Source organism: Drosophila takahashii, chromosome 3L (assembly GCF_030179915.1).
Source record: "Drosophila takahashii strain IR98-3 E-12201 chromosome 3L, DtakHiC1v2, whole genome shotgun sequence".
Lineage (NCBI taxonomy): Eukaryota > Metazoa > Arthropoda > Insecta > Diptera > Drosophilidae > Drosophila > Drosophila takahashii.
Genome location: NC_091680.1, coordinates 28,032,669 through 28,103,922, shown reverse-complemented (window position 1 = coordinate 28,103,922; position 71,254 = coordinate 28,032,669). Strand labels below are relative to the sequence as shown.

General features: G+C 39.5%; 5 protein-coding genes and 1 long non-coding RNA gene across 15 annotated transcripts in view; 2 read left to right on the top strand and 4 right to left on the bottom strand.

Annotated features, from left to right (window-relative positions):
• Positions 1 to 2,065, bottom strand: part of LOC108063627 (uncharacterized) — a 25,615-nt gene extending 23,550 nt beyond the window's left edge. The window contains exons 1-2 of one of the 5 annotated variants that reach the window (XM_017150779.2): positions 1,973 to 2,065; positions 263 to 662 (exon numbers count right to left, since the gene is read on the bottom strand). In XM_017150779.2, the coding sequence (XP_017006268.1) occupies positions 263 to 570 (308 nt within the window). In that variant the 5' untranslated portion in view covers positions 571 to 662; positions 1,973 to 2,065. Of the gene's footprint in view, positions 1 to 262; positions 663 to 1,384; positions 1,478 to 1,497; positions 1,907 to 1,972 lie in introns of those variants that run through there. The other 4 variants (XM_017150809.3, XM_017150787.3, XM_017150802.3 and 1 more) reach the window with 4 other exon arrangements.
• Positions 2,066 to 16,409: 14,344 nt separating this feature from the next.
• Positions 16,410 to 67,675, top strand: Chro (chromodomain-containing protein chromator). 2 transcript variants are annotated; one of them, XM_070214290.1, is made up of 6 exons: positions 16,410 to 16,526; positions 63,865 to 63,948; positions 64,006 to 64,431; positions 64,494 to 65,422; positions 65,489 to 66,749; positions 66,813 to 67,675. In XM_070214290.1, the coding sequence occupies exons 2-6, from the start codon at positions 63,891 to 63,893 to the stop codon at positions 66,908 to 66,910; spliced, it is 2,772 nt and encodes a 923-aa protein (XP_070070391.1). In that variant the 5' UTR covers positions 16,410 to 16,526; positions 63,865 to 63,890; the 3' UTR covers positions 66,911 to 67,675. The 2 variants fall into 2 exon arrangements, with proteins under 2 accessions (XP_070070391.1, XP_017014358.2); XM_017158869.3 differs by lacking the exon at positions 16,410 to 16,526 and adding an exon at positions 62,892 to 63,242.
• LOC108068976 (uncharacterized) lies at positions 32,334 to 33,629 on the bottom strand. The gene is made up of 2 exons (XM_017158868.3): positions 33,358 to 33,629; positions 32,334 to 33,171 (listed from the first exon to the last, which is right to left on the bottom strand). Exons 1-2 carry the CDS (start codon positions 33,358 to 33,360, stop codon positions 32,497 to 32,499), a joined length of 678 nt encoding a protein of 225 aa, XP_017014357.2. The 5' UTR covers positions 33,361 to 33,629; the 3' UTR covers positions 32,334 to 32,496.
• Positions 40,018 to 60,843, bottom strand: slif (cationic amino acid transporter slimfast). Of its 4 annotated transcripts, none has more exons than XM_070214292.1 (3): positions 60,647 to 60,843; positions 41,405 to 42,535; positions 40,018 to 41,335 (listed from the first exon to the last, which is right to left on the bottom strand). In XM_070214292.1, exons 2-3 carry the CDS (start codon positions 42,531 to 42,533, stop codon positions 40,644 to 40,646), a joined length of 1,821 nt encoding a protein of 606 aa, XP_070070393.1. In that variant the 5' UTR covers positions 42,534 to 42,535; positions 60,647 to 60,843; the 3' UTR covers positions 40,018 to 40,643. The 4 variants fall into 4 exon arrangements, with proteins under 4 accessions (XP_070070393.1, XP_017014363.1, XP_070070392.1 ...); XM_017158874.2 differs by lacking the exon at positions 60,647 to 60,843 and adding an exon at positions 49,930 to 50,169; XM_070214291.1 differs by lacking the exon at positions 60,647 to 60,843 and adding an exon at positions 49,447 to 49,571.
• On the top strand, positions 55,086 to 56,410 carry LOC138913060 (uncharacterized). Of its 2 annotated transcripts, XR_011418636.1 has the most exons (4): positions 55,086 to 55,254; positions 55,315 to 55,499; positions 55,714 to 55,789; positions 56,246 to 56,410. It is a non-coding gene; the product is annotated as an uncharacterized lncRNA (long non-coding RNA). The 2 variants fall into 2 exon arrangements; XR_011418635.1 differs by having other exon boundaries at positions 55,096 to 55,499.
• Positions 60,988 to 62,661, bottom strand: Ssl1 (general transcription factor IIH subunit 2 Ssl1). The gene is made up of 2 exons (XM_017158871.3): positions 62,426 to 62,661; positions 60,988 to 62,375 (listed from the first exon to the last, which is right to left on the bottom strand). The coding sequence occupies exons 1-2, from the start codon at positions 62,488 to 62,490 to the stop codon at positions 61,073 to 61,075; spliced, it is 1,368 nt and encodes a 455-aa protein (XP_017014360.2). The 5' UTR covers positions 62,491 to 62,661; the 3' UTR covers positions 60,988 to 61,072.
• Positions 67,676 to 71,254: the final 3,579 nt, after the last annotated feature.

The window sequence follows — 71,254 nt, the reverse complement described above, 5'->3', positions numbered from 1 at the left end:
AGCGTTCTCTCTTGTTTTATTTACTTAAACTGCCACAACTACATTTTGAGATTTTTGAGATTTGATTTTAACATTAATTCGCAAAATCGGCCTCTGTTACCGCACTGTGCGTTGGATAAAATTATTAAAACAATGTCGAATTTTTTAGCCAGAACTCAAGGCAAAGTGCAATTCAAAATTAAATTCTTTCTCTAGAAATTTTTATCGAAACATAATGTAAAGTAAAGGCTTAAAGACGGTCGACAAATCAGAGTTTCCTTACTTGCGTTCCCGAATGACCTCCTTGAGGAAGGCCATGGCGTCGTAGTATTCCCACTTGGACTTGAAGCGCGTGCTGCCCAGCATTTTCTCGTGGTTCAGCTCGCGACGGAAGATCTCTCGAAGCGAAGTAAAGGTGCGCTGCACACGCTCCCCGTTGACGTTGAAGAGCCGCCCCAACTCGTTCCACTTGATGGCTTTGCGCTTGTCAGAGCGCTTGTAGTGGGGAAGGCGGCAATCCCAGAGAATGGGGTTCAGGCGCACTAGCTCGATGAGTCGGCGCTTCTCGATGTTGTGACGGGAGAAGGCCATGGTCGTTCGCTTTTTGCTCTTTCAGACGCTGTTGTCCAAACTGCAGCTACCAAAGAGGCCACTGCGCATGTCCTGTTTGGCTGGATGCTGCGCTGCGAAGTAAGCCGGGAAATGAAGTGAGAAAATCGTTAATATTGGCTAATGCTGATGGTCGCACCGACCGTTGCATACTTTGCGGCACTTTCTTGGGCGGCTGTTTAGGGGGCGAGGTGTTTGCTCACGCACCCACTCACCTTGGGTGCAATGACCCCAGCAGGTAGGGGCGGTATTTGTTTTTGAAATCTCATATGCACAATTAAATAAAATTTTTGGGAGAAGGAGTCCATTGAGATTGAGACAATAGAGAGGACAAATTAAATATGAAATTAGATGTGGCTTGGCTGTTGGCAGGGAAAATTTGTTGCCGGCCACTCCCCGCCAATTAATTTATGTATTTCGCTTGTATACAAGTGGAAGTTCGCATAAGTGGCTGTTAGCTAAACAATTATCGAATAGCGTAAACAATTGTGTTCTGAGAATCTGACTCTACGATAAAGTACATACATATGTATTTACATATTTCATGGGGTGATCGAGGAATTTGACAGCTACATATTTTGAATGTACGTGCGAACTGAGAGAGGAAGTTTGTCCTTTTCCTGCGGGAATTGGTAGGACCACGAATTCTGGCTCCCCTCCGTTTCGACTTTCGCTAATTGCTCACATATCTCAATTGTGCTTGCAATGCAGACACTCACTAATGGGAACACAGTGGCGGCTATAAATAAACGCCTGTGCTCTTTGGTTACTGCCACGCAGTGCCTATGATACCAACATTGAAATCTTCACTTTTTTCGCACGGAATGCCTTAGATTTTCATAGTTTTTCGCTCGCTTTCACACAAAGGCATCTGACGCCTGGCATGGAACTAAAACCACATTTGCTCACTGTTTTGTTTACTGCCGCTGATTTCACTGTTGCGTCGCTCCGGCTGCTCTTTATTAACAATATGAGCAGCAAAGTCGGGGAATTTATTTCAATTTATTTCAATTAACAACAAACGCGGCTGCCGTTGCGTCGCAGTTGCTGCCACTTATTGGGGATGCTGCTGTTGTTGTGTTTCGTGTTGCGAGTAGCTCGAGGGCCTTGCCACAACTATTGGCTGCCACAGATACAGATACAGATGTTCGGCAACACGGCAAAATTAACCACACTCACACACTCTCCCGGCCCAGTTTTCAGTGTGTGAATGCGTGTATACACACTACTTAAGCGGGCGGACGAAGAGAGGCAACAACAAACAAACAATCAAACCGAAAAGCAAATTCAGGAGAATAACTGCTGTTCGACGGCTAGCTAACTTGCGATTAGCACTAGCACTGTCACATTTTGGTACTTCCACTTGCCACTTTTCACTTGTTACCTCTCACTTGGCCATTCGTTGGCAGCTTCCTTGCGGAGAGTGCGCCGCTGCTCTCCTCGTAGATTTTCACAACTGCAAAGCGAACGAACTTAATTTTCTTGCAAATCAAATTGGCGGCGCAGCAGCACGAGAGCGCCGGCCAGTCAGAGAGCGAAGAGAGCATCTGTCGCTTTTCCACAGCCCCAAAAGAGAGCAGCGGGGGATGTTGTTGTTGTGCCGCCTCCGCTGATGTAAACAATCGGAGAATAGACGAGGACTTGCTGCCAATCCGATGCTTAATTACACTATGAAACATCAGAATTTTCAAGTGCGGAAAGTATGTATCTTTTCAAGCCACCTCACTTTATTTTACATACATTTTTGTAGGAATAGGATAGGATCATGGAGGTGCGAAAAAGAGCACCAACCATTAAAAGCTAATTTGATTTCCATTCGATATTCGGACAAACCGCTCCAGCGGTTTCCAACAAAGTAATAGATAATGAACTCCCAAAAAACAGGAACCGTAAATAATGATTACACTATGCAGCACCAAAATTTTACCTCGATGGATGCTATATTTTTGGATTCGTTGCGTATTCCCAAGTTAAACTGCGTTTTCCAAAAAGTTTCCCGACGCAAGGATTCTTAGCAAAAGGGCCTCAAAGTTCTAAAAATGCTGAAATTGGCCAACTTTCCGGAGCGCCTTTTTTTGACTTTTTTTCTTAAAATCAATAGACAATATTTTCGATATCCGTATCAATTTTTTCAAATAGGTGGAATTCTAATCAAGATAATAATAAACACTTCTTATATAAAAATTCCCGTTTTCCACATATTTGTTAAATATTAAGAACCTGTGACGAAGTGGTGCTATTATTTTTTTCGCAACTGTATAAATGCAATTTTGTTGTATATATTTATACCTATCGAAATGTAGAAGGCCATTCGGACCATTCATCCAATCCAAAAAATTTTATATATCCATCTCCCTCTCACTCCCTTTACCTGAGTTACGATTATTAGATAGTCGGGACATTAACCCGACTATTGCGTTCGCACTCCCTTTACCTGAGTGACGGATATTACAAAGTCGGGACACCAACCCGATTATAGCGTTCTCTCTTGTTTTTGATTTTTATTTTAAAGCTAAAAAATAATTATTATTCTTGAGTTTTATTTTTTTTATCAAAAATAATGATTGATGATTTTTAAAATAAAACTCATAATGATTACGGTCCCTGCCAAAAAATAATCGCCCTGAATTCTAGAGCTTTTCAAAATTTTTATTTTTTTTTTTGATTCGTTAGATATTAAGTTTTCAGGGGTGCCACAGCAACAGCTCTGCGCAGAATTCGGGCTGAATTAATATAAACAAAAATATAAAACGGATGAATTCAGCCCGCATTTAGCGTAGAGCGGTTTTTGTGAACTGAACTTTTAACTCAAATACATAAACTTTGTCAAAACATATGTGTATGTAGCTATTCTCTTTTGAACAGCTTAGACAACTTCATGGTAATGGACGCATCGTATCCATACACAGCTGTGTCGAATTTTGTATGATAGTGTTATTTTCGCAGCGGAGAGCACTTATCGCCGCTGCGGTGCTGTTTGTGGCAGTGGCACGTTATCGCCGTTCTGTGGCGAGTGAGTAATCCAAAGAGTGATAGCAGAAAGTGGTTTGTGAGCGGAATTTGCCAAACACAAGCGGGATAAATAAAGAACAGCTAGAACAACCCAGGATTGGCATCAGACGAAGAGAGAGCAGCATCCGCAGAGCAACAATTGTACGTGGAATTGAAGCTGAAGCAACAGCTTAGTGGGGAGAGCGTATCAGAGAGCAAGGGTTGGATTTTTGGTAGCAAGCTGTGGTAAGTGGGCGGGAGGGGTAAAGAGAGAAGGGGGGGCGCGCTCCCGCTACCGTTAACAATGGTAGCCAGTCGTTCTCTTCACTCTCCACTTGGAATTTACATACATATGTATATCTCATCCCATTTTGCTGTTCTGGTGATGCGGACATTTAACAATGCGAACAAATACAGTCGCTGCACACGCACACACACGTATGCAAATATTCAATTTGCCACTGCTGCAATCAACTTTATTACCCGCTGTTGCTCTTGTTTACTCATTGTTGTCTCTCGTTTGGTCATCTGAAAAATAAGCTTTAAAACCGAGCATTTATCAATCGCAACAACACATCAAGTCCGTGTTTTTGCTCTCCCTTTCCCTTTTCAGCAGAACACCACACATACTCTGTTTGATTTGACTTATCAGTATGCGTACTCGGCGCTGATGAATCTGCAATCGAGTCGAACGCGGTCTACAGCTTAAACTCAATCAATTACTGCAATGCAAATCCGTAACACACAAATATTTTTGGAGAGGTTACAAGATGTCACGGGTGTGACAGATGGTCTAGTCGATAAGATCCGTGGGGTGGGAGTGAGGCCAAATGCCAATGAAGCGTTATGAATTTCTTTGGAGTATTTAATAACAACATTTTAAATAGGCACCAATATCACTATGGGCGGCAGTCCATGTAGTGACGAAGCGCACAAGGAGAGTGTGCGAAGGCGACTACTATTATATAGCCGCAAAATTAAAAATCTGTTGTGATAGTCCGATCGTAATGAGTAATACACCAAATTAAAGGTATTGCTAAAACTTAAAGACCTCAAGAATATCAAGAGGTTTGGGAGAGAGAGCGGTGAAAGTGTAAAAGTGAAAATTTAGAAATTTGGATCTGTTGGGGCCGGTGGAGATAATTGACACCACGCTAATTGTATTTCTACTGAAAATGCGCTTAATATGAGGGGTCATATCAGAAAATCGGACGCTCCGTTCAAAAGTTATACCGAAAACAAATTTGCGGGGGCTTAGTCAAAATGAAAATTTAATTCTGTTTGTCAGTTTGTCTGTGTGTCCCAAAACATAGTTTTAAAGTCCTGGAAATTTGATATGATGTTCAACAGCTCGATATAAGAAACTTTAGTTCTACCACTTTTGGAAAACCCCGCTAGTTTAGCGGGAAAACAGCTACAAATAGCTAAAATACGGAAGGCCGTAACTTCTAAACTACTGAAGCTACAGACTTGTGCTGTATCTCGTTTAAACGGTATTTTAAAATGCGGTACTTTGAGCACCTCCTATATGTAGTTTGTGTAAATGTAATATTTAAAAAGATATGCACAAAACAAAATTGTTTAAAATTTATTTCTAATTTTTTTATTTTTTTTTTTTGTCAAAGACGGCTGTAACAATTTTCTTTAAAACTTCAAACTGTATAGCCATTGAAGTTCCTTCAATTTTGGTATAGATCATGTTACTGTAAAAATTCAATAGTCAAAAATAGTCATTTTTGCAAGCTCAAAACAACTTACGCTGCCTAAGCATTGAATTTAGTATGTGCGTATCCAAACTGTATTTTAGGGTCATGGAATCAGTTAATTTGCCTTTAACAGTTCCATATAGGAATCTTTTGTTCTACGACTTTTGGAAAAACCCGCTAATTTAGCGGGAAAAAAGACAAAAATAGCTAGATTTCGTTAGTTTGTAAGTTCTACACTACTAAAGCTACAGACATGATCTATACCTTGTTTAAAAGATATTTTGAAATACTTCAACGCCTTTTTTACTTAATTTGTTTAAATACAATAGATTTGAAATTATGATTGACCAATTTAAATTTAAATGTGTAAATTAGCTCCTATGAGAGCAAACAAAACTTCTGATATCAAATAAAACAAGAGAGAACGCTATAGTCGGGTTGGTGTCCCGACTATCTAATTCCCGTCACTCAGCTAAAGGGAGTGCGAACGCTGTACTCATTCGGCACGCTGCAATAAAAAAGCCTGTGAGGAGTGAAGAAGAAAAAGGCTGGAATAGTTTGCTAGGGCGGGCCGAATGATACAATTTTAGAAAGTGTATTTAATGACGACTGTGATAATTTTTCGTGACAAATGTTGATATCCAAACTTTTGTATGTTGAAGGTGCGATCGTCACTAGTTTTTTACCTCGTTAAGATGTGTTTTTATTTGATGTGTACATATCTGGAATTCCTGGAACAACTGCAAGGGTACATAAACTTCGAAACAACAAGTTTTTTTTATATGTATACTTTTAAAAACAACAAGTGATCTCCTCTTTTTAAGTACGAAAAAACACAGTAGCGGGACTTCTGAAAGCAGGTCTGGATTTTACCAGGGATGAACACAAATAACTAGCTAGTGACCCTGATCAAGAATATATATACTTTATGGGGTCGAAAATGCTTCCTTCTAGCTGTTACATACTTTTGCACGAATACAATATACCCTTTACTCTACGAGTAACGGGTATATAAACACCAAAGCTAGAATTAAAAAAAAAAAATTTTTTTGGATTGTTCCAATGGCAGCTATATGATATAGTCGTCCGACTTTTTTAATATTTTATTCGGAAATATATAAAAGATAACATTTCCAAGAGTAGAAGGTTTTATTTCAAAAAACACCGAAGCTAAAATTTTTTTAACGTTTCCTTCCTATGGGAGCTATAAGATATAGTTGTCCGATCCGGTCGGTTCCGACTTATATACTACCTGCAGTAGAAAGAAGACTTTTGGGAAAGTGTTAGGCCGATAGCTTCAAAACTGAGAGACTAGAGAATAGTTTGCGTAGAAACAGACAGACAGACGGACGGACAGACGGATATGGCTAGATCAACTCGTCTATATATACTTTATGGGGTCGGAAACGTCTCCTTCACTGCGTTGCAAACTTCTGACTGAAATCATAATACCCTCTGCAAGGGTACAAAAATAAAGTGGAATCTATTTCATCTCAGATTTTGAAATTTTTATGAAAAATTCGATTCCATGTCACGTTCTATCTGAACTGTAAAGAGGCCTTTTTATACCCTTGTAGAGGATATTATAATTTCAGTCAGATGTTTGCAACGCAGTGAAGGAGACGTTTCCGACCACATAAAGTATATATATTCTTGATCAGCACCAATAGCCGAGTCTATCTAGCCATGTCCGTCTGTCCGTTTCTATGCGAACTAGTCTCTCAGTTTTAAAGCTATCGCGATGAAACTTTCCCGAAAGTCTTCTTTCTATTGCAGGTAGTACATATGTCGGAGCGAGCCGGATCGGACCACTATATCTTAAGGCTCCCATAGGAATATTCAAACATATATAAGAAAATTATTGTTAATTTGTAGGAAGTAGGCGTTTTAATTCTTGACTACTTAAAAACAAAATTCAAAAATAGGAACACTGAATCTGGAATCCCTAGAACTGCACCGAGTGAGTATTACTTTATCTGCAAGGGTATATAAGCTTCGGCTGGCCGAAGGTAGCTTCCTTTCTTGTTATAATAAAAATTGGAGGTAATAGTCTAGAAGAGGGGCCTGTGCCCCAAAAATCGCGAAAAAAATAATACAAAAACAATACAAAACAAGAGAGAACGCTATAGTCGGTTGTTGTCCCGACTATCTAATACCCGTCACTCAGCTAAAAGAAGTGCGAACGCGGGTTGGTGTCCCGACTAATAATCGTAACTCAGCTAAAGGGAGTGCGAGGGAGATAGATATATAATTTTTGATTGCGTATTTTAATGAATGTTCCGATTTGAAAAATGTCTTCTACATTTCGATAGGTATAAATATACACAACAAAATTGCATTTATACTTGTCGGAAATCTTTAAAGATGTGGGCGCAGGACCCATTTTAAAATCGTTAGTGGGCGATTGTGGGCGTTAGAGGGGGCTTGGCGCTCGGCTAAAATAAACTTGCGCTGCGTAGGAAGCCAAAGAATATGTGTGGGAAATCTCAACCTTCTAGCTTTTGTAGTTTCTGAGATCTCAGCGTTCATACAGACGGACAGACAGACAGACGGACAGACGGACATGGCTAGATCGACTCGGCTAGTGACCCTGATCAAGAATATATATACTTTATGGGGTCGGAAACGCTTCCTTCTAGCTGTTACATACTTTTGCACGAATCTAGTATACCCTTTTACTCTACGAGTAACGGGTATAACTACAACAAAACTGCAGCATTTAATTTTATCTGGTAATATTATAGTTTTCTACACAAAATCAACGATAATAATTAAAATTTTTGAATAAAAAAAATTTGTTACCGTACAATATAAAATGTTCGTCACAATACCCTACAAGGTACACTTGCAGCAAAAACGGTGTCACTCTCAAACGGCGCAAAATAAAAAAACGCTAAGGACCAAAAACTATTGATAAATATCTCATTTATACGTGTACATATTTATTTGATTTTATTTTCAACACATCTTGACTCTGGCACTGTTGAAACACAAATAAATTGAATATATTTGCTAATTTGCGCACCACGGCTACATTTAGTTGGAATTTTTGTCGTAGGGACACCAACAGCAAAAATGTTTCACCTTACGTATCTCCATAAAGAAATAAATAATCAACAAATGTCACACTATTTATCTTCAATAAATGTTTAAACATGAAAAAAAGACTTCAGAAAAAAATTTTTCAGGGTTTTGGAGATGTTAACATGTTAAAAATAATAGACACTTGCCCACAAAATATTGTTATTTTTACAATTAGGTATTTTTAACTAATTTTTTGATTTGAAAGTAATCACAGTAAGTTCTTTTAACAATTTAAAATCTAACAAGAGAGAACGTTATAGTCGTGTTGGTGTCCCGACTATCTAATACCCGTCACTCGGCTAGAGGGAGTGCGACGGAGATGGATATACAACATTTTTTTGATTGCGTATAACTTTTTAATCAATGGAAATATGTCTTCTACATTTCGATAGGTATAAATATACACAGCGAAATTGCATTTATACTTCTTGGAAGTATATTTATACTTCTATAAAAGGTGTGTTTCAAAATTGTACGACACCATAAATTTCTTAAATATTTTTTTTATTAAAAGTCGTATTAAGGTGATTGTGTTTGTATTTAATCGTTAAAACAAAACAAAGAATTTTATGTGAAAACAATATAATATTTGCCTTCGTGGCATAACTTATAACAAAATCTTAAATTTAAGGTGTTTCATAATTATACGACACCATTGATTTTTTCCGGTTCCAATGATCAAACTTACCCGAAATTTTTTTTCTGGTTAAATATAAACTAAAGGATTCGATGTTGAGAGTAATCCAGCTTTGGGCTGGATCTTTGATCCTTCTAATCTTCGGCCCATACATAAATATTGAATATTTCTCTCTATGCCTTAAAAAAAGTTTTTTTTCGAAGTAATATCCCCCAATTCGTCTTAACTTTTGTCTGGTCAATATTCTTAACACTTTTGAATCATACAAGAATCCTGTTCAGTGTATTACGTGCACGAAACAGACCTCAAAAATCATTTTTTAAAGAATTGCCCTTTTGGAACCAAACTGTTTTATTTCAAAAATATTTGATTTTGGGCGATACTTCCTGTCAAAATGCAAAAATTTGTTCTTCAAAACCTTAATAAACTTTCCACACTTCACGATTGGAACATTTGAAATGCGATCCCCAGTCTGCGCCCCCTTAATGAAATCCCATGGAGAAAACACTCAAATTCGTATGAATAAATTTCGAAAAAACTTCAAAGTGTTATATATTAGAAGTGGGCGCCAGACAAATTTTAAAATCGTTAGTGGGCGTAAGAGGGGGCGTGCCGCTCGGCTGAAATAAACTGGCGCTACGTAGGAAGCCCAAGAATATTTGTGGCAAATCTCATCCTTCTACACCCAGAAAAAAATCCGTTCGAAACGTTCAAAAATCAAGCCCAAACGGGGTCAAAAAGTGCGTAAGCCCGTTTGTTGTCAAATCATGAACGCTTGTTCATAAAAGTTGACCGAAATACTTATTTGGCATGCTTTGAACGAATGGGGTCATATTGGTGTTGAATTAGGAAGATTTGAGAACAAACGATCAAAATCTGAGAACAAAAAAAGAAGAACGGATTGTTCGCAAATGAAAGATGTTCTCGATTATTTTTGTTCTTTTTATACCCTTGCAGAGGGTATTATGATTTCAGTCAGAAGTTTGCAACGCAGTGAAGGAGACGTTTCCGACCCCATAAAGTATATATATTCTTGATCAGCATCACAAGACGAGTCGATCTAGCCATGTCCGTCTGTCCGTCTGTCCGTCCGTCTGTCCGTCTGTCTGTTTCTACGCAAACTAGTCTCTCAGTTTTTGAGCTATCGGGATGAAACTTTCCCAAAAGTCTTCTTTCTATTGCAGGTAGTATATATGTCGGAGCCGACCGGATCGGACAACTATATCTTATAGCTCCCATAGGAACAATCGGAAAAAAAAAAACTTTAAAAAATTCTAGCTTCGGTTTTTGAAATATTACCTTCTAGTTTTGGGGATGTTATTTTTTAAATATATCTGAATTTCGAATTAATTATTTAAAAAATCGGACTACTATATCATATAGCTGCCATAGGAACGATCGGAAAATTAATGGAAAAGTAATAGGAAATAAATTCTAGCTTCTTTGGTTTTTATTGTATTATCTTCTACTCTAGGATATGACTCTTTTTGAATATTTCCGAATTTCAATTTTAATTTAATCAAAATCGGACGACTATATCATATAGCTGCCATAGGAACGATCGGAAAATTAATGGAAAAGTAATAGGAAATAAATTCTAGCTTCTTTGGTTTTTATTGTATTATCTTCTACTCTAGGATATGACTCTTTTTAAATATTTTCGAATTTCAATTTTAATTTGATCAAAATCGGACGACTATATCATATAGCTGCCATAGGAACGATCGGAAAATTAATGAGAAATATTAGAAAATTGAACATTTTTGCGATTTGTTTATTAATAGGAATGATCTGCAAGGGTATATAAGCTTCGGCTGGCCGAAGCTAGCTTCCTTTCTTGTTTTTCTGTAGTTTCCGTGGTCTCAGCGTTCATACGGACAGACAGACGGTCAGACGGACATGGCTATATCGACTCGGCTAGTGACCCTGATCAAGAATATATATACATTATAGGGTCAGAAACGCTTCCTTCTCTCTGTTACATACTTTTGCACGATACAATATACCCTCTTACTCTACGAATAACGGGTATAATTAGGTCCATGATATTCAAATAAAGCAACCTTTGAAACCCAAATGATATCTTTATCGTTAAAACTGTTTTTGCGAAATAAACCTGTCAAATTAGGTTTAAAATATTTGCATACGTATTTTTTGTATTATCTAGACTTTATTATACACACAAAAAAAAAAACTATGTAAAATCAACTATTTAATAGTGAAAACTGCCCCAACCCATAAAAAAATAGAAAATGCCCCAAAAAATAGTAGATTACCTATAAAATAGTAGATGACCTACAAAATAGTATTTAACCCTAAAAAAATTGTTGTTTTTTTAATTATGTTTTAAACTTTTTTTATTTTTAATTTAATTTGTTATATTAATTTATATGGAAGTTATGTATAGACACTTACATTTCACAGATACTTAAACTTACAAATCAGGCTTTTTGCCTCCGCTGGGAATCGAACCGGGGCCGCAACCATCAGAGTCAAGCACTCTAACCACTAGGCCACAGAAGAATTCTTTTTGTAGAGGAAAATCTATAGACTTGAAATCAACATTTAACAAAAAAAAAAAAAGAAAAATATCATCTGCAAAAGCGGGATTTGAACTCACGACCCAGAGATTATGAGTCGGATACTCTAACCACCCTAAGTACAGAAAAATAGTTGACATACAATTTATAATCGTATTTTTAAAACAACAAAATATATGAAGGAAAAAAATAGTTGTGTTACGATATTAATTGTGGTGTTACTATTTAATACCCCAAAAAATAAAACAACAAAATACACGCAAACAAATAAAATAGTTTTGCTACGATATTAACTGAGACGTTACTATTAACTTGCCAAATGAATAAAACAACAAAATACATGCAACTTTCGTAAATAGGTTTTCTACTATTTTAATTGTTAAATACTATTCAATGACCCAAAAAATAAAACAACAAAATACATGAAAAATTCAGAAAATAGTGAAATACTATTTTATACCCTTGTATTAAGGAAGCTACCTTCGGCCAGCCGAAGCTTATATACCCTTGCAGATAAAGTAATGCTCGGTGCAGTTCCCAGGGATTCCAGATTCATCGTTTCTATTTAAATTTTATTTTTAAGTAGTCAAGAATCAAAACGTCTACTTCCTACAAAGTTACAATGAATTTTCTTATATTTGTTTGAATATTCCTATGGAAGCCTTAAGATATAGTGGTCCGATCCGGCTCGCTCCGCCATATGTACTACCTGCAATAGAAAGAAGACTTTCGGGAAAGTTTCATCGCGATAGCTTTAAAACTGAGAGACTAGTTCGCATAGAAACGGACAGACGGACAGACGGACATGGCTAGATAGACTCGGCTAGTGATCCTGATCAAGAATATATATAGTTTATAGTTTACGCTTCCTTCTACCTGTTACATACTTTTGCACGAATCTAATATACCCTTTTACTCTACGAGTAACGGGTATAAAAACAACCGTAAGATTTTGTCAAAAAAATGGAAAAAACTGAAATTATATTTGTGCATAAGGAGAATATATGGATAAACTTCCGTTTAGCTCCTACCCCAACTTTTTCAAACTTTCCATATTGACGTGTTTTTGGGTCCTGATTACGGGAAAAATATCCAAAGTTGGCGCAAATAACGGGATCTTGAAAAATAACGGTAAAAATTGTAAAATTTTCGGTTTTTTTCAGTTTTTTCGGAAAATATGAGGAAAATCAAAAAATGTTTTAGACAAAAACAGAAGATATTTATAAAACGGATCTTTTGTATATTAATCATTTTCTTCGTAAACATAAAGTTTTTCGAGGAAGAACTAAAAGAAGTATTTTAAATTGGGTGTGAACATTTTAAAATACTGTAATATCCCGCCATAAAATGGCGACAGATAGTTTTCGATTAGTCGATAACAGCATTTTACCTTCTACTCTAGTGATGGACCTATTTTGCCTTTTTATACGATGTATCGTGTTCATGCTCCTCCAAAAAAGGAAATGGAACGGATGACCTGAATGAAAGCTGGATAAGATTTTAAAGAAAGTAGTAAGGTACGGGCGAGAAAAGCGCCGCAAGCAAAAATTTTTTTAAACAAAAATCGCCGCGATTTTTGTTTAAAAAAAATTTTTACCTGCGACTTTATAAATGATTTATATGCATTTTTTTGTTAATACATTTTATTTCCGTTGTATAATTTGTATTTTATTTTGTTTTCTAAATGTTATATTTAACTACGAGAACTGAAATGCTCTTCCTAAAAAATGTAATGCCATTCTTATAAATTTTGACACACCGATACAACATGAAGCTTTCGTGTGATATATCGGGCAAAATGACGCAAGTTTTTTATTTTCAAACATTGTGAAAAAATATTCTTATTTAGCGTTTTTAACGAAAACTATTAGTTTTACAGAAAAAATGTATAAAACATAAAATACTCATTTATTTAATAGCTTTCATTTCTCCTAGCTAGTTTTTTGATTAAGTTATTATATTCGAAGATATTTAAGAAAAACAGTTTTTACCGTTATTTTCCATGATCCCGTTATTTGCGCCAACTTTGACTATTTTTCCAATAATCAGGACCCAAGAACACGTCGATATGGAAAGTTTGAACAAAATTGGGGGTAGGAGCTAAACGGAAGTTCATCCAAAATCGTACGCGAATTGCCAGTGGAACCTCAATTAATAAAACCCGAAAAAGCTCATTAGTGAAAACGGGCCTGCGGTCCTCCAGTTCATTTGGCTAAACGTCAATCCAGCCTCTCCAGTCGTGGTTGGATTAGGCGACGCAAGTCGATCAAGATATTGTCTAAATGGATTTTTAATGGAAGCACTGGGCAAAAGAAAAAACGAGTGAAGTAGGAGAACGAGATAGTCGGCGAGAAAATCTCTGGCAAAGCAGATAAGCAACAATTTGTGAGCCGGAATGCGACCTCCAGCTGTTCCTTAAGTCCCCCGTATTCCTCTTTTTTCTGAGCCCTATCGGCTTATGAGAGGGACGGAGTCAAGCCGCTTTCGCCTTAAATACTTCACCTCAATTTGCCTGCATCGACGTTGAATAGCTTGCCGCAAACGGAAAAATGCAAGCGGAAAATGTTTTATACAAAATTTTAAGAGAAGTGACCCAGGTCATGCTGCTGGTCGGTTATGCTCAGGTCGGGTGAAACTATAATTTTAAATATTTTATAAGTTTGCGCTCGAAAAGTTTCAAATTGGGCGAAAAGTTTCTGCATCTGGCTTTTTGTTTGTTTGACTTTGACAGTTCTTGTGTGCTCCTGTTGATTTTGCATTTTGTCCAATCGGTGCTAATTGGGCCTGTTAAAAGAGCCGTCCAAAGGAAATAAATTTCCGGGACTGACCTATTCTAATGGAGCACAAACGTCAAAGGAAACTCTTTCTCGGTATCAATTGACAATTTAATTTCCAGACTGAACATTTACATATTATACCCTTGCACAGGAACGCAGTGAAGGAGACGTTTCCGACCCCATAAAGTATACACATATGTATATACTTGATCAGCATCAACGAGTTGATGTAGCCATGCAGACGGACATCCGCCCGTTTCCACGCAAACTAGACTCACAGTTTTAAAGCTATTGGGCTTAAACTTTTCCAAAAGTCTTCTATATATTGCAGGTAGTATATAAACCAGCCGGATCGGACAACTATATCAAATAGCTTCCAAAGGAAAAATCGAAAAAAATTGTATCTTTAGTGGTTTTTAACATACACCAGTCCTGCCATTTTGTCCTATTTCCGGACAGGTCTGTCCTATTTTTAACGGCTATATCCGGAAAAAATTTCAATCATCCCCTGTCCGGAAATCTGTCCTTTTTTTAAAAACAAGGTTTTTAATTTAAGTTTTGCTAGTTGGTTTTGGTTGGGTTTTTATCATAAAAAAATCGAATAACTTTTCTTTTTTTTTCTTTTAAAACTGCTTAGATGTAATTAATACAAACCTTTTGCATATTATTTTTATAATTTTTGAATTCCAGAATTTTTTCCGACCTGCCAAAGTCAAAAAAATAGGTTTTTTGCTAAAAAAATGTTGACTTTTTGTTTTAAGAAAAAGTTTAAAATGTTACAAAATAAAACAATCTCTTTTTAAGGGGCCGGTCTTTTTTATACAGAAAAATGTGCGATGAGTTTAAAAACGATAGGTTGAGCCAAATTGAAATTTAAATTAGTAAAAAATTTAACCTATTAACAAAAAAAGAAGTAACTTTTTCCTTTTGTTTGTCCTTTTCTTCCCGTTTTTTTTGGCTGATCTGTCTTGCTTTTTAAGCTGAGTGATGGCAGCACTGACATACACACAAAAGAAAAATTGTCAAACAGTCCTCAACCACAAAAAATTGTCAATTTCAATTCGTGAATTTCAAATTTAATTTTATAAAAATCGAACTACTATATCATATAGCTTCCATAGGAACGATCGGAAAATTAATGAGCAATAATAGGAAACTTAACAATTTTGGGATTTGTAAATTAATAGGAATGATCTGCAAGGGTATATAAGCTGCGGCTGGCCGAAGCTAGCTTTTTTTCTTTTTCACTCAAAAAATAATTTTTTTTTTAAATATAGATAAAACAAGAAAGGAAGCTTCCTTCGGCCAGCCGAAGCTTATATACCCTTGTAGATAAAGTAATGCTCACTCGGTGCAGTTCCAGGGATTCCAGATTCAGCGTTTCTATTTTAATTTTGTTTATACATAAGTGTGGGATTTGAATCTGGCGGGTCTACTGCACGGCACACTCGAAGCGGGTTAAGATATATGGCAACTCTTAATCAGTTCGCCATTTAAAATACATTTAAGTACTCGATTCTTTTAAGGCCGCCGACACCTGCCGAGTGAGCATAGAGTCGTCGCTTACACCCAAAAAAAAAACCGAAAGTTTACAGTTAATGAGCGTTGTATTAAAAGTATACTACAGCTAGTGTTAAACTGTCAGTATTAATATAAAACTAAATAATGTAGGGAGCAGACTCAATAGTGTTAAGTTAAGACTAAATAGTGTTAAGTTTATGCCCTGAGTTTAATTTCTATACCGAAGTTTCGATTTTCGTTCCTGGTGTGAGGCCAGGATGCTCTGGTTTGGAACCTAGACATTTCGAACAGAAAAAGTGTTACCGCTTTTTAATGTTATTCGACGCGTTAGTATTTTAATGGTTTGACATTAGTGTATTTTGTAAACGACGCTGCGGTCTGTTTAAGGTTTGTTTGTGAAAATTACTTGTGAAAATTTTAATATTTGCTTATTTTGGGATTATTTGAAATGTAAGTACATTAAAATTGTGTCTTAGTGCATAACTAATGAGTAAATTCTTTTCTTTTTACTGACACCACCTTGAATTGCGCTCCAGATGCCGGGAAACTAAGGATCTTGCAATTGGCTTGCATTTTTTCTGACTGCGGCCAGCGCAATATTAACTTCAATATCAGCGTCCTCGACCAAGCTTCGGTATTCATCTGGACGGCGTTCACTCTGGAGATGTCTCTTTAATACGGGGTATAATATTTACACTGGCATTATACTAAATAGTATACAAAATAAACTAGCAGCCTAAATTTCAGTACACTGAGTGAGTATAAACTGTATACTCGTTAGTTTAAACTTGACAACTTCGAAAGTTTCATTTTTATACTTTCGAAGTCCATTAGCTTAATACTCAGAGTATCGAGAAATTTTTGACACTCAATAGTTTACTTTTAATGTAGAAATAGTTTAGTTTCTATGATCATTATTTTTTGGGTGTAGCGTTGTTCAAGACAAGAAAGTGAAAAGAATACCGAAAGAACTTTGTTAAATTAATATAAGCACTTTATGTTTAAACTTTATCTCAATAAACATTGTATGTGAATATTACAACTCCTACAATTTGGGGGCTCAACCGGGATTTGACCCAAACATAAATGCAAGACAGTGCAGAAGTACGTTTTTACAAACAGAACTAAAGTGATTGCGAAATTTCAAGTCTGGTGAAATTGCAACTTGAGGCAACTGCGCAGTTAATTTGGCCGTGTGCAAAAAAGACGACGACGAAGCAGCATTTTGGCATATTGATGTATGCGTGAGAGACACAGTTATAGTGAAGACGCGCAAGGGAAACGCTTGTGGTAAAATAGCGACTACAGTCCAGGAGGTAGTGCATCAAGTCTGGGATCCGGCCGGTCACGGTGAACTGGTAACTTGCAGAGGCTGATCTGTGGAAGGCGCTGGGTGCAGCGATAGACAGAGGCGGACACTGGAGCAGAGGCGGACACTGGAGCAGAAGCGGGTTGGCGGAATCTGGAGGACAGCATTTTGAAGCAGCACGGAGTCTGGAGTAGCAGATCTTGGTGGAAGTCAACGACGTCAGCGGACAAGCAACGGCAAGAACTTTTCAAGTGGAAAAGCCAGCAGAAAATCTAATTGGAAGGCAAGCAGTCTAGAAAAGCAGACAATTAATCAGAAGGCTGACCTTATTTGAATTCAAAGTCGCTGACAAGCAGTTCAAGTAGACTGTATGTATAAAACCATACATTTGTCATAAACTGAATATTATAATCTTTATATAAACATTTAATCTTATTATTACACTTAAATATTGTTACTGTTAAGCTAATTTCGATACATTGTAAGGAACGTCAATCTCAAAATGGAACTCGAAGAGATAATGTTAATGCGATGTGATGATTTACGCGCAAAGCTACTAGAGCTATATTTACCCACAGGCGGTAGAAAGCGCGATTTACAGGATAGGCTCCTTGCTCACTTCGGTATTCAGGACGAAGATGATAACAACGATTTGGATGGAGTCGAATCTGTAGCTACCGCTCTCGATTGTCCCGTGCAGGCAACGCCTATCAGCCGTTCTTTGTTCACACTTAAAGATGTAGAAGGCAGTGTTTCTAATTTTGCAGGTACAGGTAGCCCAGATATAGATCAGTGGATTCAGGAGTTAGAGGAATGTGCTTTGACTGTACAGTGGAGCAAGCTCCAACTATTTATTTACTCCAAGCAGTTGCTCAGTGGGGCTGCAAAATCGTTCATTCGCAGTCAGGTAAACATTCGCATCTGAGATTCTCTTAAGGCAGCATTGCGCGCGAATTTGCTGTTAAAATATCATCTGCTGAGGTCCATCGCAAGCTAGGTCAACGAGCACAGAGAAAGGGAGAGACACTTCAAGAATATTTGTATGCTTTGATGGAAATAGCTAAGCCAGTTAACCTAGATGAAGAAAGCTTGATAGACTATTTTGTGAAGGGAGTTCCAGATGCAAAGGCAAACAAAATAATGTTGTACGTGCGCAAGTGCTTTAAGTGCGGGGATCCGTCCCATTTGAAGAAAGACTGCAAGAAGAAGGATAATAATAATTGTTATCGGTGCGGTCAGCCTGGACATCGTGCTGCACAGTGCAAAATGGAGGTTGAGGTAAAACAGGAGAGCAACGCTAATGCCGTTCACGTGGAGAACGCAGCTACTAAGCCAAAAAGCGAGTTTACGGCTTCAGGCCTTGAATTAAAAGTAATTAAATCTTCAGTCGTTCAATTCAAAGGACTTGTCGACACAGGCGCAGATCTATGCCTGATGCGCAGGAACATTTTCCTAAAACTAGGCAACGAAACTCTTACCGGAAAAGAAAAGTGCTTGACGGGAATAGGCGAGAGTCAAGTGTTAACTTTCGGGAGCATTGTCAGACCTGTGGAGATAGACAACATGCACATGAAGGTGGAGTTTCACGTGGTTCCGGATGAGGACATGGGCTTCGACGCAATTTTGGGCCGAACCATCCTGGACATTGTGGACATGAAAGTTACCAAGGAAGGCACTGAGTTTATGCGTAATCCAAAAGTAACGAAGATAAACATATCAATTTTGGTTCCGAGTTTCTACCAGGGGTGTCACAGAAACCGTCGACGGTTTTGGGGACGGTTGGTTTAGAAACCAACCGACCAAAACCGTTGGTGTCACAGGAATTCGAGAGATTTTCTTTTTTTCGGAAAATTTACCGAAAAACGACCAGGGCTGGTCGCATACACTAAATATCGAATATTCAATAATTATCGAATTTTATTTGACTTATTTGGACTATTTTCCAATAAGTTTTAAACTTAATTTATGTTTTTCTTGCAAAATTACAAAAAGAATATATGTTTAAAGCGCATATTGTACATAATAAAAGAAAAAAATTAAAAATTTGAATTACCCGCCAGGCTACATATTGCAGCCCTGAACAGTGGTTTGCCGCGGCTGCGTTGGTTTATTTTCATTTCTAAGTTGGCAACATTTTTGAAAGCGAACTAAAATGCCGTCTGCTCTAGAGTACTTGCGAAGGCATAAACTGCGAGAGGCTAGGACGCAGAGGAGATCCTTACAAACGGTTTTACATGGACTACCATGGAGATTTAACTCATTGGCCAGGTCCTTTCACAAGAATGCGGCCTCCCTGAGTAAATTCTTTGGCAATGTCGATATTATCGCGAATAAATCGGAAGAATATGGTGTCTTGCGCTGGTAACCTATGTTTACCCCTTAAATTAGCAAAGCTTATTAGTTTAAATTAATAATAAACAAAAATGTAGTTCTTTTTTACATGTATGTCTTCTTCTTCTTCACAGCTAGCGTTTTACCTGGCAAAAATAGGACATTTTTTCACGACAGTGATGCCAACTTTTTGCAAAGGCGGCCTGTTTTTATTAATTTCTTAATAACGACAACTTCTTTTACCATAAAATTTTTATCAGAAATAAGTTTCATTTTTAACTACAATACTAAGTACCTTTGAATAAATAATTCGTTAACACAACATTTCGATAACTAACTCCGAAATTTGAACAAATTTGGTATTTTAAAGTGCTAGCTAATTGGTAACACTGCCAGGTAGACGGTTTGCCGACGGATTTTTTTTAGCTTATTTTTTCGAGAGGTTTTATAAAAAGCATATAAATTATAAAATGACGTCTGTGACACCGAGATTTGCTATTCGGGAGAAATTCGGTTGGAATGGTTTTCTGTGACACCCCCGGTACAAGATTTTAAGGGCATGTGTGCAGAACAGGTAGCAGTTTCCGATCACGTTGATTTATACCATTTAAATCAATCGCAGCAGTCTGAGGTCAAAAGCTTGATTGAAGAGTATGCTCCGCATACGCAAATGCTCCGGTACACATGAAAATCATTTTGAAGGATGATTTGTCTATCAGCATCCACGTCGTTTACATGTCGGCGACCAGAAAACAGTCGACAATCAAGTTGAGGATTGGCTTGCTGAGAAAATCATCCAACCAAGCACCTCAAAATGCGTATCGCCGGTAGTTTTGGTGTCCAAGAAAAACGGGAAGAAGAGACTGTGCCGTGACTACCGAAAACTTAATGAGAAAATTATCCGAGACAATTTTCCGATGGCCCACATGGAGACCGTACTAGACAAGCTGCAGGGGTCCAAGATATTCACTACTTTGGATCTAACAAACGGCTTCTTTCACGTTCCCATTGAACCAGGCTCTCGAAAGTATACATCATTTGTGACCCAATCTGGACAATTCGAATTCCTGTATGTACCATTTGGCATATCGAATTCACCTGCGGTTTTCACCAGATTCATCATGGCAGTTCTTAGGGAGCTGATCACCACCAATGTTGTCGTTGTTTACATGGACGATGTAATCATACCCAGTCAGGACTTTGCAGAAGGACTTGTCAAGTTGAAAGATGCCTTGGAGGTCGCTTCTCGGAACGGTTTACGTATCAACTGGAGTAAGTGCCAAATGTTGCACAGTAAAGTACAGTTTCTAGGATACATCATTTAAAGTGGAACCATCACCCCTGGTCCGGAAAAGATTCAAGCTGTGAAAGAGTTTCCCGTACCACATGACAAAAAAGCAATGCAGCGATTCCTAGGTCTGACTTCTTATTACCGCAAGTTTATAAATGGGTACGCATCCATCGCCAGGACCTTGTCGGATTTACAGAGAGGCGATTCTAAGTATGAATTCGGAGAGAAACAACAATTGGCTTTTGAAAGACTGAAGACTGCTCTCATTAGCGAACCAGTCCTCAAGTTGTATAATCCAAATTTACACACGGAAATCCACACAGACGCGTCCAAGTACGGTTTTGGCGCCGTCTTACTGCAGAAGGACCCTATAGACAGTGCTTTCCATCCAGTCCAATACATGAGCCGAAAGACATCACCATTCGAGGAAAAATACGATTCGTACGAGCTGGAAGTACTGGCTATTATTGGAGCTCTAGTAAAGTGGCGTGTTTATGTGGAAAAGGAAGTTCCTCTTCGCGTAGCTCGTTGGGCTTTATATTTGCAGGACTTCAACTACAAGATCGAGCATCGTTCAGGGACTTAAATGAAACATGCTGATGCTCTGAGCCGAGTCTCGTGTTTCTTTTTGTCAGACTCCATAACTCATCGCTTAAAGGAAGCCCAGATTAACGATGATTGGACAAAAGCAGTTCGGAGTCTTGTAGAAAAGGATGCATACCAGGACTTCTATATCCAGAATGACGTTCTGTACAAAGATCCGATTCGTGAACTAGTGGTAGTACCTTCTACTATGGAAACTGAAATAATTCAGAGCGCGCATAACCAAGGGCACTTTTCTGCCAAAAAGACACAGGATATCATCGAAAGGTCGTATTTCATACCCAAGCTCAAAGATAAAACTGAGCGAATCGTCGAGAGTTGCATCAGATGCATAATCGTAAATGCCAAAGCGGGCAAGAAAGAGGGGTTTCTAACTTCAATCGACAAAGGTGATTTACCCTTCATTACATACCACATCGATCACGTCGGTTCCATGGAAATGACGGCCAAGCGCTACAATCACATCCTTGTTGTAGGAGACGGTTTCAAAGTATGTTTGGCTCTACCCAATTCATTAGCTTGGTATAAATACGTGGGACGAGTTCAGCAGATTATCAATAGCACTGAGCCAAGAAGCACAATAATTACGCCATTCAAGCTTTTAACTGGAGTTAACATGCGTTTAGCCGGTTGCAGTGAACTAAAGGACTTAATGCAGGAGTTGGCTATAAAGGATCTGGACGAAGAAAGAGAGAAAAAAAGGTCCAAGACGAAAATAAGAAAGCATTTGATTTAAAGCGGAAACAGGAGAGAGTCTACAAACTTAATGAGTTGGTAGCAATTAAGAGAACTCAGTATGGCGTCGGATTAAAGCTTAAGGGGAAGTTTTTAGGGCCCTACAAGGTTGTTGCTGTCAAGGATCATGGGCGCTACGGAGTAGAACGCATGGGCGACTCAGAGGGTCCATTTAAAACATCTACGGTTTCCGAGTACATGAAACCTTGGTCAGGTTCATTCGAGGCGAATGAACAGTCAGGAGGGCCGAATGTGGGATTTAAATCTGGCGGGTCTACTGCTCGGCACACTCGAAGCGGTTTAAGCTATATGGCAACTCTTAATCAGTTCGCCATTTAAAATACATTTAAGTACTCGATTCTTTTAAGGCCGCCGATACCTGCCGCATAGTGAGTGAGCATAGAGTCGTCGTTTAGCGTTGTTCAATACAAGAAGGTCGTTGTGTAAAGAATACCGAAAGAACTTTGTTAAATTAATATAAGCACTTTATGTTTAAACTTTATCTCAATAAACATTGTATGTGAATATTACAATTCCTACATAAGTAGTCAAGAATCAAAACGCCTACTTCCTACAAAGTTACAATGAATTTTCTTATAAATGTTTGAATATTCCTATGGGAGCCTTAAGATATAGTGGTCCGATCCGGCTCGCTCCGACATATGTACTACCTGCAATAGATAGAAGACTTTCGGGAAAGTTTCATCGCGATGGCTTTAAAACTGAGAGACTAGTTCGCATAGAAACGGACAGACGGACATGGCTAGATAGACTCGGCTATTGGTGCTGATCAAGAATATATATACTTTATGTGGTCGGAAACGTCTCCTGCGTTGCAAACATCTGACTGAAATTATAATACCCTATATAGGGTATAAAAATGTTTCTGTGTTTCTATAAAGAGAAAATTTTATAAGCTTCAGAAATGTTCTCTATTAAACGATTTTTTTTATAAATTTTTTTTTTAAATACAGAAAAGTCTTCTTTTTTCTAAATTATAAGTTTTTATACCCTTGCAGGGGGTGTTATGATTTCAGTCAGAAGTTTGCAACGCATTAAAGGAGATGTTTCCGACCCCATAAAGAATATATATTCGAGTCGATATAGCCATGTCCGTCTGTCCGTCCGTTTCTACGCAACCCAGTCTATGAGTTTTTAAGCAATCGGGATGAAACTTGCCCAAAAGTCTTCTTTCTATTGCAGGTAGTATATAAGCCGGCCGGATCAGACAACTATATCTTATAGCTCCCATAGGAAAGATCGGAAAAAATTCTAGCTTCGGTGTTTTTATACCCGTTACTCGTAGAGTAAAAGCGCAAGTTTATTTAAGCTGAGCGCCACGCCCCCTCTAACGCCCACAATCGCCCACTAACGATTTTAAAACGTTGTAAATTCTCGAAACATAATGACTTTGGTGGAGGACAAATATGAGAACCTCAAATTAAAATAAAACGGATTGGGAATATTTTGCAATGAGTTCTAGAGCGTGATAGCTCAACTTAGAATAATAATTTATATATCAAATAATTGTAAAAGAAAAATTAAAGCATTAGCAAGTACCGTGGCGTTTTGGGAAAAGATTTGAATTCTTCAGTCAAATGATTCGCGAATTCTTCAAGTAAAGCGGATTGTTCAGACGAACACTGATAAATAAAGTATAAGATTTTATGAGCTCTGTCCATGTCATGTGTCAATATGTAAATCTATCTAGAGCCATAAACTATGATCTGTAATTGTAAACCCTACAACGGAGCGGTGCTAGCACTTGTAATCTGTAAGTGCAGGCCACTTGAGCCTAGCCGAAAATAATCACTTGAGATGTCTCTCACGCTGCACCAAGGGTTCCTGTGCGGGGGTCAAATGATAACTCTCCCGCTCAGGCAGACGCGGCCTCTGCGTAGGCCACAGATAAGATCAGAATAGGAATTTCATGTTAGTTTCCTAAGCAGGGACTTTGAAAATAAATACTCAGTTTTAATACAGAACTCAACTGAAAAGGTTGTTTTACTTAATTCATCCCTTTCATTTTGGTCCTTCGACAACTCTGCAGTTTTCCCCCACCAGTGGTAAGAGACTCAGAAGTCAGGCCAGCACCTTTAAAAAATCTGTAACGCATTGCAGTTTTAAAAGGTTGCTAAAAATAATTGGCTCTTGTCTTCCCCCACCAGTGGTAAGAGACAGAGTATAAATTTATAGAGCAAAAAGATACAAAAGAATCTTTTATGTTAATAAATTTTTAGCAATTATGTGATTAACAAAAAATTAATACAAAATATTTTTTGTGAAGTAGTCGAATAATCGACAAGTAAAAACAAAATAATTCTTGCCATCGAGCAGTTAATTTTTTTTTGGCGTTTTCGAGGCCGTTTAAACATCGAAAAAAGGGTTTAATAAAATCAGGCGTATTCGAGGCCTACATCGAAAAAGTTATCACGATCAAATAAAAAAAAAAAAAAAATCCCAAGAAAAAAAAAAAAACTCAAATCATCTTTAAACCTGCATATAAGGACTCCAGGACTTCAAGGACTTCAGCACGTCTACGAATACAACTACAACTACAAGATCGAGGACAGCATCTACCAAAGTCAACTTTAATCGACAGCGGCAAAATCATCGAACATCATAGAGTCAGCAGCGACGACAGCATATACGACGACCATAAAATATAAATAGGATCAGATAAGTCCTATCATTCATAATTAAATAATTGAAAATTATATTATTATAAATAATAATATTATATAAGTTGTCGGTAACACAGGTACACAGCCAAAAATTTCCACGAACCATTTCAAGTTTTCCATGATATTTGGGTGCTCCTGAGTAAAAGTCCCATACAAAATTATTTTCCATCACCTACAGGTTCCGCGGTATAGCTAAGAATACAAAAAACCGATGTTTGCCGACATTTTGAATTACGTGGCCTATATAATTGGACCAACCTTTATTATTTTCGGTAGGACCTACTCTCAATACATCAAGGCATTCCTAAAAAATAGTCCCCATTGTGAACCATTGCCCATGTCTTTGGAATTCGACGCCAAAGTTGAAAATCCCAAAATTGTAGAGATTTTTCTGATGGAAAAACAATTCTGAGGATTAAATCTTGAATGGAAGTAATTTTAACTATTCATTGTATCTATTGTTCATTGTATGCTTTAATTTCGGTTTACAGCGTTTTCATGAGAACATTTTATTGGATTTCTTATACTAATAAAACCGATTTTTTTATTTCATTATCTACTCCTGTTGTCAAATTTTGAATAAGTCATGGCAACCTCTAAAACTAAGAAACTAAAATACGTTCACTGAACATACACAGAGAAATGTAAATGTTTACTCCCATTCTGTAGGATGCCTTGACTTTTTTAAAATTTGACAACATTTAGGAGTAGATAATGAAATAAAAAAAACGGTTTTATTAGTATAAGAAATCCAATAAAATGTTCTCATGAAAACGCTTTAAACCGAAATTAAAGCATACAATGAACAATAGATACAATGAATAGTTAAAATTACTTCCATTCAAGATTTAATCCTCAGAATTGTTTTTCCATCAGAAAAATCTCTACAATTTTGGGATTTTCAACTTTGGCGTCGAATTCCAAAGACATGGGCAATGGTTCACAATGGGGACTATTTTTTAGGAATGCCTTGATGTATTGAGAGTAGGTCCTACCGAAAATAATAAAGGTTGGTCCAATTATATAGGCCACGTAATTCAAAATGTCGGCAAACATCGGTTTTTTGTATTCTTAGCTATACCGCGGAACCTGTAGGTGATGGAAAATAATTTTGTATGGGACTTTTACTCAGGAGCACCCAAATATCATGGAAAACTTGAAATGGTTTGTGGAAATTTCACAAAGTTTAATTTTGTGTTCCTGTGTAATTTAAGTCGGTTAATATAATTTTTTGAATTATAAAAAGTATATAGCAAAAATGTTGTCCGATCAAACTATTGCACTTATAAAAAGGCAGGTAGAGATTACAAACGCCAGTAAGGCGCTTGAAGAGCTCCCAAGCTTATCTTTCGAGTATTTAAAGAAATTTGATGAGCTGAAGGCTGAATGCATCCAAAATCATAAAGCTCTGATTCATATTGGAGTAGTCGACCATGACTACTTCATTAAGAGTCATTACGAGCAAATGCTCTCTATTTTTAATAGAATTAAAGTAAGAATAGATAACGTGTTAGCTGATTCTGACAAGTCCGAAGGAAAATTAATGGTAAAAGAGCAGAATGTAGATACAAATTTAAACTGTGAAAGCCAATTAGATACAGCAATAGAGCAGTTAGAAAGGTATTTAAAAGACACATTTGAGGACATTCAAAACGATAAAATTAAAACTTTTGAAATTAGGATTGGGAAGATAAATTTTTATTGGGATAAGCTAGTTTGTTTAAAGCAGGGAAACACTACGGACGTCACGATTAGAAGATATAATGATATATTGGAGGAATTAGCGTTCGATATTTCCATGGTTACCAAAGACATGAGAAAAAAACTAGAGGAAATTGTGCCAAAAAAGGTAGAAGTTGCAAATCATAAAATTGATGATTTGCCAACGCTGCCTAAAATTCAGGTACCCACATTTTATGGAGATTTCAAAGATTGGGACTTATTTTATGAGTTATTCAATGAACTCATACATTTAAGGGAAGATCTCAGTCCTGCCTTGAAATTTAATTACCTCAAAATCTCACTTAAGGGAGAAGCCAGGAATGTGGTTTCCCACTTATTGTTGGGATCAGGGGAAAATTATGAGGCCGCTTGGGAACTGTTAACCAAGCGGTACGAAAATAAGAGAAAAATATTTTCTGATCAACTTAATCGCCTTCTTGACCTCCAAAATGTAAATATTGACTCGGTTCGGCAATTAAGAATGTTTATTGACACTATAAATGAGTCAATTTACATAATTAAATTAAAGGCACAAATTTCTGACGAAATTGACATAATCTTTGCTCAAATTATTATTAAAAAATTTGGTAAAGAGGCTCTGCAATTATATGAGAGCCAGGTTAAAAAAACAAAAGAAATTCAAGTTCTTTCCGACGTCCTTGAATTTTTAGAGCAACGACTAAGTTCAATAAGCTCTTTTCAGGATGCAAGGCCTGTTAAAAAAGTATTTAGTATCAATGTAAGCCCATTATATACTAAAAGGTGTCCTATTTGCAAAGGTGTGGGACACACATTATTACAATGTCACATATTTAAGGCGTTAAATCCATCTGAAAGAATGGAGCAAGCCAAAAAAGCACAGTTGTGTTTTAAATGTTTAAAACACGCATTTAATAAAAAATGTCCCAGCGGTATTTCGTGTTTTAAATGTGAGAAAAATCATCACAGCATGATTCATATAAATTATAGTAACAACCAAAAAAATAAAAAGGTTATAAAGAATATGACGTCGGAACAAGTGTTGTTAGCTAGAGCACAAGTTCAAATTAAATCTTCTAAAGGAGGATTCGAAAAGTTTAGGTCTTTGATTGACAGTGGTTCTCAAAGCACAATAATTTCTGAAGCAGCTGTTCGGATTTTAAAACTACCGCTTATTCGATCTCAAAAGGAGACCAGTGGAGTATCGTCCACAGGAAAGTGCATCTCGAAGCACAAAGTAAATCTTTTAAATAAAAGTAAAAGTTCAGAAAAAACCATGAAAGTGGAAGCTATTGTACTTCCTAAAGTAATAAGTAATCTTCCGATCAACACAGTCAATGTTGACAAATCGAAATGGGAGAACCTTAATTTAGCTGACCCTGAATTTGATAAGTCGGGGCGGGTGGATCTGATCATTGGATCAGATATATACACTCACATTCTGCAGAGTGGAGTTGTTAAAAAAGATGGGCTCCTAGGACAAAAAACTGATTTCGGGTGGATTGTCTCTGGATGTCAAAAATCCAATGCAAAAAAGACTATTGTAGGGACAACTATTAATTTTAACGATTTGGATAAATTTCGGAATTTAAAAGGAAAAAATAAAAATAACAGTAATTTTATTCCCCCGGCAGGACCTCACTTCGGAGGTAATGGTAAAGTTGACGTTAGTTCAGCTACGAAGAAGAATAGTCCTAATGTAGTGAAAGGACAGGTTGTCCTAGTACGAGATCAGACTTCCTATTTAACAAAGTGGTTGATGGGAAAAGTGGTTCAGCTCCGTATAGGAAAAGGCAAAGAAACAGTAAAAGTTGAATTGCAAAATGGTTTTATAAAAAGAACTATAAGCCAAATTTATCCACTAGACAAATTGAAGTCTGGAAATAAAGTAGAGTTTGATCCTAGAAAAATATGACAAATTAGGAAAATTTGGAGACTAGGGTTTTATCTAGACTAGATAGTTACTTTGATTTCATTCATTGGTAAAAGTTTCAGGTGCACTCCAAAATGTTGCAGAGTGTATTTAAAAAGTTAAGTAGTTGTCAGCTTAAGCGTTTTCTTGTTTAATTCTTTAGGTATGGACAAAATAATAGTTGCTTAACACAACGTACAGATAATAAAATATTTGTCTTACATAGAAAACGAGATACTAAAGATTCGATGAAATTAGCTCAACTTACCATTAATTATCCATTTGGATGAAATCAGTAAATTATCAAATGAAATTAAAAATGCCGATTTTAGACAATGCATATTTAAAACTAAATATCTAAAAATATTAAAATACAAAGGCAATTACAAGCCATAGCCATACCAAGCGGTATGCATAATATCTAAACATATAAATATAATAAATTATTAGAAAATGTTTAAAATAAATAATTTAAAGATTTAAATTTTGTAATGTTATAATACAATCATTTCAAGACGTTGCAAGGTGGTAAATTTGTTATGCAAGATAAAATATATCGAATAAATACAGTCCACTAATTTTGTATTGCAATAAATATAATCAGCAATGTAATTATATCGCATACACCTCATCTTGCCGGCCCTTGCCAGAATGTTCAGACGAACACTGATAAATAAAGTATAAGATTTTATGAGCTTTGTCCATGTCATGTGTCAATATGTAAATCTATCTAGAGCCATAAACTATGATCTGTAATTGTAAGCCCTACAACGGAGCGGTGCTAGCACTTGTAATCTGTAAGTGCAGGCCACTTGAGCCTAGCCGAAAATAATCACTTGAGATGTCTCTCACGCTGCACCAAGGGTTCCTGTGCGGGGGTCAAATGATAACTCTCCCGCTCAGGCAGACGCGGCCTCTGCGTAGGCCACAGATAAGATCAGAATAGGAATTTCATGTTAGTTTCCTAAGCAGGGACTTTGAAAATAAATACTCAGTTTTAATACAGAACTCAACTGAAAAGGTTGTTTTACTTAATTCATCCCTTTCACGGATTATTCGACTTTAACAATATCAGAATCATATCGAATTCTTCAAGTCAAGAGAATCCGCGAATTCTTAAGGTCAAAAAACGCGAATTCATTTAGGTCACGACATGGCCAAACGAACAAGAACCAATTTAAACCATATTTAAATTCCCAATACAATGGCCGCAAAAGCGAATTGAGTTTTATTTTGAGTTTTATAAAATAAAACTCACACATGATCATGAGTTTTATAATAAAACTCAAAAATAATTATTACCATTGATTTTTAAAAATAAAACTCACAAAATAAAAATCATTGCAGATTTGCATAACTTGACCAATTTGGAACTCATTGGTGTTCTTGATTTTTTTGTAGCACTTTTCTAAGTGGATGATTTTTATAGTCAGGAAAATTTGAAATAACTGTTATTTTCGGTCCCTGGTCGTGGATCGATATCATCATTTTGAATTTAACTGAAATTATTGCACAAAGAAGAAGATTTGAATTTTAAACCATGTCAATAGTCCGTTGCATCAAAAGAGAGAGAGATAATTTTGTTATACTAGGAGAGCATCATTTGAACTTGAGTCAGATGTGCATGGCGCCTGTAGTTGTGAAACTATACATAAATATACATATTAGGGTGGGTCGATTTAAAGATCAACAAATTGGAGGGGGGGAACGTATTCTATCGACAATTGGGTAAGAATTTCTCAACTGCGCATATGAAATTTTAGATATTCTTCAAACTCGGGTACCTCGTAGACTTTGGCTTGGTTATACTTTGTGATTTTTTTGAAATTTTTTGGTGTTCATTTAGGGGTGCTATGAATTTTTGAAGTTAAAAACTTAAAAAATGTTCTCAAACTTCAAATTAGTATATTTCGAGAACGGCTTAGAAGAGCAACGTGCAACTATACACGTTTTTAAATGTGTACTGGGGGAGTTAGATAATAATTTTTTTAAATTTTTTGTTGTCCAATAAGTATGAATTTTAATTATTTGAAATTTTTTATCGCTGTTTTAAATGTCTTCTTCATCCTTTAAAAGAAACTTAACTATCCAAGATTGTCCATCTCATAACCAACTTAATTTACCCGAAGAAACATTTTTGTTCCTTTTCATCATTTCCAAGATATATAATTTTTATTGCGAATTTAGAATAACCCTATTTATATTTCCAATGAGTACAATTCTTACATGTTTAAGCTGAAAGTTTGCACAACTCAATTACTCACTGATATTATGCACATATATTAATATCATAATTTTACCACCATCCCTTCATATAGCTGCCATACAAATCGATGGATTTTCTTATTGTTAAGAAGGTAGGCTTGAAAAAAAATTTTTGTTTCAGATTGTAATTTTAATTGTGGCGCTCGACTGAAATAAACCAAATAAGCCGAAGAATAGGTGTGGAAAATCTCAAACTCAGCGTTCATACAGACAGACAGACGGACACTTCCATACTGTCGCTCGGGAAAAAATGGAAAAAAGTTTATTTTATTTTTAAAAATGGGCTTTCCTTTTCACTCTTCCCAAGCTCTATTTTGTGTAAAAATCTTGATTTTGTACCACTTTTAGTTCTTAAGATATCATTAAAAATCTGCCGTATTCGCTCGGGACAAAAATAGAAGTGATTTTCGGGGAAATTCATTTAACACTAGAATTTAGCGAATTCTGATGGAATATTTGAATGCGATTTTTTTTAGAATGTTGTCCAAATATGTCGCTGTGAAATGGTTTTGGTTTTACTCAAAAATGGTTTCCCGTTTTTGTTTTATGTAGTTTCAACCACATTCGCTCGGGACATGTCGCTCGGGACATTTTTTCTCAGCGTTTTGTAAAGTGTATTTCCTTACCTCTATCCTTCAATTACTGGCTGTTTTGCTTTTAACCTAATAGTTTAACATTTAATTGAAGCATTCAGTACAGAAAAATGTCACATATTAGCATTCCTAAAGGAAATGTTTTTGTTTTTTTTAAGTTAATAGACTAACCTTACGATTAGTACCTAATGCGTGAAGTTTCATAAGTGAATGTCGAAACGGCAGATTAAAATCCAACCTGCAGACCTATCCCCTATTCGCCTCAAAATGTAATGAATAGATTTTCGCACCAACAGAAAACAATATTATTAGCAATACTTCTTCTTTTGCATATACTCACCAGACACTTGGGCAGTTAATTTCAATCTACTACTAAACGAATATTCAACTTGAACTCATTGATAACCTTTTCGGCCTGGGTCAGCTACCAAAAGTCAAGCGCTCAATTTCGTAACTTTATGTTTGGCGCACAAAAATGTTTTATTTACTCTTTTCCATCTGCTTTTGGTCCTCTTCCTGGTTTTGGACCAAGAGCCATGAGCCAAAAGCCGAGGACCCACTACCAAGAGCAACGACTAGGACCGCTACAATATTGTAATTTGGCTTGCAGTCCGCAAAGCCAACCAAAGAAAACAAAGAAATCAGAGGAAAAATCAACTTTGTGCAAATAAATGCAAAATAATATTACGAAAAGTTGACCGTAAAAAGATGCCGGCCCAGTCGAGCGAGCGGAGCTGGCGAGGAGTCGTTGCACTCGAAGTGCTGGTGCTCCGGTGCTCCTCCTGCCGCCGCTCCTTCCTGTGCCTTGAAACGAGCACACTTAATTTCGAAATAGAATTTTACCCTCTTGGCGAGGGCCAAAAGTTTTTTCCGCTTGCCTTTCGCCCATTACTTGGCCATTGATTTCAATTCCATTTCGCCCATTGGCTTAGCTGGCAGTCGCAGCCTAACCGTTTTTCCATACGGATATTATTTAATGTGCAATTTGGAGAATATGTTAATTTTTATCCCGGTCTTGTGGCCCTAAGTTGGCGATTCGCTAGGAAATATGTTTGAGGTCTCAACTGGTTTTTCGTGAATAAATTTTATTATTCCATGCGGAGACGACTGAAGGCCTAAGTATAAGGAAGGAGCAAGAGCGGGAAGTCAGTCGAGTGAGGCGACTCTACTTCCCGAGTGTACTATCAGGATCAATTTGGTTCAATGTGCCTAGGTTCGGGTCAGGGTCTTAATGGCGGTGGCGGTAACGCAGGCGGCGCACTGTCTTGTAGCGGTATCCGTCCTTGGCGAGCTCGGTGCCCTCATCGGCGGCCTTGGGCTCGGCTTCTGCGGGGACGGCAGCCTCGGCGGGAGGCAGGTACTCCCCGGCGGGAACCGCATCGGCAGCAGCCTCCTCGGCGGCAGCCTCGCGACGGTGGCGGCGCAGTTTGAGCCGGCGCACAGTTTTGTATTTGTAGCCATCGTCCCCAAGAATAGTCTTCAGCTCAGGGGCCAGTTGCACCTCCACGGGCGGCAGGTACTCGTTGCTGGGCTCCGCGATCTCGGAGACGTCGCGGCGGTGTCGGGCACGGAACTTGAGCTTGCGCACAGTTTTGTACTTGTAGCCGTCGCTCGCCACCTTGGTGTCTCCGATTGCCGCGGCGTCCACGGGCGGCAGGTACTCCTGGCTGGGCGCGTTATCCACTGGCGGTAGGTATTCCTGGCTGGGCACCTCGCGGCGATGGCGAAGCTTCAGCCGGCGCACCGTCTTGTACTTGTAGCCGGCGTCGGATAGCTGGGCCGCTTCCACTTCGCCGACGGGCGGCAGGTACTCGGCGGACGGCTCCAACGCAGCAGCGGGATCTGCCGACTGGGCTGCAGCAAAGGCCACCAGGCAAATGGTAAGGGCGGCGACGAAGAGTTTCTGGACAGAAACATGAAAGTGTTAGGGCATTTCATTGTTGAACTCACAGTTTCATTTAAAGCATTCATTTTAGAAAAACTTTTGTGCTTGACTAAACATTAGATAATTCTTCTAACAGAATATATTTTCCTATCCCTAAGGACAATCTGAGAACCTTTGAAGTCCTTATGCTTGCAGTGCACTCACCATTCTGAAGATATAGTTCTCTGGGAGATTGGCGAACTATTCGAACTGACTGAAGATGTTGCTGTGTCACTAGTATGGAACCCAATGATGCCTTGGTCCAATTCGGCCCGCGTCTTTATAGCCAGAATTTGGTCAACTTCTCACGACCAAACTCTAAGGTAAGTTGAACATGGCCGTGTCGAGTGCTCATCAAAGCCATCATCGAACTCTATTAACCACTTAAGCGAAGACGATAACGCTGGTACTGGTCTATGGTTGCCGAAATTGACGATCCGCATTCGGCCACGCACTTGAGCGCAAATATTTTTGGACCTGGTCTTTGATGTGAAGTGTCTCGCCCATATGTGTGGCAGCGATGACGTGTGAATGCTCGATAGAGCTAATGTGGAAAAAGCCTTGTGGTAGCCACTAGCAAACAAACTGGTCGGCGGTCTCCTGCCTGAGTTCTCTCAGTCCCACCAGCCGTATTTTGACCAATTGTATCAGACACTTCACAAGTTCTCTTAAAATCTGGCCTTGAAATCGAATACATTTTTGGTAAATTTGTTTCCTGATTGCTTTAGAGTATCTTGAAGTGAGAGTGATCGAGGCCCTGGTCGGACAAAAAAAAATGGATTGCCTATTCTTACACTGAAAAACAGACCTAAAAACTCACATGAAAGTGGAGTTGTACATATGATTTTTTTTGGCGAAGTAGCCTAGCTCCTAGCTCCTTGCTTAGTGCATATTTTCCAAAAATATACACGGTATGATATAAAAGTAGTTTTTGCTAGTTTTCTAGTTTTTCTGTGTATTCTCTGCTGTTCACTGAGCTAAGTGATGACAGACATTTTTCAACGAGCCCCTGAATCAACGTTAAAAGCTTGGGATCACAAAACGTCTATTTTTGTCATTTTTACTTTAGTATTCTTGGCAACGTTTCAACTATTAAAAAAGTACTTCACCCCAGGCTCTGACAAAATGGCCCTGGTGCATCTGTCCGACACTAAGCGATAAACCATATCATTTCTAATAGCACTCGGCAAACACAGACAACAGGCAAATATAAATGATGACAGCGACAATCGGCCAAAACAATAATACGCAACTGTGCCAAAAATTATGCATTGAACAGAGTTCTGGCCTTTAATTGTCCCTATACATTCGTCCTCTCTTCCAATTATAATTTTGCTGGATAAAGCGAGTGCTGGATGCCGGTTGACTGCGTTCGTCAGCCCGCAGGACACCTTGGTGCGATATGTTTTGCATTAAAATGAAATTAAATGGATGAAGCTTTATCTGTTATTGACACTGTAGATACTGCCATTGTTGCAACAGGCATTGCTGCTCCTGAATATTTAATAGGCTTCGGGGATACATGGAGGTAAATTGGAACGTGATATGAAACGATGATCAATTTGATATTATGTGGTATTAATTTTGACTTGATATACGGCATCTCAATTCGATATGCTCGAATTGTAAGCAACATTTTCCAAGTAAACCAGATCGAATTTCTCCCTCCCACTCATGCAACTTTAAGCGCTATCTCGCTCTGTTTCTAAATTAGAGAATTTGTTCTTTTCGCTCCCAAATAATTACTTTAAGCTGCCAAATTGCTTCTTCTCATCTTTTTCGAAGTCAGAGGATCTCCGGGAGAGAGAAATCGGAAAAATTACATTATTTTATATCCATTTTACTTGTATTGCCTGGTAAAAGCAATTTACACTGCGCCTATGGACTTGAACCAGGTGTTTTTTTTGTGTGGTTACTGCTTGAAATTAACCATACCCGTCGTTTTATATCTGTGAACACTGTGAAGTGCAGACCGACGCAGACCACTTCTCTTAACCATACGTAATATATTTGTATACCGTTGCAGACGGTGGTCGAAAACGTCTCCTTCACTGCGTTGCAAACTTTTGACTGAAATTACAAATCTGATACATACGGCCCTGTTCTAGTTTTCACTTCCGAAAGATTTACACGGAATCGAATTTCCCAGACTGGTTCCAAGACTCACTTCCGAAAGAACTGCACGGATTCAAAAATCCCTCGTTGTTACTCTGTTAACTTCCGCACCTAAATCCGTCAGCATGAAATTCACTTCCGAGTGAAAACTGGAACAGGCCAGATAAACTAAACTAACAAATCTACAGTCATGCATGGCAAAGGTTAAACTATATGGTTATATGAATTTATGTATGCCAGAGCAACCTTCATTATTTCTTTGTTTTTTTTTTTTAAATAAAAGTGTTTTTTTCTTTCTTTATTTCATTAAGCTGCTTTGGGTAAATCATTGAGTTCAAAATTCAAGGAAAAGAAGGTAGCCTATTTTATATATGTATATTGGTAATAAATTGACAAATGACCAGAAGAAGCGGCTTGACATAAACTAAGCGCACTACAGTCGCTTTGCCCAGAAATAAAATACTTCCCTACGGCTTTATAAACGTCTCGCCTTAAACGAATTTAATCGGAAGTACCGTTTTCTGCCTCCTCGCATTATCAGCTTGTGCGTGGGCTCATTTATCGTTGCATGCGGCAATCTGCTGAAGTTAAGGGCTTAAGGGGCCGGCCCATGTGTGCACACTCCTTGCCTTTGACATCTCCGCATGCCATGGTAATGTGTCATTATATTAAAAGCTTTGCAAATACGCCACCTACCGGTCGTAGGTGGCGCAGCCTTCCCACGTCTCCCCTCCCCTCACCGCACCATCCACCAACCCTAGATGAACCAGCCACCAGAGAGCCGGCTGGGCTGAAAATTTCATTAGCGTTTCTACTTTGTGGCCGTGTTGTGTTTGCTCATAAAACTAAGATGCCATTGGGAATTCGCCGCAGGTTTGTGAGTGAGCCTGTTTGTGTGTCTCCTTCAAGAGCAGCCAGCAAAGTAGGCAATTAATTTGTTAATTGGCGTGAATATTGTTAGTCAAATTGATGGCAGTTGACGAACAGGGGCGAGGCCAAACGGCAGAGCGAGCCATTTCCGAAGCAAATTGAGTTTTCGCACTGTGTCCACTGCGAAGGACTAATTTGGCCAGTTGAGTGGATTTTGATTTGAATTTGGGGCAGTCGGACTCAGAATTGTATTAATCAAGAGGCCTTCTGGGATGGGGGCCGAAGATATGACATTTGATTTCGATTAGGTGTCCTTAGGGCCTGTGCGAGGGTATTTCTTGTGACCAGATTTAGCCCCCTGAAACTTTACAGCCCATTTGAATAACCCCTTTAATGGCGCCATTATTTTCCTGTTTAAATGCGACCCTTTTCACCTTTCCTTTTGGGGCCGTGTATTTGCATTCGAAATTTTATGCATCCTTTTTGGCCAAATGCCGCGCATTGTTTTTATGCTTGCCACATGTCGTTGATATTTTCGTTTTTGTCGAAAGAGCCTTTAATGGGCTTTTGATCTTTTCATTACGGTCATCAAAAAACACAAAGTCCTGCGCCGCCACCCCCCACCCACCTCTCTTTGTTTGTCCCCCATACGCCGATTTGATTTACACAAAAGGACAAATGCGATTTCACGGCCACGTCGGCTGTTCACATATTTGCTGGCGTTGCTGCAATAATCAAGAGGTGCGAGCCGTGCAACAGTGCGTATTATGAATTTGGTTAACCGGCTCGATGCGTCAACGAGTTGGGCGAAAACTAAAATGCGCTTTAACCACATCTCCAAATGCACGGGTGTTTGTGTGCTCGATGTGTAGAGGAATTTAGCACGAATTTCCGTTTATTTTGTCATCAGGCGCCTGCTGTGCGTAAATAAATAGAGAAAATAGTTTATTTATTTAGAAGCTGACGTTTTTTCACCTCGCACGTTCAAAGCAATTAGGGTGAGCATCTGGGAAATGTTAATTGAAAATATATGTAGAGCCCGGCAGCATCATTATCCCTACTGCCACCACTACCGCCGTCGCAAGTACCCGAGTTTTGCAGCATTCGAGTCCATAAATGCCATGGCCCTTCTTGTAGCACCTGTCATCGCGGTCGTTTCACCAGCATCCGGAATGTCATCATTACGACCGCACGGAAGGGTGGCCTGAGCTGCTCCCCTCGTTTCCGCCCCGCTTAGCATATGCTGGAAATGTCCTCTTAATTCACCAAATCCCTCGCTGGCCGCCCGTACCGCCCAATCGCGGACCGTTTTTTGCCCTGTTGCCCTGGTCGATGTCAAACAATATTTATGTACTAGTCGCCTTCGCTGTCGCACTCGCATAATGCGCGGATTATTTTCTTAATTGATGTCGATCGGCCTATTATGCTCACATGCCCGTGCCCAACTGGACAACGGTTTGTGCGCTAAATTAAATTTTTAAAAACTGCGCCCGCGCTGTGGTTGTGCAAAATTTATTCGCGCTAAAAGTTAATTTGATTTTGTTGACCGCATGTACAATTTTGAACTATTTGACTTTGACAAAATTGCGGATTCAAATTGCATTGAGCAGGCGTAGGATGTTGGCGGTGGGGCGGTCAGAGCACTGAGTAACCAGAATCATTAGCAATTTCGGTTTTTATTCTATTTTGCAAATTGAAAATTTCTGTTAATTGGTCTGCAGAGTGCCTGGGAGGACAAACAAGCAATCGACCTATTTGGTTACCAGAACAACGTAACAGTTCGAACGAGTAAAAAACAAAAGGGACCCTGCATTGGGGAAATTGTTGAAATACAAGAGCAATCCGACGGGTTTTCAGATGGTCGTCCTAATTAAAAACAGATAAATAATGGCATGCTCTCATGCTTTCGGTGGGTAACGCCTACTCGGCTCTGATCCCAGCACTTCTAACTCGCCCGATTTGGTGATAGGTCTATGAAAAATGTATGCAACTCAATATCCGGTCGGCTAGAAAGCCGTGCTCTCTACGGCACGTTTCGCTTCCTGCTGCACTTTACAGGATTAAGCACTTAACAACAATTTTACGCACGCATTTTAAATTAATTATGTATCGGCTATAAATAAATAAAATGCACACGCACCGAAACTTGCAAATTATGCCTCGTCCTCCGATGCCGCTCGCCCTGGAGCCCCGCAGCCCCGGGTCCCAGTCCCGACACCCATGAGTGCCCCTGGAAGGCCGGGGGATGTTGGTGTCGAAAGCCGCAGGACGAACATGTTGCGCTTAAAATACTTTGCTAATTTTTCGCTAATATTTACCAGGTGGACTGGCGCCAGGGGATTTCCCCGCTGCGTCGCCCTTGAGCCCGACCGCCCTGTTTATGTTGGCCGCTCGCTGTCTCTGGTCGTTCGGTTCGGTCTGCCTGCCTGTCGGAAATAACAAATATTTAAACGTATTTAATTAAAACTCACAAATGAAACCACAAACGCAGAGTGCGCGCAACGAGCGCCCGAAATGGCTATGGCTGGAGCTCCGCGCCTCCCTGCTCTTGGTCCTAATCCCAGTGCCCATCTCAGGCATTTATTGTTTATTTATTTTACCTTTACTGCAAACTGAAAACTGCAAACTGCAAACTGCAGCTCGCAACGGATACTTTTGGGCCGAAATTTTATTTGAGCCCCATCGCAGTGCAATTGCGTTGCATACTCGGCAGCGCACAGAGCGGGGGTTTTAGTGAATCGATAAAATGAAAATTGCATCCGCAAAGCCGGCGGAGTATGGCCATTTAATACGCTATCCACTTGGCCAGACATACCGGCCGCACGACAGCTTTACACCCGCCAGATACGAATCTGCCATGTAAAAACTGCCAATCTCTGATAGATACACAATGTTTACACACGACCACGACCCCACCCTTCTGAAATCGACCTTAAAGCGATCGCACTCGCAGGCCACTAAAGCATACTTTAAAGCGATTTCTGGCGTGTCTATTGATTATAAACCGGGTGGGCAGGGGAGGGGGTGGAAAGAAAATTGTGTAGAGGGCTTATGCCCTCGCCCAAATAGCAACGTGTGAAAAATAGCATTTTTCCGCATATGTGCGCAGCAAAGACACAAAAGTCAAATTAGAATTCTCTCTTGCAATATCCTTTTTTGGCTTCCGCCAAGCCCCTCCAACCCACGTAAGCATTTGATATGCTTTTAAAGTGCATAAATTAGTGCTGGGGAGGGATTGAAATAGTACGAGTTAAGGGTAAATCCGGCAAAACAATTGTATTTTCTCAGTGGACGCCTTTGCGGACCATCCAGCGATGGCACTCCTCCACTTGGCGTAGCCGGGATCCCGTCCCATCCATTCATATGAGCTGCGAGTGTGTGTTTGCTTGCATTATCCGGGCAACTTTTGTCTGGCTTTTTTGACTCTGAGCTGCAATTTTTTCGACCCGCCCCGACTATTTACTCTTGAAGTTTCCCAAGCCTTAGAAATTAGAGTGGAGCGAAAGATGCAGGGAGGGGGCGACGAAGGCCAGATTCTTTGCCATTTAACTAAGCCGGTTAGCAAACAGAGTGGATTCTGGACCTGAAACTGTAGGGCAGGCCCAGTCCGGGCTGCCAAAAAAGCACAAAGAAATACGCTCGAGAAGGGCTGCACAAGCCCATGAAGAAGTTTCAACTCTGGGCCTGAGTCGCCCCAAAGTCGTGAAGAATGGAGCTCGGGGACGGACTGCAGCAGTTTCTGGATAAATATTTATGAGTCCCAGTGCTCATTCCGTATCAGGACCCGAGGATTTGTCTGTGGTGTCCCGGCTCACATCTCAATTAAATATACCAAACACGTTATGTTGAACATCATTGCATTTTTAATAAACAAGAAAGGGGCAAAATTCGTTTCTGTATTGGCTAATGATAACAAATGTGGGAAGCTTAGCAGCTAAATAGCTTAAACACTAAATGCGGCAACGGTTGTGCGGCTGCACGCGTACCTGCGATGACATACAATATTATGATACAAATTCCATTTACATAACGACAGTAACTGTGGCAGATATACAAATAGGCGATCCATATTACTCTATATACATAGGCATATTTACAAATATCACAACAAAATAGGGCATTGCGGCGGAATTATTTGGGCTTGCTAAAAGTGGGTTACGCGTTGGGTAAAATGGTGGATACAAGGGTGAAATGGTAAAATGGTAAAATAGAGTCTGTTCTGAGCTCTCTCTAGAAGTCCTGAGGCGCACAGAAATAACGGATCCACTCGGCCTGGGCAACAAGGGCGGGCAGTGTGCAGATCCATTTAATTTCCATACGCAATCTATTCATCTCTCTCACATAAACGTGCTAGCTAAGAAGGCAGAGGAGTCTTTGTTCTATTCAGAGGAAGGTGCAAAATCGAATGAAGTTCAAGCAGTGGAGCGAATAGGGTTATAATACTTGGCTAAAAACGCTTGTGGCCCTTACAGCTTCTCGGAGAACTCGTAGGGTGGGGGCTGTCGCCCGTTTTCCACCTTGCAGTCCGGCTCGAAGGCGGGGTTCTCGTGCTGGCCCTGGTTCTGCATTGCGTTGGCCGCCACCTCGGCGTGGTTGCGTGCTCTGGCTATCTGCGTGGAGTTGCGCATGCCGTAGCAGAAGTAGATTACGTAGCCGATCACGATCCAGATGAGGAAGCGGATCCACGTGTTCAGGTCCAGCTGGAACATCAGATACAGATTCGCGAAGACGCTGAGGCAAGGCACAAAGGGCACCAGCGGCACCTTGAAGGTAAGCTCGATGGTCGACACCGGCTGCATGCCGATCACCACGCAGATGAGGATCAGCACAGCGCCCACCAGGCTCAAGGCCACGATCCCGCCGGTGCTGTCCAGGTCAAACGCCTTCTGCATGGAGCACCACACTAGGCAGAATATGGCGAACACCACGATGCCCACCTTGGTGATGCCCGAGGTCATCGAGTTGGGCTCCCGGAAGGAGTTGCCATTGAAGAACTGCCGGAGAACGTTCGGAGCCTTCACGGACACCAGCTTGGTCATCTCCTCGTCCTGGTAGCGCAGCACGAGCACGCAAATGGCCACGATGGTGTAAGCGAGCAGGGTGCCGATCGACATCATGTCCACCAGCTGGTCTAGGTTGAACAGGAGGGCCATAATTGCTGCGGGAGGAGATCACAGGGCAGGTCAGAAACCACATGGGCGGCAGGACCACAAGTAGTGCTACTCACATGCAAAGATGCCGGACACAATGGTGGCCAGGAGCGGGGTCTTCGTGTAGCTGTGCACCGTGGATAGTTTTTTGAACAGAATGCCGTCCTTGCCCATGGCGTAGAGGATGCGGGGCAGCGGGAACATGGCGCCCAGGAGGCTGGTGCAGAGCGCAAACACCGCTCCGATAGTCACGATCCACTTAATGGTGTACCACTCGACGGCATCGAAGGCGTGCGGGAAGGGGGCGTCCTTGTCCTGCAGGAAGTAGGGCAGCATCATGGTCAGCACCGTGGACACACCAAAGTAGGAGAGGAAAATGATGATCAGCGACACCACGATGGAGAGCGGGATGTTCCGCTTCGGGTTGATGGCCTCCTCGCCGGTGGTCGCTATACAGTCGAAGCCCACAAAGCCGTAGAAGCACTTGGCGGCCCCGGCCATCACTCCGGCAATGCCGAATGGCATAAAGCCTCCGGTGCCGAAGCCCTCGGGCACATCCTTTTCGGGAATGCGCCAGTTGTCGGGGTTGGCGTTCATGGCTCCGGCCACCAGGACAATGGCAATCGTGACCAGGTTGACTGTGGTGAAGATGTTGTTTAGGAAGCTAGACTCCTTGGCGCCAAAGGCCAGGATGGCCGCCAGTAGCAGCACCATGCCGAAGGACAGGAAGTCCGGGTAGTCGCCCAGAAAGTCCACGTCGATGTGCATCGACTCGTTCAAGGCCTTCGACATGTTGTTGTCGATCAGCGAGTCGAAGTAGCCGCTAAGCCCCCGCGCCACTGAGGCCGTGCCAATCACGTACTCCAGGATGAGGTTCCATCCGATGGTGAAGGCCACGAACTCCCCGATGGTCACATAGCTGTACACGTAGGCGCTTCCCGCCTTGGGCACTCGGGCGGCGAACTCCGCGTAGCAGATGCCGGCGAAGGCGGACGCGATGGCCGCAATCAGAAAGGAAATGGTAACCGCTGGCCCGGCAATGTTGTAGGCAACCTGACCGGCCAGGACGTAGACTCCCAGTCCTAGGGTGCTACCCACTCCCAGGGCCGTCAGATCAAACAGGTTCAGGACCCGCGCTAGCTGCGACTCTCCTTCGTTTACGTCCTCCGTCTTGCGACGCGTCAGTGCCTTCCACAGGTTGGTCATGGCTGTGGAGAAACGGATTCGGGAGATCGTCAAATGTTGTCCAGGTCATGTTATTAACATCTAGCTTATCTTATAACGATTCTGGTGTTCTTAACCTTTTACCGGTTCCACATTATAATTTATGGTCGATTAAAAGTAGCCCGTCTATCGTGAACATTCACTAAATAAGCAGCAGCGTAAACCAATATAAGCAATCCGGACACAACGTTAGAACGAATTTCATTACACAACTACATTTGCTGTTTGCTTTCAGTCTCCATTCAAAGAGGGAACGTTACTCTAAACTGGTCCTGCAAAGTGCAATAACTCGTGTTCAGATAATTAATGCTCCTTCAGCACACTTTTGCGGTTGTCATTGAAATGTTTCGTGCTTTGTACTTTTTATGAACAATGTGCTTATACAAACAATACACAGAGAGAAAATGTTAAACTTCGTAGGATACATCTTATACGACGTTAGTTTTCTTATTTTTTTTAACATGAAGGAACGGTATTGTCGAGATATCAAATACCCATTACTTCGTACACCAACTTGAAAGAAACCTCAACTCCTTTGTGAGGTGAAACCACTGACCATGCCACCCCTTTAATCTTAGTTTCTCATAACTTTTAAAATTATAGGTATTGACATACTTATAACATTAATCTCTGTGGTCGGCAGTCCACACTGCAAGTGTTAGAGTTAATCAGCTCGATACAAGAATCTTTACACCATGAAAAAAAGCCTCTTTAGTAGAAAGCAGCTGTAAATAGCTACATTTCGTACTACAGCAACTTGTCAACTACAAGAGCTAAAAATGCTTAAGGGGAGAGATACATATAGAACTGCAAATTTGTCAAGTTTTTCGTGATATTTTTTAACCAATAAGGGTTTGTGCTGGAATTTTGCAGCTTGGCATGTTGATTACATAGTTCTTATATAATTTAAGCCAATTTTAATTTTTTTTTATCTTCTAATATGGCGGCCGTGGGAATTTTGTTGTCAGGCCTTTTTTAAAAAAAAGTAGGCCAGCTGCGGATCGTCCACAGGTCGCTGTGTAGATCCGATTTTTATAAAACCAAATTTATTTTGTTAAGAAATAATGTAGAAACTGTCTGAACCTAACTTACATAGAATATCTCAAAAACTCTATGGCACTCTTTCAAAGTCAAAAAGCAATTTTTTTTATATTTTAAAAAAAAAAATACTTCAACGTACAAATTTCTACATAAAGTAGGTTCAGACAGTGGGCAATTTCATTACAAACATAGTTTCGCGAAAAACGCATTAACAGTAAGGAAGATGGGTGCCGTCATCCTGGTATAAGTTCCAAAATAGTTCGAATTTCTTCCTGAAACTTTCATGACACATTCTTAAAAAGTTACCAATTTAAATAAAAAAAATTTGTTTTTTTGTTTTCCATATGTATCTTCCCCCTTAAAGTAAAAACACCTCTTAATGAGGTGAAAACCAGTAACTATCGCGCCTTAATCATACAAAAGTTCTGATATCAACATTTGTGACTAAAAATGATTACGCACATAAAATATTCTCATTGCTTACACTATTCTCTATTACATATTCTCTATTTACATTAAAGATTAAAACGAAATCGTTAGAGCCGCTTTTGAGCAATAAAGAAAAGGTAAAAAAAAAGACTCGCGTACACACTTAAATTTAGAACAGGACCTTTAATCCACGATTTGATTCTAACAGACAAACGGAGTTCCAACTATTTTAATTTTAAAAAGAGCCCAAAAATCCTGAGTTTGGAGTACATTTTGAACGGAGCATAAGATTTTATTATATGACCCCTCATTTGACGCGTATTTTGTACAAACACAACTGGAATATTACGAGGGGGCATTTATACCCACCGGCCCCAACAGCTCCAAAATTCTAAATTTTCACCTTCACACTTTTACCGCTTTCTTTACCAAACCAATTGCAATTTATTAAGTGTTTATGTAATCTTTAAAGGATTCTAAACCATATAGGCGAACATACTAATGGTCTAAAGTTACGTTTGACCCCCTCCAACAAAATCAAATTAAAATTGAACATAAGTATGTTCTCCAATATGGTTTAGAATCCTTTAAAGATTACGTTCCCCCTATACGATTCATCACTTTTTTTGGCCCCATACAGATCGACTCGCCCTAATGTACATGAATCTAACATATTTCTTTAGCCAACTATAATTGGTAATTATCATTATATGACTCGCAAGTAGAATAGGCCCACTTAATTTATCGGATAGTCTCGAACTCTTACTGCTGTCTTCGTTCGACAAGAACTAAAGACGATATAATAGATTTCCTCACCCTCGCGGATCAATCGAATTCTTAAGGTTTATAATTAAAGCAATAACGATTATTTCTTGTTTTTGTGTTTTGTCAGTTGGTAACTTGTGTCGGAAAACTAAGCCATAATAATAATATTTACAACATTGTCGCCCTAATCAGTCTAATCGGGTAACCATTCTATAAGTCATTTCACATTATTTGGCTTTACCCAACCCCCATCGAGTGATAAGCCGCCTTAGGAGCCAGTGAAGCACGCGCCAGGCTTTATCTTATCGGACAAGGTTCAATGTAGAAATGCCAGATTAACTCGAAAATCGGTGTAAAGCGAGGACCAATTGCCTAGGCGTTCAAGAGGACTGCAGATTGGATCGCTTAGATTTCGAGGGCGCCAAGCGAAAGTCAGCCTTCATTCTTCCGAGGATCGGAGATAAGCTTTCGCTGTTGCCCGTTGAAAAGTGCGAGTGCTCACAAACCCACATGTCGGGCAATGGAGTGGTTACAAGTTTATAGCCAATTTGTCGCACTGATATTGGAAACCTGTTTCATTGGCCTTATCTACCGGGCGAAGGCTAGCACCTAAACTGTAAAAATAACACTTTATCCCCAGCTGAAGCCAAATAATATAAATCTTAAATAGTCTATGGGAAGGTCAACTATATAGCTATATTCATGGATTTATGGTATACGTTGTTAAAGCCCAATTAATTATAGCTTGTCATAAGAACACGCTGTTTGGAATATCAAGGCAAAAACACAACCAAAATTCAATAAATCGTTTTTTATATGGCAAACTATAAAAAGAAATCGGTCTTTATGCTTATAAGGTAATCTTCAAATTCGCCACTTCTTAACAAAGCCAACTATTCCTTTATCATGCTGTGACGGCGTGTCTTTTCTATTCTTTCACGTCTTCTTTATTTTTTTAAAATTCGCGTTCATTATTTTGAGGCTTTTCTTTGATAAAAGCTCACGCTGGCCTGGGTTGCAATTATAAATTACACAATTTTATTAGCTCGCCATTAAGTTTACGATCATTCTCTTTGCTTTCAGGCGGATTGGGGATTAGTTGGGAAGATAACAATTCTAGGAACAATCGCCAGTCGCCGAGGTCGATTTTTTCACAAGTCAAAACATAGTCCTTGTAGTGTAAATACTTGGAGTCCTGTCACCTGAAATGCACATACTTTTTCACTCTTTCTTCTCCCGCGGACTCGAATCAAGTGTCGCAGCGTTTCACTTCAGTTTCGCTAAACTCCCAAACGGCTGACAAAAATAACTGCCGATCAAGTAACCGCGCGCGCCGCTCTCCAAAGAGCTTCTGATCGTCGTACGCTGCTGCCGGATCGGTTAAAGCTTTGGTTTTCGCATTTGGCCGACGCGTCGGCAGATTGTTAACAACTTTTTCCCAACGAAACGAAAGCAACGTCGCCCTGGGTTTCCGGTTCAATCCGATTCGCCCCCGAGGGCCTTTTCATATTCATTTTCGGAGTGCTACATGGGTTCGGCCGAGACTCGGAGTCTCGGACTTGAAGCCGTGTGTTGAACTCGGCCAACAACTCCCAATTACATAAATATAGCCCCTGATAGCGGGTGTTAGCAGCTGCACTTGGCTCACCAGTCTGACGTCATCGCGATAAGCTGTTTTCGACCGTCGCTCGTGCCATTGATTAGCCATTGTCGAGCGGCTCGGGCCCACATCTATTTGGGGCTCGTTGTACTGACTGCCGAGGCCCTCGCCCCGCGGGCCTTAGGGCACGTTTGTACGCCGAAAAATGCGAGCCGATCGAGCTTCGCCACCGTTAGCCATGAATTTTTAGCCGCGAACTCGGCGTAAACAAGATGCCTGCAAGTCGCTTAGAATGCAAGCCATTGAACGCGCGTGCGGCAATGATCGCGATCGCCTGGCCCGCGACCTTGACCCACTTGGCGACCATCCTCCCAGCCCGAAAGACTCTAAAGTGTTCTGGAAACACTTGCCAGCCGCTCTGATCGTGTATTCAGCTGCGCCGCCTCTTCGGACTGACGAAACATTTTCACACACGCAGCTCGGTTATTTTCCATACCTCGACTTGGACTAGGCGGCTCTTCGGCAGAGCGCTAGTCACCAATCGAAACAGATTTATCAAGCCGGAGTTGGCTCTCCGATTTCAAATTCCAAACAGCCTAGAGCAGGCTAGAGCCCCATGACCAATGACTTGTCAAAATACTTCTTGAGTGCACAGCCTGGGCCAAAAACACAGACGGGACCGGCTCTCGAGGGGGCGGCGGGGGTGTGGCTGTGGGCAGTCAAACTCGAAAAACAAATCACGGAGCCGCTAGCATCTGAAAATCTCGTTTGGCAGTCCATAGTCCAACAGTAGGCCTACTTTTCTGCAACGCGAATCCCCAGCAAGACATGGATACGAATCTCGAAGCTACGATTACATGTGTGCCAATGCAATTCCAAGGGGGTGGGCGTGAATAAATTAACAGCGAAATCCCAAAGTCTCTGTTTGATGTGTCATTAACAGCCATCCGTACCACTCTTCTCCGTTCTGCGCGAGACTTTTTGACGTCAGATGGTCGTTCTGTGACGTCACTGCTGTCTGATAAACGATGGCCAGAGATGGAGTAATTAATCGCTAATTCGATTCGATTGCCTGCAAATATTTGAACTATCTATTGACTGTGGATAAATATTTTCACACCTTTGGCAGACGTCTTCGCCTGTATACTTGGGATTGGGATTGGAAACCCCGAGCCATCGTCACCGCGGAGGCACCATTCCGTGTCCGTTATGGAGCAGCTGTCAGGCGATATCGTTGGGATTGTGGAATGCCCAATCGGTTTATGATCCGCTCAATATATTTGCTCTTTAATTTATGACCCCTCAACTGGGGTCTAGCATTTACGATGCCGTCCCGATTGCGTTCAGACGGCCGACCTGTCCTCCACTAGCATACCCTTCTAAGCACTTGAACGGCTCTTTAAATGAAAACTCCATAAACACTTCCTTTGGCACTTTTCACTACTTTATGGCCCACAATTAGCAGAAAGGATTGTAAATATCTTCTCAATTTTATTTCATCTTTCCTTTTCGCTAGATGGGATCAAGCCATTTTATAGCGTTTCCCAGACGGACCATAAAAATTTATCAAATTGTATAATCCCGTGAGTTTTGGGGCATACACACATACGTTATCTTCCCCGGTGGACAGACGTTGGCAGATTAATCGCTCGAGAATTTTCGGCCTGCGAAAATCCCAGAGGCAAGAACAAGCACTCATGCGTTGGCTTAGTGCAAAGTCGGCCTCTGCTGTGTCGGCGGTGCCATATAATTTCATTCGCCTAATATCTGATGCAATTAAAGTAGGCCCTCATCCATTTGGCAAGACTCGAGATAAGAGATAACTGCACTCAAATAAGCAATTCCCATGTTGTATTTGTGCCATTTGGCCGCGACTCGTGAGTTCGCCTGATAACAGAAAGGGAGAGAGTGTTGCCCGGTTCTCGAGACACTATCTTCAGCAGTATCTGGCATGTCGGTTATCAATTTTAGAGGCCGTGTTCACACCTCAAAAAGAGCCAAGCGGAAGACAAAGAGTGGGATTTAAAAGTGACAAGAGGAGAGCCATTAAAAGCCGTACTAAAGGTAGTCTAATTCCCCTGTCAAGCGAGATCCGATTTGATAGGCAATCAATAGCTCAAATTGGCGCAAAAAAGTTAAAAGGGAAAAAACAGCAAAATCTGTTTTCCATTATCAACCGTTTTCGGGCTCACAGGCTGTATTGACACTTATGAAAGAACAATAGGTAGACAGGGAACTTAACATTGATTGATTGCCCTTTCATACAACTTACTACTAATGTACTATATTGTCAGACGTTGTTATCGGGGAAGTTCCGCTCAGTTTTTAGTTTTAATGTACATGTCTTATTACCGAAATTGCCTTTCTCACCCATTTGGCTAAGCGCAACTCCAAAGCAGATCTTAATTACTACAGAGTCAGTGAACTCGTTGAATTTTTTGGTTGTTTCAGAAAGTTTCAATGCGCCTGGGGAGAACATTTTGCTACTTCATATTTCAACTAATTCTCATTAGCCGACGAAGGTGGGAACGGAGCTCGGGTGGTGGGGAGGCCTACCTGCCTATAACAATGGATTCTGCTTTAATGCGGCTTGTTGAGTGCTCAGTGTTGCTTGCAAATTGTTTGTGACTTTGAAGCACCGCATGCGGCTGCCTTTTTATTGCACTAGGGGAGCTCGGGAATGGGAGTTTTCTTGACTTGACATTCGCAGTGGCAGTTGCATTTGCAAGGGTTACTCGTCGAACAACCTATAGAAATGAAAGACCCTGCTTGGGTGGGTGCGCTAAAAAGCCAGTCAAATGGAATGCAAGTTTTCATAGCGTGAATCACAGACATCTGAGACCAGACAACGGCCTGTGTCATATTAGATTAAACACACAAATTTTCCTTATCACCAGCAGCGATTACAACGTAAGCACTCTCTGCTATGGTTCCTTGATTTATAGATACTTCAAATCTATTGATACAAGGCAATTTTCAGAAATCAGCTAAGATTGCCAGTTAAAATTGTTGATTGAAATCTGATTTTGGGGACAACAACGAATCACTCCCAGTGCTTACCAGATTATTTTATCAGCTCCGTTAATCAACTTCAGTTTGCAAAGCGGTTGCCAAGTGGCGTTTACCGTCTTAATTATCATCGAAAATCAGCGATACGTGAGTCCCGTAAATCATCTGCTCGGAAGGAAACTAGGCCTTCAGCACAGGGTTACCTACTACAGATTACAACCAAATCACTTTATCCTTTCTTTTATAACCGACCAAACTATACACTATAAAAAGAACATTATTATTTTTGTAAGTCTCATCTTAGATTACTAATATATCACTTATGTACCTACATACGTACATATGTACATATTTTATAACGACGCAATGCCTTTCGTAAAAAATAAAAGCCCCTTCAAGAGAGTAAAGCAATGATATCATACATGTGTATATGCCAATAATGTGTGGAATACAAAAACAAAAAGAAAGTCCATGTGGTAATAAAAATTCAGAATAAGTAAAGAAGGCACAACGACTCTCCAAAACCGGAATTACCGTAGTTTAAGTAAAACTTTCTGGGTTTCAGGTTCAATATAACTTTTGTGGGATGTGAAGCAGCGCGGATTCAGATTACAGCAATCGACTGTCAAACGAAACTTTATATGAAGTACTTTCCGTAAATCATTTGCGCTTTTATTTTATACTTTAAGCCTCCGATCGAGTCAAGGGAAAAAACTCTAATTAATTCAACTCTTCCCGCACGCTTCACGCAACACAAAACCAACTGCACCGAACACCTGATCCGCACAACGTGTTAACGAGCGAAGCAGGGGAAAATCTGACAAAACGGAGGGCTGACGATCAGCGATGAAAGGGACGGGACAATACAGTAGGAATTAACTGGAAATCTCGCTGAAAAAGATTGTGCTGCTATTGAGGCGTAGGTCAAGAATTCTACCCATGCGACAAAAAGCTAAGTTACCTAATTAAATTAGCAAATTAATAATATCTAAATTTAGAGACAAATTTTTTTATATTTCTGGAAGGTACCTATAAACTGTTAGACTACACTTTTTCTATGTGTGCATCGATTTGGATAAAAAAAAATGGGTTCGACATGTACAGCATTAAAAAATACACGTTCAAAATACAAAATTAAAGAAAACATCATAGAAAATTAACATTATAATCGAGTGCGACTTTGCGTTTAAAAGTACCGCTAAAGTACTCAATAGTTTATGGTGATACATATAATTATACCAGTTACTCGTAGAGTAAAAGGGTATATTGTATTCGTGCAAAAGTATGTAACAGCTAGAAGGAAGCGTTTCCGACCCCATAAAGTATATATATTCTTGATCAGGGTCACTAGCCGAGTCGATCTAGCCATGTCCGTCTGTCCGTCTGTCCGTCCGTATGAACGCTGAGATCTCGGAAACTACAAAAGCTAGAAGGTTGAGATTTTCCACACATATTCTTGGGTCTCCTACGCAGCGCAAGTTTATTTCAGCCAAGCGCCAAGCCCCTCTAACGCTCACAATCGCCCACTAACGATTTTAAAATGTGTCCTGCGCCCACATCTTTAAAGATTTCCGAGAAGTATAAATGCAATTTTGTTGTGTATATTTATACCTATCGATTTTCAAATCGGACCATTCATTAAAAAGTTATACGCAATCAAAATATCTACATATATCTATCTCCCTCGCACTCCCTTTAGCTGAGCTACGATTATAGTCGGGACACGAACCCGAGTGACGCTGTGTGACGGGTATTAAATAGTCGGGACACCAACCCGACTATAGCGTTCCCTTTTGTTATATAATCACAAAGTATGATAGCCAAATTTCGCAACCAGGAATGTGTATTCTGATTTTTGAAGGCGAAGAAAATATGTAAGGAAAATAAATATTCAATTTGTATGCTTAAATGTGCATACTAAGGTGTGTTTCAAAATTATACGACACCATAAATTTCTTAAATATTTTTTTTATTAAAAGTCGTATTAAGGTGATTGTGTTTGTATTTAATCGTTATAACAAAACAAAGAATTTATGTGAAAACAATATAATATTTGCCTCCGTGGCATAAGTAATAACAAAATCTTAATTTTAAGGTGTTTCATAATTATACGACACCATTGATTTTTTCCGGTTCCAATAATCAAACTTACCCGAAATTTTTTTTCTGGTTAAATATAAACTAAAAGATTCGATTTTGAGAATAATCCAGCATAGCACTTCTTCTTTACATTTTCTTTAGTACTTGTATTGCCGTTTGGATTATAAAAAGCGTACATTATTGGTGTAGCCTTTTCTACAATTTTGTTTAAAAATATAAAAAGTAAAGGTTTTATAACGGCTAAGACCGTGAAAAAGGTTACAATAGATAATCCTCCTTGGACCGCGATTTCTTCAGATTCACCTAAAGGATATTTATGTCTTGGTCATCCATGGTCACTACAATTCTTAAGGTATCACTGCCCACCGAGGATATTTAATTTTTGTCGAATTTTATTATTTTGACAACAAACGAAAACCCCATATGTTTTTTATAGTAAAATGTCACAAAACACCTAAAAATCCTAGAAAATGCTACGTTCTTTTTATAGCAAAACACGCAACTTTGAAATGCAATTACAAGAGAACCATGCATTTCCGCCGATAATCTTCTTCACGTAAATTCCTAAGAAATCGCGGTCCATCGGGCACAGGCCCCTCTTCTAGACTATTTCCGTATAATTTTGAAACACACCTTATAAACATTTAAAAGTAAATATAATGCAGACTAGTAAAAAAAGGTTTAATGGGGAAGTAAGGAACTAATATCGAAAACTGATTTCTCAGGAAATATTCAATTAGCAGGCCTGATAACTTGGATATGTATATACATACAAGAGAGAACTCTATAGTCGGGTGCCCCGACTATCAGATACCCGTTACTCAGCTAAAGGGAGTAACGAATGGTCCGATTTAAAAACTTTCTTCTACATTTCGACTGCATTTTTACTTTTCCGAAATATTGAAATTTTTAAAATCGTATATAAGCGGTTGTGGGCGTTAGAGGGGGCGTGGCACCCTTTTGAAACAAACTTGCGCTGCGTAGGAACTCCTAGAATCTGCATGCAAAATGTCAATCCTCTAGCTTTTACAGTTTCCGAGATCTCAGCGTTCATACAGACAGACAGACGGACAGACGGACTGACGGACAGACGGACAGACGGACATGGCTACACTCAAAAAATTTGTTTTCCTAAATTTTAGAAAATCGCCATAAAATGAAATTTTTTCTTAATTTTAGAAAATTTTCTGAATTTTAGAAATTGTTTTCTTGAATCTAGGAAAAAAGACCATAAAAACAGAATTTTATGAAAAACCTTTCTAAAATTTAGAAAAATGATTTTTTTTCTTAAATCAATGGTGTTTTTTTCTAGTTTGCTCTCCAAAAATTTTCTTAAATTAATGGCGATTTCGCCATTAAATTAAGAAAAAATGTACTTCAGCCCTTCCTATAATCTAGAAAGTCGCCATAAAAAATACGGTAAATTTTTCTAAATTTTAAGAATTTTTCTGAATTAAAAAAAAATGTTTTCTTGAAAACAGAAAAGTAGAATTAAAAAATCACCATAGATTTAAGAAAAACTTTTTGTATTTCTTTTATGCTTCTCACTCTTTCTTCGAAACGAAAAAGAAGAAGACAAGGGGTTAGTCCGCGGCGCGTTGCGACGACAGTTTTTGGCGTATGTATGTATATGTTTATGTGTGTTTGTGCGTATGATCGAGAATTTTCTTGTGCGTAGCTGTAACTTTTATTGCGTTGTTGTTTTGGAAATGCAGTCTCTCGCGAGAGAGTTGCTTGCGTTGCGCTGCATTTTGAACTCTTGTGCTCAGTTTTGGATGAGCATTCAAAGTAATAAGTTTGTGTTGAGCCCATTTAAGAAAGTTAAAGTGCGATCCCTCTAAGAGGCAATTAATAGGTAAGCAATTTAAATAAATTTAAATATAAATTTGGTAAGTGTGTGAAAATTTATGGTAAGCAAAGGGCATACTATTGCAGGCCGCAAATACCATCCTTCTCTAATATTAATTTTTATTTTCGATTGCAGGAATAATTTCAATTTCAGGTATTGTTGATAATTTGGCAGTAAGTAAGTAAATTTTAATAATAGGTAATATATTAAATACCTACTTAATATTAATATTAATAATTTTTATCTTTTTTGTTTTCTTTTCTTTTTTCTTTTTTGTTTAGGAAATATTTTTAATGTAATTTTTATCTTATTTTATTTATTTATTTTATTATCTTATTTTTATCTTTTTTGTTTTGTTTTCCTTTTTTGTTTAGGAAATATTAATATTTTTCTTTTCATCCTTTTTATTTTCTTTTCTCTTTCTTGTTTAGGAAATAAAATAGTAAAATAAATATGTATACATTTTATTAAAATAAATAAAATTTTCTGAAAATAAAAAAAGTCCTTTCTTATTTTAAGAAAAAAAATTCTATTTTCAAGAAAAGTACTTTCTGGATTTAAGGAAATTTTTCGCAATTTTATGGCAATTTTTCTTGATTTTAGAAAAGTATTTCTGCTTTTCAGAAATTTTTTTCTAAATTTTAGAAAATTCCTTTCTAAAAAATACGGTAAATCGCCATCGACTGAAATTCATGGCGAATTTCTTGATTTAATGGCGATTTCAGGCTGTTTTTTTTTTGAGTGTAGATCGACTCGGCTAGTGATCCTGATCAAGAATATATACAGCTGCGAAAAAAATAATATCACCACTAACACAAAAAAATTTTAACTAGGCACCCACTCACATTTTTTAACTTTTTTAACTTTTCAAAACGGGTTTTAAATAGTAAGACTAAACATAATTTAAATATGAAAAAAAATGTTAGCTTTATAAAAGGTTTCTGGACTTATTTAAGAAAATCTATGCAAAACTGAAAAAACATACGAAAAAAATAATAGCACCACTTCTCTAAAAAATAAAATAAAAGGTAGAAAAATTACAAATGGGTAACTTAATCTTTAGTTGGCGGTAGCTAACAATTAAATCTAAGTTTAAAGTGTAAATATCTTTTGTAATTTCTGGATATAATGACTTACTATCGATTAAACAAGTCAGGACCCTACCTATAAAGGAAAAGTCATGATATATTTTCAAATTTATTCGGAAATGATTTAGGATATTTTATATTAACTGTATAAACTGTCATTAAAAAAAAAACTCGAAGATTTTTAGTTGTGTTATGGTCAAGCGAGTACACAAGTCAATGTATACTGCTTACTGAGTACTTTCGAACTCTTTTTTTGCTATCCTGACCGTGATCCTGGCCGGATTTTATTGGTCAAAGATTCATTTAAGAAGTATTTTGTATTTAGTTTAAGCTACGAATTACTACCGTATCACTATTTACATCATAGGATGTTTCATGAACGATGTATCCATCCGTATTGATCTTACTTCAAGAAGGAAAAACAAGCCTATGTTAATACTAGGTCCATGCTCAATAAATGGATGTTTTGGTACCATGTTTTTGGTCAATTTAGGTGTTTAGAAGACACATGACTTATAAAAAGGATTTCTTCTTACCCAATTTAACTTTGCCTTCACACATTCTCATAAGTTTGCGGGCATTCATTTGTAAGTTTTTTTGATGAGCCATACACTCATAAAAATTAATTTCTAAATTTTGGAAATCTCGCCATTGAATCGGCCTACCTTTGAAAATAGAAAAAAAATTTCTTGTTATTAGAAAATTTGCGTTTGAATACAGAAAACCTTTCTTGATGGAAAAAATTCAAGAAAGAATTTTTCTTAAAAATAGAAAAATGAAAATCTCATATGTCTGTTTTGCCGTCGCAGCCAAAACATTTTTGTACGTATTTTAGGACAAAATCACCTTTGAATATATGAATGAAATGACCCTAGAATATAGGAAAGTAGCCATTGACTTCCTTCGGCTGCCGAATGTTAACGACAAGAAAAACGAAGTGGGACGAAGGGCCTACCCGGCTACCGACTTCTCTGATCCCCCGAGCGTCAGTTGTGAAAAAAATTCGTGAGTGATGGACGTGATTTTCAAGCGGATAAGAGGTTAAGCCTTTTTCCAAATATTCAAAGGTATGTAAATATATAATTTTTTGTGTAGCGGGCGTACAATTGTATGTATGTAATTAAAGGATAAATTTCAAATCTCTTTACCAAGCGTATACCAATTCAGTTGAATTGTTTTTTAGCTAAGAGCTACGTACATACATACATTTGTATATAAATTTGTGGGTGTAGAGTTCTATAATAACTTTATCCTATTACTCGCATTTTATTTATTTTTCAGAGTGAAAATACCTGCAGTTGCATCAGCCAAATAATTTGTTTGTCGAAGCTGTAATTTTGTTTTAAAACCTTCTAAGGTAAGAAAAATATGTTGTATTTGTTTGACATACTTATGTATGCATGTAAATATCTATGCATGTACGCGGCTCACCCGATCTGAAACCCGATTTTCAACCCTTTCATATTCTGCTCCTCTCTCTCGCTCGCTTGACCTACGCGTCGCGACGTTTCTCTCTTCACCTTCTTAAAAATGACATGATCTGCCCTGCTTACATTCGGTCTCCCTTCGCGCAAAGGACTGTATGTAAATATATATGTATGTATGTACGTGTCTCATCCGTGCCTCTCTCTCTCTCTGAAATTCGATTTTCAACCCTTCATTTTCTACCTGTCTTGCTCCTCTCTCTCGGTCGTCTGACCAACGTGTTTGTATTTTGGCTATTATTAGCATTACATTATTTCAAAAAAGTTGTTTATCTAAAAACAAATCTATCAATGATTAATGATATATCCCAATAACTCTTTTTTTCTAGATGAGGAAAGGCGAAGAAAATGGATCACCTTAGGTCATATGAAGTTCAACAGACCTTGGGTAATAACAATGTTTTCTTGAGTCAAAAATGTGTTATTTAAAAATGTTTAAATGTTAAGTGTTAAATGTTTTAAATGTAAATAAATATAATATGCAAAAGAAAAAACCAAGTTACATTTTATTTTTGGGGTTTCAGTGTTAATATTAAACTTCCTTTCAAGAAATATTATTTCTTAAATCAAGAAATAAAATTTCTTGAAAGGAAATTTAAACAAGAAAGAATTTTTCTTGTTTAAAAGTGGCTTTCTAAAAAACCCTTTCTTGTTTTAAGAAATTTAATTTCTTAAAACAAGAAACAAACCACCTTTGAAACAAGAATCGCCTTTCTTGTTTTAAGAAATATTTTTTCTTGTTTTTATGGTGGCTTTCTAAAAAACCCTTTCTTGTTTTAAGAAATATAATTTCTTAAAACAAGAAATATTTTTTCTGGTTTTAATGGTGCCTTTCAAAAAAACCATTTCTTGAAACAACGGTGAGGTCGCCTTTGGCAAAAATTCAAGAAAGAATTTTCTAGATTTTAAGGAAATTCTTCGATTTTTTTTTATGAGTGTATGCTCTTGTAAATATGTTTCGCATTTCGGATAAGATTTTTTTTTTAAGTGCATGTTTTATAATTTTGTTTATTGAAACATTATCCAACTATTAAAATATTCGCTATTATTTTAAGCACGTGTTTTAGTTTAGTTTTGGCCCTGATAAGATTCTTTGTGCTTTGTGATATAACATTTTGGAAGGAAAAATTGGCCAGGACTCGGTTTTTCTGTGATATCCTTCAAAGTTTATGCCATTCTTAATGAAGATGATCAAAAACCTAACCAATCGAACCGGTTTTTATGACCGTTTTCTATCCAATATGTTTCTTTTTTCAATATTTTTCTTTTCCGACTTGGAAAATTTTCCACATGTCCTTGTATTGCCAAATGGTAATCGATTTGATGTCTGGATATCAGGAAAAGTTAGTTTTAGTCAAATCTCATAAAATATATCCTTTATACACAAGAATATTAGCGCATCGTTCCGTTTTATTTAAACAAAACGGAAGTGGTGCTATTATTTTTTTGGCCTTTTTTTTTACTTTTTTTCTTAAAATCTGAAAAAATTATGTGTAGACAACATTTTCGATATCCGTATCAATTTTTTCAAATAGGGTGAATACTAATCAAGATAATAAAAACACTTCTTATATAAAAATCCCCGATTTCCACATATTTGTTTAATATTAAGAACCTGTGACGAAGTGGTGCTATTATTTTTTTTCGCAACTATATAGTTTATAGAGTCGGAAACGCTTCCTTCTACCTGTTACATACTTTTGCACGAATCTAACATACCCTTTTACTCTACGAGTAACGGCTATAAAAAGAACCGCGTCCCATAAATAAGGGGTTTCCCGAACATCGAGACTTCCACCACGCTCCAATGAAAACAGGTTAGGGCTGTCACGTGCCGGCGCATACAACAATCAACGAAGTCTAGGTGAAAAACTGCTCACACTTTAATGCATCCAACCAAAGGGGCGTTGCGGGGGGTTAGTCTTTCACTCGGTCCAACGCCCGACGATTTGCAATTGCCATATTTCAAATTAGCAATTCAAAATTTATAATTAAAAGTTGTGCAAATATTTTGAAGCATTTATTGCATAATTGCGATTCGAAGTGGGCAAAAAAGAATTTACCGACATTAATCGCTGAGTTTTTGTTAAATCCCTGTTTTTTTATCATTAATTAATGTGTGCGTAGGTGGGAGATGCGAATTGGGGTGGGAAAATAGGATTATCATTTTCATTTCAATTGGCCGGAAGTCATTTGCCGGTTGTTGTTAATGTTGTTTTTGAGAAATGAAAGAGGAATTCTTGTTGCGGTTGCGATAGCCGCTTATTATTGTTGCACAGGAAAATCAACTAGAATGATTAATTTCAATTTGTTTGTAAAATTAATGCGGCTATAAACAAATAAAAATTCTCTTGTCACCCAAACTCTAATTTAATTATGAATCGACATACGAAACAGATTTTAAATTTCAATGAAAATTTGTTAATAAACACTCCACGCCCTTTTCGCCAGTCAACTTATTCAATTAGCAATATTTAAAATTAAACCAGATATGGGCTCGATTTGATCTCGGGGCACATCCCACAAAATAAAACAATGTTTATGGGGTTTCCTGCCTTCCGTTTTATGCGTTGACATCTGGATCCCTTGATTCGCTTCGGCACTCGCTTCGACTGCCTAATTATTCATCACTTTAATTTAATGTCTCTGAAGTCGACTTTCAGACATCATATTTTATCAGTGAAATTACAAGATATTCCAAACAATTTTAGCCAACTTCTAAACAATGCAAATAACTTTGCCAGCGGCAACCAATCAATGTTTTGTCTGCAATGGAAAGTATCTTTAGGCCTCCGCCGCGGAAGAACATGCCATGAGAAATAACTTAACAAGTGATTAGCCGCAGAGAACTTTTCAACATCAAAGTCTGCCAAGCTTCTCTGCTCTCCTCCCTTTTCCATTTTATCCTTTCACCATCAAGCTAAATTAGAGAACACATTTTGGTTGTTATTTCCGCATAAATTATTATTGCGCCTAAATTTCGGTTAGTTATTCCCTGGAAGCTTTGAATAAATTTGCCACGGAATTTTTCCAGCAATGGCGGAAAACTAGAAGGGCCCTCCAGTTTTTTACTCCCGCAATTTGGCCCATCGCAATTGGCCTTTAATTACCGCGAATCCCCATACAGACAAACGTACATAATTAAGAGAGATATTTATTATCTGATTCATTCCACTTTCACATATAATTATCACAAGCGATTTGTGATTGTGATTTCTCACTTTTTGTGTGGGGTGCGATGCGGACGTTGTACGTTAGTACAAGTAAGTGAATGTAAGCTGCCATGATGCTGGGCTAGTCAGTAATTAACGAGGTAGACTAAGCTGTCTGACAGTCGCTTAACTGCGATCTGCGTTCTAAATCAACTTCAATAGAAGAATATTATTTAGATCACTATGGACGGCAGTCCATGTAGTGACGAAGCGCACTAGAAGAGTGTGCGAAGGCGACTACTATTATATAGCCGCAAAATTGAAAATCTGCTGTAATAGTCCGATCGTAATGAGTAATACACCAATCGAAAGGCATTGCAAAAACTTAAAGGATTGCATACCAAGACTTTAAGAAAATCAATTGGCTTGGGAGAAAGAGCGGTGAAAGTAAAACAGTGAAAATTTCGAAATTTGGAGCTGTTGGGGCCGGTGGGGATAAATGCCCCCTCGCAATGTTTTAGTTGTGTTCCTATTGATACCCGTCGAATGAGGGGTCATATGATAAAATCCGACGCTCCGTTCAAAAGTTATAGCCAAAATAAGATTTTCTTCTTCTTCCCAAAATGAAAATTTAATTCTGTTTGTCAGTTTGTCCAAAACATATTTATGTGTTTTTATTTGATTGGTTGAGAACCCCAGAAAGGTTTTTCATATCTGGCGTAGCCAATTATGTGAAGCACAGAAAATCAGGTTAAATTTCGCATTTTATACAAGGGGCTTTCTATACATTCATATATTACGCAATCATGTTTTTTCTGATTTTCAAGGTACTTTAAAAAGTCGAAAAAAGACGCCTCTAAATCAGCGGTCGGCAGTGAACCGATAATCGGTCATTGGGAATAACTGTACTCGACCCTAGCCGCCAAACAAACAATTTAATTTATAATTAATTATTAATTATTCAAATCAAAATAAACTGAGTATCTACTACTTTGCTTTCCAAATTAAGTTTATATTATATTTCTTCCTAATATGTATGTCTATGTCCACCTCTTATATGAATATAAAACATGTCCTTTTGTCAAAGCCATTGTAAATTAAAAATCAGTAAGCAATCAACCAATGTTTATATTTTATTGGGCTGGAAACTTTATCATCTATAAGTTGCGAATATGGAAATGAATCTAGAACATTAAGCTTCTCATAAGGGCCGATTTCTCGTCCGAATGTTAAATTAAATGCTTATTTCGAGCCAAGAATGTAGAACTAAAACCTACTACCTAATCTTTGCTTACAATGGGTTGAAAACAATGATAGCAGTACCAAGTATAAATGCAGATCTCAACTCTATAATAGCACCTTTGAAAAATATATGTACATTTATAAATTTTATGTCAATGGTAACCTTTATAATAAGCTGTAGCTCTTCACTTAAATGTTTAACATATAATAAATTAATCGATAACTGTGGCGGTTAAGCTGGGCTCAAACTAGTTTAATACTAGTTAAAAGCAGCGTCATCGTCTCCACAAATTCTTTATGGGTGTCATAGAGCAGTACCTCTACTCCGCAACAGACCTGCTCAAAAACAAAGTTATCTCTCGGGCCGGTCGCTTCGAAATTCACACCAACGCGGGTTTAACTTTATTCCCGCCAGTAGTGGCAGCGAGAACACCTGTGGATGCCGAGAGCTTTGCGATCGAATAGAAACAAAACCCAACCGAATGCAACAAGCGCTGACGATGAACTCAAACGGGCTGTAGACAAAAGCCCGCCAAGTTGGCATGGGGAGGCACGGGGAACCAACGACCAAGCAATTTGCTATGAAAATGAGAGGGTTTGACAGCGGCCATACTATTGCTACGCTCACCTTCACAATTATTAAGCATAACACCAGATCTTAATTGATACAACTCACGAACACCGGTACGAATTGAACTGTATTGGTTTTGCCCTAAATGCGTAGTTGGAGTTTCTAATATAAATATGTCTAAAGAAAGTCAGTTACATGCCAAACTGGGCGCGCTGCTTGGAGGTCCCCGGGTGGGATTCATCCTGGTCGGCCTTGGTCTTCTGCTGGTAGACCAGGCCGTCCACGCCAGGAATGGTGTTGCATCCCACGCAGGCGTGCAGGGTCTCGTGAATGAAGATGTCGCAGTCGATGCAGAAGAACTGTTTGCAGAATCCACATTTGAATACGACCTTGTCGGCGACCTTTTCGGTGACCTGCCCGAGGGCCTTGGCGCAGGCGTAGCACTCCCTGACTCCGCTTCCGAGGTCTGAGGAGGTGGCAGGCATTGCCTCGAACGGAAGTTCCTCGAAATTGGGCACCGGAAACAGGTGGTGATAAGATCGCGCTAAATGTGGCGCCGAGACTAGTGTGAGTCCGCAGGACTGACACTCGACGGGCAGCTCACAGTATTTACTGTTGCATTGCGGGCAATGGTGACCAGTGGTGCAAAGTTCGCTGGGCTCCTCCAAGTTTTCAATATGGCACATGCACATAGACAGCGGCGCGTCCTTGCCCTCCACTTCATTCTTGGTGTGCGGGAAACCCATGCGAATGAGCGAATTGTGCTGCGTCTTTGCGGCGGGCGGCGGATCTACCTGTGACATAAGCTGGTCCCGGAAGTGGGCGTCATCCAGAACCGCCCCGAAAGTGCCCATCGTCTGCTGTGTGAGGTAGCGGGCAACGTGAATCTCCGCCGACAACGAAATTACTGAGCAGCGAATGCCCTCCTTCTTCAGCTCGTCGATGGTGAGGTTGATGTCCACGGGATCGCAGGTGGTGAGCGATCCCATGATAATGACAATCTCGCGGGAAGCGTGAGAGGGGACAACTTTCAGGGTTTTTAACGCCAGATTCAGGCCGTTCTGCAGCGAAGGCTCGCTGGTCAGCGAGACGTTGGCCAGGCTGAAAGAGAGGGGAATGAGTCGGAATTCAAAAGGGCCTACTGTAACCCACCTCTCCAGCGCCTTGAGGTGCACGCGCGAGGTTCCGGTGAGCTCGGTCACCTTCTCAGCCCGCTTGGCCTTAAGCGCAATAATGCCAAGCTGGCTGATGGGGTTCTGGTCGAAGAACTCCTCGATGAACAGCTCGAGCAGTTTGACGGTGCAGCGCAATCGCGTGGGCTTCAGGTCCGGCACGCTCATGGACTCGGAGCAATCCAGCACAAGGAACAGGTGGCGCATCATACCCAGGCGGTTCTGCTTGGACTTTTGAGCCTGGCGCTGGCGCTTGGCCTTCTGAATGATCTCCGCAATGGCTCCATCCAGCAAGCCGTCGTCATCGTCCTTGATTGCCTCCCTAAAGAGATTGAATGTAAGCAGGTTCACATCACTTCGCGCATCGCTCACCAGGTCTTTTCATATCCCGTCTCCCAGCGGTACTCCTTCTGATCCTCTTGTTCGTCGTCGGCCATATTTGCAGCCCTGTTTTACTACTCGCAATCGAATTCAACAAATTAAAGGAATTCCAACCAAAGACACCGGCAATAATACAGTGTGTACACACCGCGCCAAGAATAAATACAATGCTCTGGGTTGCCACCTTGGTTTAAAACGGACCATTGACGCAAACAATAATAGCAATAATTATTGCATAATAAATTGTTTGACGAAATTAATTAAATTAATAAATTTTAATATTAATTACGATATTGAACCAAAAAATAAAATATTTTTTGATTGCAATGTGCACAAAGTTACCACATCGATAAATAATTTCACCACGATCCGTGATTGGCTGACGAAGTGCACCGCCACGCGGGCGAACGGAAAAGAGCTCTACACTCGATGTGTGGGCATTTAAGTGTTGTGTACGTATGGAAACGGTCGTATTATTATGATAAATAATGTACAAATATTACCGTCCTAGAAATTAGCAAAACTACAGTTAGCTGAAAATCTCCGCCTGTTAATGTTCTCCGACTTGCGTTTAAGTGCAAGGCCAGCAAACACAGAAGCGCATACAAAGGTCCGCCTAGCCGGCACTAAATCATCACTGGACACTTTTCGTGCATCCGAACCAACTTTGCGTTTGGCATTCAGAGTTCGCGCGTACAATTGTCAGCAGCGGCGCTGGTCGTGTTGAAAAATCGGGAATCAGTTAAATTAAAATTACTGTTCAAAAACTGTGTTCACTTCGATTTTGCAGCCGAAATTGTGTATGAAGGTGTGTAGCAAAGTGTATTCGCAAAACACTTTTAATATCTCATTGTGTGATATGCTTATCTGCCAAGTCTATGTACATATTTGTTGGCTGCACAATTTTAGCGGGCAACCAGAAGTTGTGTGGATTTTATGAAATACAGATATGTAATTACTAAATGGGCTTTATTTAATAGGTTCACACGCAGAGGTAGTGCTAATTTACTTTAGTATCAGTGTTCTGCTTACAAGTGATGAACTTAAAAACAATTTACAATTTGCAAAAAAAGTGCATAAAACACTTCGAAGCCTAACATGAATCAATGAAATTACTTTAAAAAGTTGTTTTTATTTGGCAATGGCCCGGTGCGGGTTTTCTTAATTGCAGTTTTCAGTGTTTTTTTTTTGCTTCCAAAGCGCGACTGCATTTACCTATTGCAGTGCAGATGTACATATGCTTTAACCCACCATACCGGTCACACACCTCAGAGACGACCGCTTGCGTTGCCACCCTATCCAAGTTTGCGCAAACACACCACGGCACTGTACTTTTTTCTTCGGCTGTTAGCTGATTTTGAAAGCCAAGCAATAACAAATAATTTCCGCTCCTTCTGCTATCTACAACTTACACTTCATGTATTTCACAGAGGCTTGGGCGCTGGGGTCGTGAATAATGTTGGCACAGGAGATTGCACCCACAGAAATTGGCAAACACGCAAACATTATTAGAGGTAAGTGGATAAAAGAATTTTCCGAATTGTACTAATTGTCAACATTTTATTTTGCAGCTGCCCAGGAGGAACTGGCAAACATGGACGTTCTCGTGTGCGGACGCTGCCTGAGGGCCTACAACTTTGTGGAAGAGTTTCAGTCCCACAAAGAGGATGCCTGCGAGAAGGAGAATGCAAATCTGAAGGAAACGCTCGACACCAAGCCCACCATCTGGGCATTCACGCTGTGGAAGGCCACGCAGCTACATACGCGCAAGGACGCCAACTCGGCCAATTCCTGGGCTCTGTATCAGCACTGGGTTAAACTGGAGGAGAGCGTCCGGGAGCCATGGATCGTTGCCGGAAAGACCATTCAGTCCTTCGGCAAGATCGCCCACGGACAGCTCCAAGATATGCCGGTGCGCATCACCAAGACGGTGGTCAATCCAAACAATAACAACACGTCCAACAGCAACAACAACACGAGCGTCTCCCCCACAAGAAGTATTTAAACACTCTAGAATAAACGTTAAACTAGATATTAAATTTAGCATTTGTATTGTCAGAATCCCCGGCCGGCAAGCTGCCCACGCTGGCCAATCAGCTAAAGGACACGGAAAACGAAAGGCCCAAGTCCAAGCCGGGCACCCCAACACTTCCCTCAGCGGCTTCCGCCGGAACAGTAAAGCCCAACAACCGCATTGCCATTCGCATCGATTCCAAGACAGAACAGCGCACCGAGGAGCCAGTGGAGAAGATAGTGGCCAAGCGTTTCAACCCGCGCCGCAAGACCCACGAGTATTTGGTAAAGTGGGTGGATCGCTCGCACCATGAGAACACCTGGGAAGTAATGGCAAATCTCGAGCGGGTGCCGTACTTCCTGCAGATGTTCGAGAAGCAGCTTGCGCGACAGAAGCTTACTAGGGAAAAGGGTCTAGACGCACTGAAACGCACGCAAACACCAGGGTCATCTTTGAAGGCGGAAACCGCCGCTCCACTCAGCCCGGTCCCGGCGCCATCCCAAGTTTCGCCATCATCTCGGCCCTCGCGCACTTCCAAAACCAAGGCCATGGACTCGTTCAAGCAGTGGGTAAATGAAACTGGTGGCGGGGATGGCTCCTCATCACCCTCCTCAGCCAACGAGGATGAGTCCGCAACGGAACAAGAATGGCCCCCGTCGACGGGCCCAGTCAAGCGCAAACTTAACCACACAGATTCCAGCCTCGAGGGCAGCGGGCTAAACGATTCAATGGAACTAGAGGACCTTGAAGAGGATCTGCCATCGCACACCGTGAAGCGTCTAAAAAACGGAGGGAGCTCCGTGCAGCTGAACAAGCCACGGGTTCAGGCAACGGAAAAGCAGCAGACTAAAGTGAACGGAAGCTCTACCACCGTGTCCGCTACGGAGCAAAGAATGGGTGAGATTATCTACACGGAGGATAGCACGAGCTCGGGCATGTTTCGCAAGCCCGAGATGCCCAACACCATACACTTGGTAAATAGTGGAAATAATGTTACTGTGCAGCAGCAATTAACTAACGATCCTCGTACCCCGTTCCAGAAAAAGGATAGGCCGGAGTGTCCTGTGCGTTATCTAGCGCGCTCTGAGGTGGCCAGCAGCACGAGAGGTGTCTTTCGGGTTGAACATTCTGAGGCACCGGCCCCTATTTCGCCAGCAGCGGCACCGCCACAGAAGGTAATCACCGCGCCTGTAACCACAGGCGTAGCCAAGCGTCTGCCAGTGGCCCGGCCTACTCACTCCGGCGCCAGTTCCCCCATCACTGTGGGCCAGCGACAACAGGTTCTCCGCACCCCCGGCCAGGGTCCCACAACGACAGCAGTTCAGCGACGTTCTGCGGTGGGTACGACACACACACAGGTGCGCCAGAGCCTGCAGCAGACGCCGGGTCGGGCACACCCGGGCGGCCGAGTCCTAGCACGCGCCGGTGTCGGAACGCCGCAACAACGTCCACAGGGCCCCAAGGCAGTGACGCCTGAGCAAAAGATTTTGCAGCTTTCGAAGTCGGGCGACTTAAAAGTTACGCGTAAAGTGGTGACCCGCGAAGAGCTGTTGGCGCAGCGTTCTGCCCAGGCCCGCCAGCGTCAGGTTTTGGCTCAGCAGCAGCAGTCCTCCCAAATGCAGAAAGTGGCTCCTGGCCGACAACGAATAGCTCCCAAGCCGGCGCTCCAGCCAACGCCGCTGCAGATGGAGCTAGAGGAGGAGGTGCATCAGCACCAGGCTCAGCTGTGTCCAATCACCGGCAAGCTTATTGGTCAGGAGGAGACTCAGCTGCAAATGGAACAGGAACAGCAGCAAGAGCAACAGCGCGAGCAATTGGAGGCCGCGGCACAGGCGCTTCTGGGCAGCGATCAACAAGTTCTTACAAACGAGGACGGCTCGGCTCTGCTGGTGCGCGGCGAAGACGGCACTGTCTACCAAGTGGCGGGAAAAAATGCTGAGGGCCAAACCATTCTTGTCACCCAGGGCCCGGATGGCGAGCAGCAATTTGCGTATGTGGCTGCCGCAGAGGGAGAGGACCAGGATGTTCTCTCTCTTGACCACGCAGTGGCCGAGGCCGTTCAGGCCGGAGAACATATTGAGTCTCACGGTGTCGCGTCAGCGACGGCAGACGGCGAGCAGATTCTCGTGTCCATGACAGAGGAAGAACTAGCGCAGCATCAGGTGCTTCAGCAAGCAGAGGCTTCTGCATCAGGTACCGGAACACCGGCGACGGCCCAGATCCATATCACGACCTCTGACAGCGATGGCACAGAAGCACAGATACCAGCCGAGGTGGTGCAGGCAGATCTGCCTTCACCGGGTAAGTTGTTATGATTGATTGAATGTTTAAAAACGGAATCTATAATTATAATATCTTTTTTAGGAGGAACCCGTCGCGTCGTTTTGTTGCTACAGGATGGCACCTTTATGATGACTGAAATGCACGAAGAACAGTTCAAGACGCTGAACATCCCGACGTAAAAACATGTTAATAGTATCTATACATAGATTAAGGCGTAGTCCATACCCCCATAATATTGAAAGAACCTGACGTTGCTAGGTTACTCCCACCTTCAGTTTCGTTTAGCCTTAGCCACTCCTTCTGTAGGCGGCAATTAAGCATGACCAAGTACTCAGGGCCGTGTTTTCCAGTGGTTTTAAAATCATTACTTTGTTAAGAGCATAACCGGGAACTATTCTAGATTACAGAGCTGATCTTCTAGCCAAACATCATGATGCGTCAGAATAAAGCGGCAGGACGATGAAATAAATTATCCGAAGACCTAAGTTATAATATTATTTAATCGTGGGGAGGCAGGCTTCTGCATCTTAGCTTAACTATTCAATCGGTTCACCAAATGCTTATGTGAATGATTCAGCCTACACAAACATCCTTTAAGGGTGTTCTATATTGCGTAATCATTTTGATTGTTTGCAACTTGCCAAGTAACCAATTGTTCCAACAAAAAATGCATTTAGCTTATCCTCAACCCGGCCACATCAATGATTGCGTTAATTATGGACTTCCCCTTAATTTACAACTCGTAGAAACTTTAAGACAAGCAATTTAATTACATTATAAATTCTATGTCATAGAAACGGTCTATTTTGTCCCGAAATGCAGTCTTTGCATTTTAGCCAAAATAAAAGTTTAGAAGATAAACAGACTTAGTTGTAAGTAAAGTAACGATAGATATGAATTGTAAAGTATATAAGAGTACTTTTAAATTAGAAAACAAAAGGATATCAGCTAGTTTATTCATTTATAGCGATGGTAGCCAGCAGACGCAGTGCTGATTGTTGTTCTTTACTGTGTGTGGACAGAACGGTGCCAGAAGAAGTGGCAGTGCATTCCCTATGCTGCGGGCTACCTGCGCTGCTTCTGTTGCCGACCACTGAGTTAGAGCGCATAAGCAGCAGATGAAGGCCAGACCCAGAACTTAGTCTGTCAGCGTTTTTAATGCTTTCCTAGACGTAGCTTTTGGAATTTCCTTGATTGCTTACATATGTAAGCCTAGGCCATGCGTTTACTACTTCAGAATCCGGGCTAACATCCGCAAAGCAGCTCTTCTATAAAGCTTAGACAGCAAAAATTAAAATTAACGAACCCAATAAACAAAGAAATTTGATTTATTCATCTGTCTTTCAAAAACTTGGTAATGAAGACGAATAGCAAGCGTTGAATATTGTGATATAACTGTTTGGTTGGTACAAGGTGGATGTTGCCGGTAGGGCTTGCCTCACGGATACCGAGGCCCTGTAAATTCTCTACTGTGTGGAGTTCAGCAATGAACTATTTTATAGTAGTTTCACTATTAAACAAGGGAGTGTAGGGTAAGATGACGAACGATTCGTTTTTTTAATACAACTTTTCCAAAAAGCAATATTTTTTAAAAGTGTAGAAGCAGAAAGTTGCTTACATCTACTGGGCATATTTCTGTAAAAGTACGATTTAAAATTCCAACGGAGCTAAATCCTACAGCGTTTGGCGTGAACCATTCTTTTTTTGCACTTTCAAAAGTGAAGAAAAGAGACGAACGATTTTTTTTAATGTAACTTCCCCAAAATTAATTTTTTGTTAAAAGTGTAAAAGCAGAAAGTTGTTTACATCTACTGAGCATATTTTTGTAAAAGTACTATTCGAAATCCAAACGTAGCAAAATCCTACAGCGTTTGGCGTCAACCATCCTTTTTACAGAAAAAAAAATATTTAAGTTACGGAAAAGTTATTTTGGATACTGAAAAAGAAATTGGTCAAAGTGCAATTTTTATACCCGTTACTCGTAGAGTAAAAGGGTATATTAGATTCGTGCAAAAGTATGTAACAGGTAGAAGGAAGCGTTTACGACCCTATAAACTATATATATTCTTGATCAGGATCACCAGCCGAGTCGATTTAGCCATGTCCGTCTGTCCGTCTGTCCGTCTGTCTGTCTGTATGAACGCTGAGATCTCAGAAACTACAAAAGCTAGAAGGTTGAGATTTCCCACACATATTCTTTGGCTTCCTACGCAGCGCAAGTTTATTTTAGCCGAGCGCCACGCCCCCTCTAACGCCCACAATCGCCCACTAACGATTTTAAAATGGGTCCTGTGCCCACATCTTTAAAGATTTCCGAAAAGTAAAAATGCAATTTTGTTGTGTATATTTATACCTATCGAAATGTAGAAGACATTTTTCAAATCCGACCATTCATTAAAAAGTTATACGCAATCAAAAAATTGTATATATCCATCTCCCTCGTACTCCCTTCAGCCGAGTGACGGGTATTAGATAGTCGGGACACCAACCCGACTATAGCGTTCTCTCTTGTTTTTTAAATTAAATTAAACTGACCGCACATCTATTAACAATACAAAACAACAATAAAACTGCAGCATTCAATGTTATATGGTAATATTATAGTTTTTATACCCTTGCAGAGGGTATTATGATTTCAGTCAGAAGTTTGCAACGCAGTGAAGGAGACGTTTCCGACCCCATAAAGTATATATATTCTTGATCAGCATCACTAGACGAGTCGATCTAGCCATGTCCGTCTGTCCGTCCGTTTCTACGCAAACTAGTCTCTCAGTTTTCAAGGTATCGGGATAAAACTTTCCCAAAAGTCTTCTAGCTAGCTTCCTTTCTTGTTTTTACATAAAATCAACGATCACAATTCAAATTCTTGAATAACAAGAAAGGAAGAACAGACATAAATCATAAAAAATACAAGGAAAAATATTTTGAAATATTTTTTTTTGCAGTTATTATTCATTTTGATTGGGGAAAAACTTTGTCATTTAAACGGAATTGAAGTGCTCTTTCTATAGGTGCCAAAAGTTTATATTAAAAGTTCAAAATGTGTCTACAGTTAAAATTCAAATCTGTCAAAATAATTATGCCGACTAGTGTATAAGTCAAATAATTGTTTGCATTTTGCAAACAATTAATTTACAGCCAAATACTTGCCATTTTTTATTTTTTCTTGTTTTCAGGGTGAAAAATGAAAATGTTTTCATGCAATCGGAAAGATAGTTTAATAAACAACATTCCAAAAGAAAAAAATTAAACAAAAAAGGAAGCTAGCTTCGGCCAGCCGAAGCTTAAATACCCTTGCAGATCATTCCTGTTAATTAACAAATAGCAAAAATGTTTAATTTTCAATTATTTCTCATTACTTTTCCGATCGTTCCTATGGCAGCTATATGATATAGTAGTTCAATTTTGATCAAATTAAAACCGAAATTCGGAAATATTTAAAAAGAGTCATATCCCAGAGTAGATGAGAATACAATAAAAACCAACGAAGCAATACTTTTTTTCCTATTAATTTGCATTTAATTTTATATGATATAGTGTCCCGATTTTTCGAAATTTATAAACATTTAAAAAATAACATTCCCAAGAGTAGAATTTAATATTTCAAAAAAACACCAAAGCTAGAATTTTTTTAAATTTTGTTTTCTGATCTTTCTTATTGGAGCTATAACATATCAAATAAAAACACCTCTAAACGAGGTAAAAAACTAGTGACGATCGCACCTTCAACGTACAAAAGTTCTGATATCAACTTTTGTGACGAAAAATGATTTTAGATGCGACTAAATAAATACGCTATCTAAAATTTACTCGTTCGGCCCGCTTTAGCAAATATTTAATATCTACACGAAAGTTTTTTGTTGTAGCGTGCCGAATGAATAAATTTTAGGTAACGTACTTATTTAGTCGCATCTAAAATCATTTTTCGTCACAAAAGTTGATATCAGAACTTTTGTACGTTGAAGGTGCGATCGTCACTAGTTTTTTACCTCGTTTAGAGGTGTTTTTATTTGATATCAGAAGTTTTTGTTTGTTTACTTTTGCTCTCATAGGTGCTAATATAAACATTTAAATTTAAATTGGTCAATCATAATTTGTAAGCCATTGTATTTAAACAAATTAAGTTAAAAAGGCGTTTAAGTATTTCAAAATACCTTTTAAACGAGGTATGGCACATGTCTGTACCTTTAGTAGTGTAGAACTTACAAACTAACGAAATTTAGTCATTTTTAGCTTTTTCCCGCTAAAGTAGCGGCTTTTTCCAAAAGTCGTAGAACAAAAGATTCCTATATGGAACTCTTAAGTGCAAATTTACTGATTCCATGACCCTAAAATACAGTTCGGATACCCTCACACAAAATTCAATACTCAGGAAGCTTTAATTGTTCGAGCTGGCAAAAGTGGCTATTTTCGTATAAAAATAACTTTTAAACGTGACTTTTTACAGTAATGTGTTATATACCAAAATTTAAGGAATCTCAAGGGCTATACAGTTTAAGGTTTTAAAGAAAATCGTTAGAGCC

Excerpts from the sequence above, each read along its gene's own strand:
- Chro (XM_070214290.1), top strand. The coding sequence starts at position 63,891 with ATGTTGGCACAGGAGATTGCACCCACAGAAATTGGCAAACACGCAAAC. Across the intron at positions 63,949-64,005 it reads ACACGCAAACATTATTAGAG|CTGCCCAGGAGGAACTGGCA; the intron begins GTAAGTGGATAA and ends TTTATTTTGCAG. Across the intron at positions 66,750-66,812 it reads GGCAGATCTGCCTTCACCGG|GAGGAACCCGTCGCGTCGTT; the intron begins GTAAGTTGTTAT and ends TATCTTTTTTAG.
- slif (XM_070214292.1), bottom strand. The coding sequence starts at position 42,533 with ATGACCAACCTGTGGAAGGCACTGACGCGTCGCAAGACGGAGGACGTA. Across the intron at positions 41,336-41,404 it reads TGTGTCCGGCATCTTTGCAT|CAATTATGGCCCTCCTGTTC; the intron begins GTGAGTAGCACT and ends CTCCTCCCGCAG.
- Ssl1 (XM_017158871.3), bottom strand. The coding sequence starts at position 62,490 with ATGGCCGACGACGAACAAGAGGATCAGAAGGAGTACCGCTGGGAGACG. Across the intron at positions 62,376-62,425 it reads ACGGGATATGAAAAGACCTG|GGAGGCAATCAAGGACGATG; the intron begins GTGAGCGATGCG and ends CAATCTCTTTAG.